Genomic DNA, 71,432 nt, shown 5'->3' with positions numbered 1-71,432 from the left:
ATGCTGTCCGTTATTTCAAAATTATTTCAAAATAACAGAATTGCTGTGTTGATGCTCGCATAGTGATTTTGGCCGTTATTCTGAAATAACTTTGCAGTGCAGACACAGCCCGAAAGCCAGGACTGGTGGCTGTAAACAAACGTTATGAGAGGCAAAATTCTAGACTAACTCAAAAAAACGGGATGAATGCAAACATGATTAGGTCTAGTTTGGAGATTAGGGAAAACCCTTTCCCTAGGCGGCTGGGGAAGCACTCGGATGGGTTCCCTACGGAGGGGGTGGAATCTCCATCCCTTGAGGTGTTTATTTCCCAGCTTGACCAAGCTCTGACTGGGATGGTTGAGTTGGGTTGGTCCTGCCTTGGGCAGGGGGCTGGACTCGATGACCCTCTGAGATCTCTGCCCGCTCTGGGATTCTAGGATTTTCCACCTGTTATGGCAGCTGACTCTTACCTGGGAAATGTGATGAACGTTAGTTGGTTGCTGTAGGTTTTCTGCTGTGATGTTCTCCCTGAATTGTTTAACCAGGCAGTCAAGGTAGCGTCCATCCAGAAGAAGAATCACTATCCACAGCAGAGCCGGTAGAAGTATCTTTAGAGGAAGACCACAGCACCTACAATGCTGCAAGTTGTATGTGCAGCAATCCCTTTCTGGGCAACAACAGAATTTGTTGTCTTGACCAGAAGGAAGTCGATCGGTGGGTGGGAACATCAACACTAACAGAATCAAAATCCCACATGGAAAGACAAAATAGCAAAAGCTGTATAGAAATCTACACCCCCTTTCTTCGGGGCATTTAAAATCTTCATCCAATATCTGCTCCACCACAACCAAAATGAATGAGAACAGCGACGTCGATATAAGAGTAAAATGGTCTTTCCATAATGTAACAAAGGCGCTACCAATTGCCATTTTCCCCTGGGATGAGTCTACCTCCTCTCCAAAGGCAGACGGAAGTCTTGTGCCAAATGGGGGTCCTTTCGCTCAGTGGAGGGGTTACAGACCGTGAAGAAGACTGAAAGTGAAAACGCCGCTTTCCCAGAAGGGCTGATGCAGAGCTCCGCTGCTGAGACTACGCCTTCCGTACACAATTGTGCGTGGTAGGTTGACAAAGGCATGGCATCGGGTTTCAAACCAGTCAACGAGTCGGGCAGAAATCAGGTTCCAGTTCCTCATTTCAGCCTACTCCTCACTTGTGAACAGACACAATTTGCTCTTCAGCATAAAGAGCTTTCCTTTGCAGGTGACCTTCATGCCCCACAGGGAGACCCTAATCTACTATTACACCCCATTAGGCACCCACATCTCTGGAACCGGTGTGGCCCTAGGTGACCACCTTCCCTAGACCACTGTGACCCCAGGTGGCCACCGCCTCTGGACCACTGTGGCTCCAGATAGTCACCACTTCCTGGACCAGTGTGGTCCCAGGTGGTCACCACCCCTGGACCAATGTGGCTACAGATAGCCACCACCCCCCTGGACCAGTGTGGTGTACCTCAAGTTGCGTACCTTATTTTGAGAGTAGCCCTGCTGGGTAAATGTACCCTAAACATTTACATTGTTGTGTTTTTCAGGCTATGTCTACACTAGCCCCCTGGTCCAAACTAGGGAGGCTAATGTAGGCATTTTAAGTTGTAAATGAAGCCCAGGATTTAAATATCCCAGGCTTTATTTTCATCTTCCCGTGCGGGCGCCATTTTAAAATCTCCCTTAGTCCGAACGGACTGCCCACGGCTACACGCGGCCGTCAAACGTTAACTCGAACTAAGTCCTTACACCTCGTTCCACTTAAGGACTTAGTTCGAGTTAACGTTTGACTGACGCGTGTGGCCGCGGGCAGTCCGTTCGGACTAAGGGGCATTTAAAAATGGCGCCCACATGGGAAGATGCAAATAAAGCCCGGGATATTTAAATCCCGGGCTTGATTTGCAACTTCAGATGCCTACATTAGCCACCCTAGTTCGGACTAGTGTAGACATAGCCTTAGAGTGTGTCTACACAGCAGGGCTTAACTAGAAACAAGCTATACAACGTGAATGAAGTCAGTTGTGTATCTTACTTCAAAATAGCTTATTTCGAAATAGGAGGTGTCCACACAGTCCTTATTTGAATATAGAGCACTCTTCCCCCATGCAATCAGGGTTACAGGAGTCTGAAGAAGGGGGTTGTGCCCACGAAAGCTCGTGATCCCATCCACATGTTTTGTTAGTCTATAAAGTGCTACCAGACTGTTTGTTGTTTTTTTCTGTAACAGACTAACTCGGGGAACCCTGGAAGCTTCTGGCTTGACGATATTTAAACACATTTCAGAATAACTGCCTGAACATAAGAACATAAGAACGGCCGTACTGGGTCAGACCAAAGGTCCATCTAGCCCAGTATCCTGTCTGCCGACAGTGGCCAGCACCAGGTGCCCCAGAGAGAGTCGACCGAAGACAATGATCAAGCGATTTGTCTCCAGCCTCTGACAAACAGAGGCCAAGGACACCATTTTATCCCCTGGCTAATAGCCTTTTATGGACCTAACCTCCAGGAATTTATCCAGCTTCTCTTTCAACTCTATTACAGTCCTAGCCTTCACAGCCTCCTCTGGCAAGGAGTTCCGCAGGTTGACAACACGCTGTGTGAAGAAGAACTTTCTTTTATTAGTTTTAAACCTGCTCCCCATTAATTTCATTTGGTGTCCTCTAGTTCTTCTATTATGGGAACTAATAAATAACTTTTCTTTATCAGCCCTCTCCACACCACTCATGATTTTATAGACCTCTATCATATCCCCCCTCAGTCTCCTCTTTTCTAAACTGAAAAGTCCCAGTCTCTTTAACCTCTCCTCATATGGGACCCGTTCCAAACCCCTAATCATTTTAGTTGCCCTTTTCTGAACCCTTTCCAAGGCCAAAATATCTTTTTTGAGGTGAGGAGACCACATCTGTACACAGTGTTCAAGATGTGGGCATACCATAGTTTTATACAGGGGCAGTAAGATATTCTGGGTCTTATTTTCTATCCCTTTCCTAATAATTCCTAGCAACCTATTTGCCTTTTTGACCGCCGCTGCACACTGCGTGGAAGTTTTCAGAGAACTGTCCACGATAACTCCAAGATCTCTTTCCTCATTTGTCGTAGCCAAATTTGCCCCCATCATACAGTACGTGTAGTTGTCCCCGTCATACTGTACGTGTACAAATTTAATTGAGACCAAGATGCAGGGCATCAGGGCAAGATACAGGGCAGGTACCAAATTTGCCCCCATCATACTGTACGTGTAGCCTGCTGTGTAGACACAGACGATGGAGGCATGTAGATTAGTTTATTCGAAAAAGGGAAATGAAGCGGTGGTTCATTTAAATTTAAATGGCTGCCGCGCTGAGCCGACAAACAGCTGATCAGCTGTTTGTCGGCAGATCGGGGCAGTCTGGACGCGCCGCAGTCGACAAGGAAGCCTGTGTCGACCGGCGGAGGTAAACCTGGTTTCATGAGGCATACCTGTGCCGGTCGACAAAGGCTTCCTTGTCGACCGCGGCACGTCCAGACTGCCCAGATCTGCCAATAAACAGCTGATCGGCAGAGCGGGGCAGCCATTTAAATTTAAATGAAGCCGCGATTATTTAAATCGCGGCTTCATTTCCCTATGGCGATCTGTCTAGTTTAGACACACCCACTAAGTTGTTTCGGAGTAGTGTTGCAACGTCGACGTACCCGTGGTGTAGTTACCTCACAAAGAATCGAAAATGTGAAGCTATACTTTCACGATAAAAAAAGTTCATTCGAGTTGAGTTGAATTGAAGAATACGATTTCTTTTGTTTGTAATTTTTGCAGTGGAAATATTTTAGCATGGATTCCTGATCAATTTTTTCTTGAGGTGTATTTGAGAGAGAGTTTGATGTCTGACATTATTCCCGTTTATTCGGCTCTAGGGAGGCCACATCTGGAGTATTGTGTCCAGTTCTGGGCCCCCCACTACAGAAAGGAGGTGGACACGTTGGAGAGGATCCAGAGGAGGGAGACCAAAATGATTCGGGGGCTGGAGCACATGACCTACGAGGAGAGGCTGAGAGATTCGGGCTTGTGTAGTCTGCAGAAGAGAAGAGTGAGGGGGGATTTGAGAGCAGCCTTCAACTCCCTAAAGGGGGGGTCCAAAGAGGGTGGAGAGAGGCTGTTCACAGTGGGGGCAGGTGGCAGAACGCGGAGCAACGGGCTCACATTGCAGCGGGACAGGTTTAGGTTGGAGATTAGGAAAAACGATTTCCCTAGGCGGGTGGGGAAGCGCTGGGCTGGGTTCCCTAGGTAGAGGATGGAATCTCCATCCCTAGAGGTGTTTAAGTCCCGGCTTGACCAAGCCCTGGCTGGGACGTTTGAGTTGGGGTTGGTCCTGCTTTGGCCAGGGGGCTGGACTGGATGTCTACCAAGGTCTCCTTTCTGCTGGTGATTTGATAACCAGCTGAAAAACAGCTGATGTGACAAAGAGCAATTTCTGCTTCTACCACACGGGCGCAGCACAAGCCAACTTTTTTCACAGCAAAACCAAAGTGTAAAAAACAGATACCTCCCCTAGTTCTGAACAGCACACAAAGGGGGAAATGTACGGCATTTGCCCTGCATCTTGGTCTCAATTAAAATCTTTTTTCAAACTCCTTAAAACCATTTTCTTTCCCAAATAAACCCCTGGTTTTGTAAACCATTCCTCAGCTGAGCAAAATTAGTTTAAGCATCTAGTGAAGATTCTGAACCTCAGAACAGCCAGACGGGGTCAGACCAAAGATCCATGTAGCCCAGTGTCCTGTCTGCCGACAGTGGCCAATGTCAGATGCCCCAGAGGGAGGGAACACAACAGGGAATCCTCACATGATCCGTCTCCTGTCACCCACCTCCAGAGAAACAGAGGCTAGGGACACCGTTGAGGAACCTAACCTCCATGAATCTATCTAGCTCTTTTTTGAACCCCGTTAGAGTCCTGGCCTTCACCACATCCTGTGGCAAGGAGTTCCACAGGTCAACTGTGCGCTGAGTGAAGAAAAACTTCCTTTGGTTTGTTTTAAACCTGCTGCCTATTTATTTCATTTCGTGACCCCTAGTTCTTATACTGTGGGAATAAGTCAATCACGTTTTCTTAGTCATTTTGTTCACACCCGTCGTGATTTGATAGACATCCTTCAATTCCCAGCATTACTTGCTTTATCATCTCCCCATCATAAGAACATAAGAACGGCCGTACTGGGTCAGACCAAAGATCCATCTAGTCCAGTGTCCTGTCTGCCGACAGTTGCCAATGCCAGATGCCCCAGAAGGAGGGAACACAACAAGGAATCCTCACGAGATCCATCTCCTGTCACCCACCTCCAGAGAAACAGAGGCTAGGGACACCGTTCCTACCCATCCCGGCTAAAAGCCATTGATGGAGCTAACCTCCATGAATCTATCTAGCTCTTTTTTGAACCCCGTTAGAGTCCTGGCCTTCACCACATCCTGTGGCAAGGAGTTCCACAGGTCAACTGTGCACTGAGTGAAGAAAAACTTCCTTTGGTTTGTTTTAAACCTGCTGCCTATTTATTTCATTTTGTGACCCCTAGTTCTTATACTGTGGGAATAAGTCAATCACGTTTTCTTAGTTATTTTTTTCACACCCGTCGTGATTTGATAGACATCCTTCAATTCTCAGCATGACTTGCTTTAGCATCTCCCCATCATAAGAACATAAGAATGGCCATACTGGGTCAGACCAAAGATCCATCCAGCCCAGTGTCCTGTCTGCTGAGAGTGGCCAGCACCAGATGCTGCAGAGGGAGGAGACACAACAGGCAAACCTCACATGATCCCTCCCCGTCACTGATTTCCAGACAGAGGATAGAGACACCATTCCTACCCATCCTGGTTAACAGCCATTCATGGAGCTAACCTCCATGAATCTGTCGAGCTCTTTTTTGAATACCGTTAGGTTATGTCTCGACTATAACCTCGTATCACAAAAAGCTATGCAAATTGCGTAGCTTTTTCCGATCGCTTTTCCGGAAGACGCTTTTCTTCCATTTGGCCTCATCCAGATGGGGCCAAATGGCAGAAAAGCTTCCTCCTTTGGAGGCACCCTAATTCCTCGCAGAACAAAGTATACCCAGCTCCCTGAAAGAACGCGTCTGCTCTTCCGCACAAAACAGTGGAGGAGCAACCACATTCCCTGGATGCATCAGGGTTTTTCCGGGATCGTACCTCAAAAAATCCCCCCTCCGTCTAAACATACCCTTAAAGTTCTGACCTTCACCACATCCTCTGGCAAGGAGTTCCACAGGTTGACCATGTGCCGAGTGAAGAAAAACGTCCTTTTTTTTTTTTAAAACCTTTTAACTCTGCATTTCATTTAGTGACCCAGAGTTTTTATATTGAGGGAATAAATAAATAACTTTTCCTTACTCACTTTTTCCACACCAGTCATGATTTTGTAGACCTTTTATAGTATCCTGTTTGCTGACAGTGGGCAATGCCAGATGCCCCAGAGGGAGGGAATAGAAATGGGAATCCTCACATGATCTGTCTCCTGTCACCCATTCCAGACAAACAGAGGATAGAGACACCATTCCTACCCAGCCTGGCTAATTTGATGTAACAAACCTCCATGAATATATCTTACTCTTTTAAGAACCCTGTTAAAGTCCTGGCTTTCATCATATCCTCTGGCAAGGAGTTCCACAAGTCGACTGTGTGCTGAGTGAAGAAAAACTTCCTTTGGTTTGTTTTATACCTACTGCCATTTGTTGTCCCCTAGGTCTTATTCTGCGGGAATAAGTCAATAACTTTTCCTTAGTCATTTTTTCCCGCCAGTCATGATTTCATAGATCTCTATCAATTTCCAGCATGACATACTTTGTCACCCCCCCATCTCCATGCAGTGTCCCTTTGGGAAAACGTAGCCAACCTACTGAGAGAGGCTACATAGGGAACTGTCACCCCATGCATAGAAGTATTTGGGACTCTGAGGGAGAAGTGTGGGTTAAAGTGTGTGACAAGCCAGGCTCTGCTCTTTATCCTGGTCCAGAGGAAAAGGAGGCGGAGGAGGGTTGTTCCCTGATCTTGTAAAACCTGAATTACGTCTGTTTCCGGTGTTTGTGGTTTTGCTCTGCCTGCCAAATGAAGCGTGGGAATGCCAGGCACGCTTCAGTGAACTGTTTCGAAACTACGCTTTATAGTTTAGAAAGGAAAAGACTAAGAGGGGTCGTGATAGCAGTTTTCAGGGATCTAAACGGGTGTCGTGAGGAGGAGGGAGAAAATATGTTCTCCTTGGCTCATGAGGACAGGGCAGCATGCATTATGCCCCCGAAGATGATGACAAAGACATCGTGAGGAGCTCCCCTCCCTTTGGGTTTCCTTGGGATCAGTGCGTGGGCTGCGACAGTCTGCTGAGCTAATATTTCTGGCCGTGAGCAAAACCACAGACGGTTCCCCGCAGGCGCTGGCAGGGGCAGGATACGGCTGTGTCAGGTCTGTGCTCGCTCGGGCGGGTCAGCATAAGGTGCACCACGCCAGCGACCCAGAATGCATTGCTGCTTTCAGCTTCCCTTCAGCCGAGCCGCCCTGGTGTCTGCTCAGTGGGAGGCTGACAGGAACCCACCAGCGACCCCCCACTCCTTGCAGAATGAGGAACACTGGAAGCCGGCGGTCGCTGCCCTCTGCATCCGATTTATGGGTCTGTACTAGAATCATTGAATTCCAGGGCTGGTAGAAACCTCAGGAATCATCGAGTCCAGCCTCCTGCACAAGGCAGGACCAACCCAACTCAATCATCCCAGCCAGGGCTTGGTCAAGCCGGGACTTCAAAACCTCTAGGGAGGGAGATTCCCCCTCCTCCCTCCGGAACCCATCCCAGTGCTTCCCCACCTGCCTACGGAAATAGTTTGTCTTAATTTCCAACCTAGACCTCCCCCACTGCAACGTGAGCCCGTTGCTCCTCCTTCTGCCGCTTGTCCCAACTGGGAACAGCCTCTCTCCAGCGTGTTTGGATCCCCTCTTCAGGGAGTTGAAGGCTGCTACCAAATCCCCCCTGCTGTGTGAGCAGCCGTACAATTATAGACCAGTGTAATTGACGGAGAAATTGGGGGTTTGTGTTTGTAGTTGTTTGGGTTTTTTTTTTGCAGTGTGCTGAGCTTGTGTGTAGCTGGGTTTTTTCCTCTCTCCACCTCCCCCCCCCATCACGGAGTGTGTGCTGTGACTGGCAGGTGGAAGCTGTGAGCTTCTAATGAGGGTTTGAAATTTTGAAGCCTCTGCTCATTGGTTGAGCCTTAATCGGAGGGAGGGGCTATCAGGTGTCGGGCAGGGGGCTGGACTTGATGACACCTGAGGTTTCTACCAGCCCTGGGATTCTATTATTCTATTCTTGCTCTGAAGAGGTTTCGAGAAGCAAGTTAGTAAGAAGTTATGCAGTCACTTTCCTTGTCTAGGTTACACAAAATCAGTCACTGGTAGTTTCTTGAATGGAAGAACTGGAAATCGCTCAAGGTGAATGGCTGTCCAGTCCCACTCTTTCTTCATCATCCGAGCCTTCTCTTGAAATGTTCAAAACACAATCTATTAGGGCCGATAATTCTCTGCTCTCAGTATGCATCATAATTGTTTCTGGATCAACCAAGAATTCGTACCGTAGGCGGTTCTTAATTAATAGCCAGATCGCCTCCTCCTTCTTGTTCAAAACATACTCACGAACCTTTTCTAGGAGTTGCTGGCATTCGTGGGAATTCAAGGGGATCTCTCTTTCGCAACATATTCTGCAGCAGCGCCGACAGCGCCGGTGTATGCAACCAGACAGGACAACAATGAACGTGAGGCTGAGTCCAGCGATCTTTGAATAAAAAATCAACAAGTTAAAACTTGTTTGCATTCGAATCATCTCACAGGAAGTGTCTACAGGATACGCCCATTTCGTTATATTTAACTGCAATGGTTGTTTTAGAGTTTAGCCCAGAAGGAATCTTTATGTCATTCAATCTGGCCGTCTGTATTTACATTTTTATTATCCTCATTGACATAAACCAGAGAGTCTTGAGTAGGAGCAGAGAGATTGTTTTTTTCTTGATCGTACCTGTACGGTTACGTCTATCCGCCCGGTCTTTTTGGCAAAAAATGAGGACCGTCTGTATTTGCATTTTTATCATCCTCATTGACATAAACAGGGGAGTTTTGAGTAGGAGCAGAGAGGTTGGTTTTTTCTTGATCACACCTGTAAGGTGATGTCTACACGGGGGCTGTTTTTCCATTAAAAGAATTTGTGGAAAAGAGCGTCTAGACTGGCACGGATGCTTTTCCGCAAAAGCACTTTTTGTGGAAAAGCGTCCATGCCAATCTAGACGCGGTTTTGCACAAGAAAGCCCCGATCGCCATTTTCGCCATCAGGGCTTTTTTGCGCAAAACAATACCGCGTTGTCTACACTGGCCCTCTTGCGCAAAAGCATTTGCACAAGAGGGCTTTTGCCCGAACGGGAGCAGCAACCCCTCCTCTCAGCATACAGCTATGTGCCGCTTCTAGCATCCTTCCTGAGACTCTGCTGGGGGCAGAGGGCCCATCCTGGCAGGAACCGGGAAGTTCTCCGCACTTGGTAGTCCACAACTTGTAGTTCCCAGGGCTGCTGCAGAAACACACTGGACCTTGGGCTACATAGAGAAGCGCTGATGTAGAGGGTGCTTGGTCCGGCCGTGCGGGCAGGGGGCGGGACTCGATGACCTCGTGAGGTCCCTTCCGGCTCTGTGATCCTATCAAGATGCTTTTCCACCAAGTCACAGCTTGGTTCAGTCTGGAGCCCGTACAACCACCGCAGGCTGGTGAGCTCCCCGAATCGGTATCAAACCCCCCACTCCGGAGAGGTCCTGAGGGATCTAACGGAAAATCTCAGGTGCCTGGCCCTCTCCCTGTCGAGACGATTGAAAAAGGGTCCAGATCCCCTTTAAAAATGGGATTTAAAATGGGATCCGCTTTAAAAATGGGATCCCCGCTTATGCAAATGAAGCCCGGGAAATTCAAATCCCGGGCTTCATTTGCAATTGTGGTATGCCTACATTACCCTCCTATTTCGAATTAGGAGGGTAGTGTAGACATACCCGTAGATATTCTGGAGGACAGGGATCAGTTCCAGAGCAACCTAGACAGATTAGAGGATTGGGCCAAAACAAGGACAAGTGCCGAGTCCTGCCCTTGGGCCGGAAGAATCCCAAACATTGGTACAGGCTGGGGACTGACGGGCTAAGCAGCCGTTCTGCAGAAAGGGACCTGGGGGTTACAGTGGATGAGAAGCTGGAGATGAGTCACCAGGGCGCCCTTGGAGCCAAGAAGGTGAATGGCACTGTAGTCGGGTGGAATGACCACCCACTGACCAGAAGGTGGCGGAGCCCCTCCGGGAGCCATTTTGGGCCCAGCCTAGCCCCTCCCACTCACCAGACAGGAAGCCAGGGGGTGTGGCCAGGACTATAAGAACTCTGTCGGGGAGCTCAGTCAGGGCCCAGCCTCTGAGGGAGACAGAGGCCAGCCCAGAGCTCCCTTTTGGGGAGACTGGGGCGTGGCCCGGGCTTCCGAGGGTGACTGACCCACATGAGTCAGGGGACCTGCCTGAACCCTGACGCCTGCTGGTACCTGGAGGACCTGACTGACCCCAAGGACTGGCCTGACCAGGAGGACCTGCTCGAAGCCCAACACCAGCCTGAGGACCAGGTAGAGGTTGAGGACCTGAAAGCTGCCGAGGCCTGGATTGGACCTGCTGGGATGACACCGCCCTCGATTCCTCAAATGACCTATTACGAACCCAGATACTCGCCGAGGGGGAGACAGGAAGCAGCCAGAGCAGAACATGAGCTAGTAAAAGCCCTGGACCAGCACATTATGGCTACATCTAGATCGCATCCCTTTTTCGTAAAAGGGATGCAAATTAGACGTATCACAATTGCTAATGAAGCGGGGATTTAAATCTCCCCCGCTTCATCAGCATAAAAATGGCTGCCGCTTTTTTCAGCATGGAACTTTGCCGGAAAAAAGCGCCAGTCTAGACGCGGATCTTTCGGAAAATAAAGCCTTTTCCCAAAGATCCCTTATCCCTTATTTTAAGGGATTTAACTGGGATGTTTTGAACTCTTTACCTCAGCCCTTGTCCTGATGGAAGGCCGGTCCTCAGAACTATTTGCTTCCTAGCCATCCTGAGTAAGGCCGGGCACTTGGACCATAGCCTCTCGCCCGACCTGAAGTGAGGCTGGGTTGTAGACTTGGGGACCTATTTTACATGCTTGTGTAGTGGGGAAGCTGAAACAGCTTACAGGCATATTGGGGTGCATTAGGAGGAGCGTTGCCAGCAGAGAGAAGTGATTATTCCCCTTTATTCGGCTCTGGGGAGGCCACATCTGGAGTATTGTGTCCAGTTCTGGGCCCCCCACTACAGAAAGGATGTGGTTGCATTGGAGAGGGTCCAGCGGAGGGCGACCAAAATGATTTAGAGGCTGGAGCACATGACCTACGAGCAGGACCGGACTAAGGGGTGGGTGAGCTGGGAAGCTGCTCGGGGTGGAAAAGTCTCCTTTTTCAGAGGAGCCCTTATTCCGCACAGAACAAAGCATACAGGACTCTGCAAAAGAGCATGTCTGCTCATCTGCACAAAAAAGCGGAAGAGCAAACGCATTCCCTGAATGCAGTAGGGTTTTTCCAGGATATCTCCAGTATCCCAAAAAAACCCTGCAGTCTAGACATACCGTTTAAGTCTTAGCCTTCACCACATCCTCTGGCAAGGAGTTCCACAGGTGAACCATGTGCTGAGTGAAGAAAAACTTCCTTTGGTTTGTTTTAAACCTGCTGCCTCTTCATTTCATTTGCTGACCCTTAGTTCTTATATTGAGGGAATAAATAAATAACTTTTCCTTATTTACTTTTTCCATACCAGTCATGATTTTATAGACCTTTTATAGTATCCTGTCTGCCGACAGTGGCCAATGCCAGGTGCCCCAGAGGGAGGGGACACAACAGGGAATCCTCACATGATCCCTCCCGTCACACATTTCCAGACAATTAGAGGCTAGGGACACCATTCTTACCCATCCTGGCCAATAGCCATCGAGGGACCGAACCTCTATGAATCTATCTAGCTCTTTTTTGAACTCTGATAAAGTCCCAGCTTTCACCACATCCTGTGGCAAGGAGTTCCACAGGTCAACTGTGCGCTGAGTGAAGAAAAACTTCCTTTGGTTTGTTTTAAACCTGCTGCCTCTTCATTTCATTTCATGACCCATAGTTCTTTTACTGTGGGAAAACATCAATAACTTTTTCTTCTTCACTTTATCCACACCAGTCATGATTTGATAGACCTCTCTATCAATTCCCAACATGACTCGCTTTGCCCCCCTGCTCCCCATCCCCATGAAGTGTCCCTTTGGGAAAACGTAGCCAACCTACTGAGAGAGGCTATATAGGGAACCGTCACCCTATACATAGAAGTATTTGGAGCTCTTTATCCTGGCCTGGAGAAAAAAAAGGGGGGGGTGTTGTTCCCTGATCTTGTAAAATATGAATTATGTCTCTTTCCAGTGTCTGTGGTTTTGGTATGCCTGACAAATGAAGTGTGGGAGTGCCAGGCACGCTTCAGTTAGTGGTTTTGAAACAACGCTTTATAGTTTAGAAAGGAGAAGACCGAGAGGGGTCATGATGGCGATTTTCAAATATCTAAAGGGCGTCATGAGGAAGAGGGAGAAAAATTGTTCTGGTTGGCCTCTGATGCTAGGAAAAGAAGCAATGGGCTTAAACTGCTGCAAGGGAGGTTTAGGTTGGACATTAGGAAAAACGTCCTGCCGGTCAGGATGATTAAACACTGAAATAAATTACCCAGGGCGGTTGTGGAATCCCCATCTCTGGAGATATTGAAGAGCAGGTTGGACAGGGATGAGCTAGATCAGTGTTTTCCAAACTTTTTTTATAAAGTCCCCCTTTTTCCAAAAAAAAAGTATCCCTTTTTCAAAAGAAATATAAGTATCCCCAGGACCTACAGTTTTCAGACACACCATTTTTTTTCTACCATTGCAACACATTGGTTTAAACAATTTCATTGTCTCCGGGCCAGCAATGAAATTCTTGGGTGTCAAAAGTAGAAAAATAATCAAGCTGTAAAACTTAAAACCAAAGCTGAGTTTTCTCCACATTGCAGGGGTGTTGACGAACCCCCCGGACTGCTCTCGAGTACTATGAGTGGACTTATACCACGTGCGGAGAAACACTGATGTAGAGGGTGCTTGGTCCGGCCGTGCGGGCAGGGGGCGGGACTCGATGACCTCGCGAGGTCCCTTCCGGCTCTGTGATCCTATCAAGATGCTTTTCCACCAAGTCACAGCGTGGTTCAGTCTGGAGCCCGTACAACCATCGCAGGCTGGTGATCTCACCGAATCGGTATCGTTCCCCTCATTCCGGAGAGGTCCTGAGGGATCTAACGGCAAATCTCAGGGGGCTGGCCCGCTCCCTGTCGAGACGATTAAAAAGGGCCCAGACCCCTCCCAGCTTTTTCCTTTGCTGCATACATGGACAAGGACGGGGGAATCCAAAGCACGACCGTGCTCATCAGAAACCTCAGTGCCTGAGCCAAACCCGGCCGGGCAGGAAGTGGTGTTGTGGTTTGGAGCTGGATGTCTGGCAGCCAGAGATCTCCCCGGGCCGCGTGTGTGATGCCCTGCAGAGATGGTGACAGAGACACCATGAGGAGTTCCCCTTCCTCCTTCCTCCTCTGGGTTTGCCTGGCTCAGCACGTGGGCTGTGACCATCTGCCGAGCCGATATTTCTGGATGTGGACAAAACCGTGGATGGTTCCTCCCAGGCGCTGGCAGGGACAGGACACGGCGGTGTCAGGTCTACACTTGGCCAGGTGGGTCAGCATACGGTGCACCACGCCAGCGACCCAGAATGCATTGCTGCTTTCAGCTTCCCTTCAGCTGAGCCTCCCTGGTGTCTGCTCCAGTCGGATGCCGACAGGAGGAGAATCCCAGAGCAGGCAGGGACCTCAGGAGGTATCAAGTCCAGCCCTCTGCCCAAAGCAGAACCAACCCAACTAAATCAACCCAGCCAGGCCTTGGTCCAGCCAGAACTTAAACACCTCTAGGGATGGAGATTCCACCCCCTCCCTAGGGGACCCAGCCCAGCGCTTCCCCACCCGCCTAGGGAAATCGTTTTTCCTCATCTCCAACTTAGATCTCCCCCACTGCAACTTGAGCCCATTGCTCCTTGTTCTTCCACCTGTCACCACTGAGAACAGCCTCTCTCCCGCCTCTTTGGAACCCCCCTTCAGGTAGTGGAAGGCTGCTCTCAAATCCCCCCTCACTCTTCTCTTCTGCAGACTAAACAAGCCCATATCCTCAGCCTCTCCTCATAGGTCGTGTGCTCCAGCCCCCGAACCATTTTGACCACCCTCTTCTGGACCCTCTTCAATGCACCCACAGCTTTTCCATATAGGAGGGGCCCAGCACTGGACACATACTCCAGATGTGGCCTCACCAGAGCCAAATAGCCCCCCTTCAGGGAGTTGAAGGCTGCTCTCAAATCCCCCACGCTGTGTGAGCGGCCGTACAATTATAGATCAGTGTAATTGACAGACAGTGAGGATTGGATGTATTCAGACCTTCCAGACTGCTTTTAGCATGGATTCCTGATCAATTTTTTCCCCATCTTGAGGTGTATTTGAGGGAGAGTTTGATGTCTGACATCTACGCATAAATAGGGTTATTCCCCTTTATTTGGCCTCATCCCTAGAGGTGTTTAAGTCCCAGCTTGACCAAGCCCTGGCTGGGATGTTGGAGCTGTAGTTGGTCCTGCTTTGCGTAGGGAGTTGGACTGGATGTCTACCAACAACTCCTCCCACCTGGTGCTACTATGATAACCAGCTGAAAAACAGCTGATGTGACAAAGAGCAACTTCTGCTTCTACCACACGGGCGCAGCACAAGCCAACATTTTTCACAGCAAAACTACGGTGTATAAAACACAGCGACCTCCACTAGTTCGGAACAGCAGACGGAGAGGAGAAAATGTACCAGGCTTTCAACGAAGCACATTTAAAAAAAAAAAAGCAATCCATACTGTCTTCTGTAATGTTCGGAAAACCCGAATTTGCCCTGCATCTTGGTCTAAATTAAAATATTTAACAAAAACTCCTTCACACCATTTTCTGTCCCAAATAAACCCCTACTTTTGTAACTCATTACTCAGCTGACCAAAATTAGTTTAAGAAACTAGTGCAGCTTCTGAACCTCAGAACAGCCAGACTGGGTCAGATCAAAGGTCCACCTAGCCCTGTCAACAGTGGCCGATGCCAGGTACCCCAGAGGGAGGGGACACGACAGAGAATCGTCACGTGATCCTTCTCATGTCATCCACGTCACCCACCTCCAGACAAACAGAGGCCTGGGACATCATTCCTACCCCCTGGCTAATAGATTTTTATGGACCTAACCTCCATGAAACTTGATTTCCAATCTAGTAGAGGAGTCAAGTAAGGTGTTCTGGTACAGCAGTAGCAGTTGGGATGAGGAGGAAGACCATGGCGAGTTGGAGTACCATGTCTTGCTTCAGCTTAGGTTTTTTTCTTATAGTTCAGTCTATAACCAGCGATTGCAAGCCCAGCAACAGCAAGCGGTATATATACAAAAAGTTCATGATGGTTTCCCGGATCCACACCAGCGCTGGGAGGGATACATCCCACTGGAGCACTGTTCAGGGCCGTTGCCTCAGTTTCTTGTAATAAAACATAAGGTTTGCCGGTCTTGGGCTATGTCTAGACTGCAGGCGGATCTTTCGAAAGAGCAATCCGCTTTTTCGAAAGAGAGCACCCAGCGAGTCTGGATGCTCTCTTTTGAAGAAGCCCTATTTACATTGAAGAACGCCTTCTTTCGAAAGAAGGCGTTCTTCCTCGTGAAACGAGGTTTACCGCCATCGAAAGAAAAGCCGCGTTCTTTCGAAATTATTTCGAAAGAACGCGGCTTGAGTCTGGACGCAGGGGAAGTTTTTTCGGGAAAAGGCTACTTTTCCTGAAAAAACCCCTGAGTCTGGACACGGCCTTGGATACAATCCAAGCCTCAGTAATGGTATTGGTGTTAGCCCAATGTCTGTAGTGGTCCAGACTCCTTTTCCTTTGTAGGAGTGCAGTACATGGGTTGCATTCCTAAACTGGGGTGTTTGATTACCACAGTGTCTCCAGGTACATATTTAGAATCTTTGAGTGGTACAATGGGTTGGAGAGGTTCTCCCTGTAGGGAAGGAATCTCTTACTGCTCAGACTGCCCGTAGGAGTTTGCCGATTGTTTAATCTTTGCACCACAGTATCTAATCTGCTTTTCTATTTGCCATTTGTGGGCCTTTGGCTCCTCATGGATTCTTTACTTCCCCACTCCCATGAGTAGGCACGGGGGAAATGGGGACTCACCACCATAAAGGCTAGGTGGTCAAAACTATCTTATTCTTCAATACTGGCCTTCTAATACCTTTAATTTAGTTCTATTAATTAACAATCTAATTAATCTCTGGTCTAAATATCTGGTTAGGTTTAGTGAAATGGACACAGAGCTGGACAGATCTTTCAAACTATCCAGGATCAATCGGTTGGCTTGGCTGGTGTCTAGGCCTTTACGGGCACTGGATATTACTGAATTTACCAGCTTGGATTCTATACAATTTCTGGCCTATGACATAAGTGTTGCTGACAGAGTTTCCAGGCCTAAACCAATCTGCGATGGTATCTGCTAAGCTCTGTCGTTGCCCAATTAGGCAATTGCTAATTTGATTAGCCAGTCTAGCATACAGCTGGTCTATACCAGTGTGGAACATCACTAAGGTAAGGACCAGTGACAGTTGTCCTGGTTCTGGGACAGGGGTCTGTTCAGGGCATGATGCACAATTGGGAGGCTCTATTTTGTCCTTAAGGACCTGGTTAATAATACGGCAAGTTAGCAATGGCCATTGTTTAACAAATGACAGCCATGCCTCAGGGGTTACCTTGTCTGGGCTTTAAGTGGTAAGCCCCAGTGGGAGTTAGTAGGTCCAACTTCAGTGGCCTGATGTCAGTGTTTAGCTTCTTTTCCACAATATTCCACACAAACTTTAACTCAGAGGACTGTGTATTCTTTGTCCTCATAGTGTTCATGTTGCTACAATAAACAAAATAATTCTGTGTGAATGAGGGGCAGGCCAAGGCCATGTATTCCCCATTGCTATTAGCGTGTATTTTTCCTATGTATGTGACTTGAAGGAGGTTACGTTGACTAGAGTCACTGTTTCTCTTATAGGACTAAGCATGGTTCACAGATGTTTAATTAATAACTCATGCAATTCTATAATTCTTGAGGCCTTTTAAGGCATCAGGCACCAATGAGTAGCAGGTCAAGTAGCTGTTATTGCAATGGTGAGGTTACTAGTTTCCTCATTGTTGTGGGCATCTTTACTTAAATATGCTGATGTCCCACTTGCTCGTGTTGTTTCTTCTGGATTTCTTATTATCTCTGGCGCTCTAGAGCTATTAAAGCAAAACTAATCCGGTGGGGGAGAGGGCTGGTACCTCACTCCCAGTCCTTCTGTTCACGTGATGCACTCCTTGCTTCCTTCCAGTTCCTTTTTGTTCACCTGTGGAGACATTGTTCACATTCTCCTAGCTTAAACAATTTCCAAACTATTATCCTTGCACAGAATTTTAAAGTTGCTAATTGATTGGGCCCAATTATTAATTTTGTTGGTTTAAATTCATGCTTCTGCTTTACTCAAAGTATCCTTTCATTAAAACAATATCCTGCACACAACAATATTTGCAATACCTATTACAATTAAGACACACAAGACAAACTTGGACAGAACACAAACTTATTGTGTCATGACACAGAACCATGGTGTTGTTGTTGTTTCTTCAGCTGGCACTAGCGCTTTCTGATGATCTGAAAGACAAGAAAACATTTCTACCCCCATCGGGGTGGTCTATTATAACTTAAAATACTGCCTAAGATCTGCTAGGGGAACCAGTTACAGCTAGTTCCTTAACACTTCTATGGGCAAGTGAGCTACAACTTTCCGAGACCAAGGGCACTTTATCGGTACTCGTGACCTTCCACTCCCTCGAATTACCTCTGAGTTACTAGCCCTCCCTAACAGTGGCATGCCTCAGTTTCCTTCTTGTACCACAGATCAGGCTTAATGTGTGAAGCTATAATGCTTTTCCTTAGCACAAGGTGTTGGTTGGCCAGTTACTGTTCCTGCAAGCAAAAAGCTTTTATTTTCCTGAAAAGAATCATATGTACAATGTTACAGGCTTACTTATGAGGGACAGTTGGTTTCACACGTCTTCAGAACAGACAGGCAGTCTGCACCCACTTACAACCTTGGATCTGAGAGCAAGCTAAAAGTATTATCAACTCAGCCTTGAACATAGACACAGTGAAGTTTCAGAGTGTGGATTCTTAAAACAATAACTTGGTTTCTTAGAGAGCAAATTTAACCTTAAAAGTTGAATGTCCAACACAAGCACTAACTAATTTGTGCTTTGTTTGCAATTTTAAGCAAGAGGACATTGTCCAAAACAAAATAAAACTAGTTCATTTGAAACTCACAAAATAGAGTTACAATATATAGAGCTCATTCTTTTATGCAGTTAACTAATTAAGTTTCAGTAGAATACCTAATTTTTCTTGCAGATTTAACAAAAGTGTCCATAGACAAATGTTTACATTTGATTGTTTCTTTGCCTAAATGGTTTGCACAGTGCTTAAGAAAGAGGCTGCAAAGAAACGAGGTGTCATTTTTAAAGCAGGTTTCCCTTCACATATTACAACAATCGCTTAATCCCTTCCACACTCCCTCGGAGTTCACTTTTTACCTTCACATGCTTTTTCCTCTTATGATACATCTTGATTTCTGCTAAATGACTTTTCTTAATGACACAGGTTTGTTCAGTATCAATTTGGTAAGGAGGGTGTGTAAACAGAGCGCTCATCTTTGGACAGTCATTTTCTTTTGGGCTATTCCCGGTGGCAACTCCTTTCCCTCCAATATGGGCTTAATGATTGGGAGAGGAGTTTGACGTATTATGGCTTGAGCTTGGGTTAGCTCCTCTGTTTCCCTTAGTGCTGTGTAGGCTGCCAGAAGCGCTTTTTATAAGGCAAGTAATTTGACTGTGACCCCTGCCATAACTTTGAGCCAAACTGTATGGGATGGCGGGGTACCGCTTCTCCTTCTTGCCATAAGGCATAGGACATCCCTGTGTTTCCCACAGTGAGGTACAAATGAAATGGAGCATTAGGGTGAATCGGACCCATAGACTGATAAGTGTGTATCTCATTATCTAATTATCCTCATTAAGAAAGGAATTATTAAGAAAGGGATAGAAAATAAGACCCAGAATATCTTACTGCCCCTGTATAAAACTATGGTATGCCCACATTTTGAATACTGTGTACAGATGTGGTCTCCTCACCTCAAAAAAGATATTTTGGCCTTGGAAAGGGTTCAGAAAAGGGCAACTAAAATGATTAGGGGTTTGGAACGGGTTCCATATGAGGAGAGGTTAAAGCGACTGGGACTTTTCAGTTTAGAAAAGAGGAGACTGAGGGGGGATATGATAGAGGTCTATAAAATCATGAGTGGTGTGGAGAGGACTGATAAAGAAAAGTAATTTATTAGTTCCCATAATAGAAGAACTAGAGGACACCAAATGAAATTAATGGGTAGCAGGTTTAAAACTAATAAAAGAAAGTTCTTCTTCACACAGCGTGTTGTCAACCTGTGGAACTCCTTGCCAGAGGAGGCTGTGAAGGCTAGGACTATAATAGAGTTTAAAGAGAAGCTGGATAAATTCATGGAGGTTAGGTCCATAAAAGGCTATTAGCCAGGGGATAAAACGGTGTCCTTGGCCTCTGTTTGTCAGAGGCTGGAGAGGGATGGCAGGAGACAAATCGCTTGATCATTGTCTTCGGTCCACCCTCTCTGGGGCACCTGGTGCTGGCCACTGTCGGTAGACAGGATACTGGGCTAGATGGACCTTTGGTCTGACCCAGTACGGCCGTTCTTATGTTCTTATGTTATGTTCTTAGCTGTCTCAGAGCTTCCTCGTGGGAGGGGGCTCATTCCCAGCGAGCATGCTTCCTGAGCAAATTATACGGGGAGTAGGTACAAATTAAGATTCCCCGTTTTTCCAAATCTTTAATTAGTTCACAGACCGGAGCCATAGTTTCGGCTGGAATGCTGTACTGTTTTATCTTAGTTACAGTGGAAGGCGGGAGAGCGGGGTTTTGAGCTAGCAACGTTCTAAAGCCAGAAAGCTCTAAAAGCTCATTTTTCTCCATTAATTACTTTCTCCTTCCCCTCTCTAGCCTCAGGAGGAGCCGTTCCTGTAGGTGCTCCATATCCTTATTTAGGGTTCGCACCCGGGTACCCAGGTTCTGGCATTGCTCCCAGAGTTCGTCTCTCTCTCACTGCACTCTGATAAGCTCTGTTTCTAACTTCCAGTAGCTAGTACAGGCTGCTTGCCACACACCCTTTAACAGCCAGATGCAAGCGCCTTTCCCTAAAATCTCTTTATCCCATTTAGGATTGCCCCATCCCTCTTGGGCAAACTCCTTCTCTATACAGCTAAAATCCATGTCCAGCATGACAGGCTTCATGCTGCTGTATGTGAACCAATAACACAATCCTGCCAACTATGCCAATTCTGTCAGCCGACGGTCAGGGCAGTGTGTGTGTGTATGCTTCCAAGAAAAGGTTTAACGTCTGTGTTTTTACTGCTAGGACCGGGGTCCCGTCGCAGAGGGTGGCCAGCAGGCCAACAGACGCCCCGTTATATAGGAAGAGCTTATTACACCTTAGATTTTAGCTGCTAGAACACAAAGTTCCTTCGCAGCGGGCAGCCTGGGAAAGGCTGGAAAGGTGCCCCAACGGATCTTGTCACCTGGGAGTGACACAGATCCAAACGCCCAAGCTCTCCCTATGTCTGTCCCTTTATGACCGGCTGAAGTTCTTTTAAATTGTGCTTGGTTCTGTTACAGCAACTGAAGGAGTCAGGTTAAAGCTTCAACTGTTACAGGTTTATTAAAGAAGCTTATAAATCAGATGGTTACAATGGCTATTGCTCTATTTCTTAAATGCTAGCAAATATACAAATCTTAAAAATGATTACAGGAAAAAGGTAAAGATAGAAAATAGAAATAATGGTACCAAGTGACAGCTTAATCTTTAAAGAGCTCTGACACTATGTATATATATACTTAAACAAAGGACCACATCCAGGTACAATTTTTACCCCTTTCTGTGCCTCTCAACTCCAGCATGTCAGGCCAGGGCCGGTCTCTCAATTCCTAGGAAAGACGAATACGAGGTGGGCGTCCCCTTGGAACCTCGGGAGATCAAACACCAAACCCGACCAGCAGATAGATGATAGATTGACACTTAGAGAAAATGTGCTGCTGGACCCATCTATATACCCCTGGGGGCCCGTATCCTCTTTCTTATCTAAGAGGCCCAATTGTCCTGGTCCGTTTTGTAGCGCCAGTTCTTACAAGCAAGTTTCAAATTAATTTACACTTGCAAGAGAGATAACTAAATTGTAAGTACTGGACATTTTTTTACTGGGCGAGAGATTCCTCCCCCCGCGGACGGCTGTGTGTTCGTATCAATATGGGTTAAGTCAAGGGCACTCCTCGGCAGCCTCTTAGTCAGCAATTGGCATATCTCTGTTTACAGCCATTCACGGTCACACAGCCTGGGCCTTCTGCTCTGTGTGCCCTGCATGCTCCAGGCAAGCAAAAATGGATGTTACAAAAAGGATTCCTGTCTGGCTACATTTGATAGAGATGGGGATGTCTGCTCTCCAGACATTGCTTGGGAAATTAACACAGCAAGGCACCGATCATCCAAGATCTGCACACAATGCAGGCATGGGGCAAATTTTTCATGCAGTTCTCAGCCAACCTGTGGAACTCCTTGCCAAAGGATGTTGCATAGGCTAGGACTTGAACAGGGGTTCAAAAAAGAGCTAGATACACTCATGGAGGTGAGATGATTGGCCAGGCTGCGTAGGAATGGTATCCTGAGGCTCTGTTTGTCTAAAGCCGGGAATGAGTGACAGAGATGGATCACTTGCTGATTCCCTCTTCTGTTCCCTCCCTCAGGGGCACCTGGCATTGACCTCTGTCAGCAGACAGGGGACTGGGATGGATGGACCTTTGGTCTGACCCCATCTACCTACCATTCGCGCAGTGCTTTTTCTAGATTTAAAAGCACTTTGTATAGCCGGCCAATTGCATTTTCTCCATTGTGCACACTGGGAAGCTGAGACACGCAGGGATGCAGAAACTTGCCCCAAGTCATTCAGCTGGCCAACAGCTGGTTTTGAACCTCCTTGCATCCCTGTGCTCTCTCCACTAGGTCACACTGCCTCTTGGTGCCTGCCACGCGGCCAATGCGTTCATTAATATTGGACCTGCATCACCCCCTGGAGCAAAGGGGGAATGAATTCTGACCAAGGGTGAACTGGCACAGAGCTGAAGGGCGTTTTGACACCTGCAGAGTTTGGCCTTGCCATAAAAGGTTGCAAAGAGCTGGGCTGTTGTGATTGGCTGTTTCTCACTCACCCTTCCTCGCTTGTCCCATAGGCACATGCATATTCATAAGGCCATCTCTATGTGGGGGGAACAGCGTTCAATCTTATCTTGTTAAACATAACAGGAAGCTGCTTACTTTGCAAACACACAGACGATCTGTCTTAACACCCATTTCTAAGATCTCTCACTAGCCTGAACAGGAAACTCGCTCACTGCCTTGGCCGCAAGCAGAAAGCAGTTTAGCTAAGAAAACTAAAGATCCAAGCTGGGTGTTTGTGTGCAGCTTGTCAGAGCTTCAGTGGGGGGTGGTGCTCTATCAGGAGGCTTAGATACACTCAGTGAAGCCACATCGGGACCATAAATATAAAGGCTACATCTACACTGGCAGCTTCTTGCACAAGAACTCTTCCAAAAGAGCGCGTTTACACTAGCGTGTGCTTTTGTGCAAGAGAGGTGCTTTTGTGCAAGGGCATCCATGGAAGTGTAGACGCTCTCTTGTGCAAGAAAGCTCCGATGGCCATTTTAACCATAGGGGCTTCTTGCCCAAGAAATTCATGTTGCCTGTCTACACTGGCCTCTTGTGGAAGAGCTCTTGCGCAAGAGGGTTTCTTCCTTGTGGGGAGAGGAATGTCTCTTCCAGAAGAAGCCCTGTTTTCCAACGCTGGACTGTAAACTTACTTGAGCAAGAACGCGCGTGCAGTGTAGACAGCCGGCAAGTTTTTGCGGAAGAACGGTTGTTCTTGCGCAAGAAGCTGCCGGTGTAGATGTAACCCAAGAGGTTTTATTACACCTTACAGCCTTTAAACATTACTAAATATGTGCTTCTCGCCGCGGAGAAGAAGGCAACTAAGCAAGTGAGCTGGCAAGCAAGGATCCAACGCTTACGCCCCTTCTACTACCGACAATCCCAGGCCCTCCTGTCCATGCTCTGGAGGGCTGTAACGGGCGCTGTTCCAGAATAGGAATTCCTGGGCATCCCCACGGCCTAGACCCACAGGTGGGACTGTCCATGCAAGCAGTGCCTTTCGGCCATTTTATAAGGCTTTCTTCCTGAGGGGCACACGCATTCCCAGGAAGATTCTAGCAAAGCCCCACGGCGACCCGATTCCCACACGTGTCCTTGGGCTTCATTAATTCACAGCTCGTTTATGCAGCTTCAATCCAGGACAGTTCCTCAGATTCATCACCCACAAAGGACGGTGCAGATTCGGGAATCTCCCCAACGTCCTCAGCCATGAAGACTGAAGCAAAGAAATCATTTAGTTTCTCTGCAATGGCTTTATCCTCCTGGATTGCTCCTTTTATATCTCATGGTCCAGAGGCCCCACAAGTTTTTAGCAGGCTTCCTGCTTCTAATGTATTTAAAAAACATTTTGCTATTGCTTTTTGAGTTTTTGGCCAGCTGTTCCTCAAAATCCTTTTTGGTTTTTCTTATTACATTTTTACACTTAATTTGACAGTGTTTATGTTCCTGTCTATTTATCTCAGTGGGACTGGACCTCCACTTTTTGAAAGATGCTTTTTTCTCCCTCACTGCTTCTTTTACATGGTGGTTAAGCCACAGTGACTCTTTTTTAGGTCTCTGGCTATGTTTTTTAATTTGGGGTATACATTTAAGTTGGGCCTCTATTATAGCATCTTTGAAAAGTTTCCATGCAGCTTGCAGGGATTTGGCTCTCGTCACTGTGCCTTTTAATTTCTGTTTCACTAACCTCCTCATTTTTGTATAATTCCCCTTTTTGAAATTAAATGCCAGAGCATTTCCGAGAATGCCACCATAGAGGTCCTGGGTTTCAGTCTCCTTCCTAGCAGCCTAAATTTGGCTTCCAGGACGTCTCTCCTACCCCTCCCTACGTCATTGGTGAAGGCCTGGATGTGCCTTGAGTCAAACTGTGGAGGCCTGTTGAGGCGAAGGGCTGGAGGTTCCTTCAGGTGAAGTACTGGAGGCTTCATTATCTAGCAGGTTCTGCATTTCTGTTTGATTTGAGTCCTGGCCATTCCTAGTTTGGTTTTCAGAGGGGGTAGCTGCGTTTCTGCCATTTGAGCTTCCGGCTCTGCCACTTGCGTTTTCTCTTCCGGCTGCTGGGGGTTGGTTTCCCCGTGCAACATTAAAACCTTCTTTTATCTTATCAGATATCTCATCATCTGTAAGCTCTATCTGAAACGTTTCGGGTGCAGCTGCGTACTTGTCGTTTAGATGTTTCTCAATTAACTTCTGGATGGCCTCATCCCGCTGTTCCTTTAAATACTTTGCCGCTTTATCCTTGAGCAGCGTCTTGCTTTGCTCAGCTTCTATGGGGATCCTTTCTGTGGATCTGTTACAGAACAGCCACCATGTGAACCCGCCACAGGGAATAACCAATATGAACACAAGCCCGATGAACTGCAGGGATAAAATCAAGACGTTAAAACCTGTCAATTGCGTTCGACTTTTTCTCTTTCCCACTCTGCTGCCTCTCGCCCCCAAGCAAGTCTCCTTCACACCCCAAGGATCATCCAGCCCCCCCCACACTGAGTACTCTGCCCCCAGCCCCCCACCCTGTGCCCTGAACCCTCCCACACCTATCTTTCTTCCCTCAGCCCCCCCACCCCTTGACCTCTCTGCCCCAAGCCCTCCACTCCCTGCCCTGAGCACCCCCAAGAGCTCTCTGCCCCCAGCTCCCCACCCCCTGCCCTGAGCCCTCCCCCACTCAGTTCTGCGCCCACAGCACTCCAGCCCCTGCCCTGACCCCCCCCCCACACACACACACACCAAGGTCTTTGCCTTCACTGCAGCACCCTTTTCCTTGAGCCCCCCAATCTTCCCAGCCCCCTGACCTCACAGCTTCACCCCCACCCTCATCCCTAAGCCCGCAACACACAACCCCTTTGCTGCCCTTTAAAATACACCCTCCCGGCACGCTCCCTCCCACCCCCTGCCCATAGAGGCATCAAGGGAGGGAAATTGACTAGTCAGCTAGACTTTAACATCCTTAACCTGCTCTTAAATATCTCCAGGGATGGAGATTTCACAACCTCCCTGGGCAATTTATTCCAGTGTTTCACCACCCGGACAGGCAGGAAGTTTTTCCTAATGTCCAACCGAAACCTCCCTTGCTGCAGTTTAAGCCCCTTGCTCCTTGTCAAGTCCACAAAAGCCAAAAAGAGCAATTTTTCTCCCTCCTCCTTGGGACACCCTTTTAGACACCTGAAAACTGCTCTCATGTCCCCTCTCGGTCTTCTCCTTTCCAAACTAAACACACCCAATCCTCCCTCATCCTCCTAGCTCATGTGCTCTAGCCCGTTCATCACTCTCGTTGCTCTTCTCTGGACCTTCTCCAATTTCTCCACCTCTTTCCTGAAATGTCATGCCCAGAACTGGACACAACCCTCCCACTGAGCCCTCATCAGTGTGTGTGCTCATGTATGTAGCACCCAGCGGCAGACCCTGGTTTCCTCTAATTTTTGAACAGAAACCATTTTTTTTTCTGCTGAATCAAATACACGAGGGAAAACACCGGAGCAAAAACAGGCAGGATGAGAGCAACGTTATTTCCTCTCTCGGAGCAGGTGGATCTTACCTGGGAAACGTGATAAGCAGTAGTCACTAGCTGTGAGTTGCCTGCAGGGCCGTTCACTGTCCGTGATTTCCATACACAATCAACATATTTCCCATCCAGAAGCATGATAATTATCCACAAGAAAGTGGGTTTAAAAGCCTTCATAAAAACGCCACCAAATCTTTTAGTCTTTTTCCACTCAGGGTCTAGCCATGTTATACGACAGCAGCAGCCTGAATCACATTTTTCGATTTTACAGCAAAAGATGTCTTTGCATTTTGAACGAGGCTGCACAATCACACCTAATAGAAACAAAGCAATGGGTGGTACGAAGATATAGCCAAGGCTGTACCAAAGTCCCCACGTCTTGCTTTCTGGGCATTTGAAATCCGGCTCCATTGTGTGTTGCACCACCAACAAAACGAGATAGAACACGGATGTTGATATGACCGTGAAGTACTTTCTCCATAGTTCTATGAACTTGCTGCCGATACCCGTGCTAATCTGTGCTGTTCTCATCTCGCAGGGCAGAGGGAAGGCGTGAGCCAGAGTCCGTTACAGATGTATAAATGCTTCTGAACGGGGCGTGAGAATGAAAGTGAAAACAGGGCTTTCCTGGAATAGTCGTTCTCAATGTTTCCACCCAATAACAATGGGTTTGTGTCTTGGCGTCCATTCTGCAAACAGTCTGGTTTCACACAATTCAACTAGCAATGAGGAATCAGATTCTAATTCCTCACTTCAGCCTTCTCCTAACTGCTCAGGGGGGATCGTTTTTCCTGCACTAAAAAGATCGTTCCCTTATGGATGTTAAAGTGGAAGGTTTCTGAAACTCACCTTAAAGCAGGGCTACTGAACACATGATACAGCATGTGGCCTGTTTGCTTGCAGTCGGTGAGTGGGAGCCGAAACAAAAAAATACTCACTATGGCTGTGTCCAGACTCCATGCCTCCGTCGACGGAGGCATGTAGATTAGCCAGCTCGGAAGAGGGAAATGAAGCCGCGATTAAAATAATCGCGGCTTCATTTAAATTTAAATGGCCGCCCCGATCTGCCGATCAGCTGTTTGTCGGCAGATCGGGAGAGTCTGGACGCGATGCCCCGACAAAGAAGCCTTTCTTCATTGACACAGGTAAACCTGGTTTCACGAGGCTTACCTGTGTCGATGAAGAAAGGCTTCTTTGTCGGGGCATCGCGTCCAGACTCTCCCGATCTGCCGACAAACAGCTGATCGGCAGATCGGGGCAGCTATTTAAATTTAAATGAAGCCGCGATTATTTTAATCGCGGCTTCATTTCCCTCTTCCGAGCTGGCTAATCTACATGCCTCCGTCGACGGAGGCATGGAGTCTGGACACAGCCTATAATGGTCTTCTGTTGAGATGCATTTTAGTAGTTACATTCCTGGGCTATATTTGCTCATTCAAAGTGCTGTCCTATGGGTGGAAATTGGGTAAATATTGCATTTTATTAAGATCAGCAGAACTGACTTCAATGGGGCCAGTGTGTTGTGCAGTTCTGCCTTGATCTTTGTATTCATGCCCCAGAGTGTGAACAAAGCTATTTGCATAGATTTGCATATAGATTTGCATGGCTATGCAACCACACTTACGTTGTGACCCTCGGCATGTGCTGTGGGTATCACTGTGGCCCCCGAGGCTTCCAACATTGAGCAGCGCTGCCTTAAAGCAACCAGGACAGCAACGTGTCTTAAAACCTCCTTAGCCAAAGGGCCTTGCGGGCAGAAGGGTGGACTGAAGGCAGCCGCAGGAAGAATGCAGTAGCTAGATCGATTTCAGATCTGTCTGTCTGTCTGTGAGTCTGTTTGCTCAGGAAGGCCTCCTCAAGTGTCAGAGCTAGGACCACCGCATTCGGGGCTGTGGCTCCCTCTTCTCCCTACCCAAGGTGAGATCAGACTTTGGTTGCACCAGGACAATGGGGAGTGCTGGGAATGGGGCTGTTTTCCAGACCATGGGAAGGAAGGGGCCAGAGAAAGGAAGGAGACAACCCTTACCATCGGCAGTGGGGCAGCAAGCTGAGCACCAAGGGCGTGGCCCGATGGGGCTACTGGTCACCATCTTGCCTTGCCAGCAGACCGGGCAAATAGGGTGGGAGGCAGGAGAAACCCCCCCCCCCCCACACACACACACACACACACAGATGCACACAGCAACTCCCATTCTGGGAAAGGCTGCCGGGAGGGAGAAAGGAGGTTGGGGGTGAGAGATGGAGGAGTAGGAATCGGGGAAGGGGGTTGGGAGGTAGGGGGAATGGAGGTGAGGGTCAGAGCAGGAGGGGGGGGATCTGAGGGAAGCTCTGAAGCCAGCCTGGGCTACACTGCCCAAGTGGCAGTAGGTGTCTGGGGGGTACTGGTATAGCTGCCCCCAGGTCCAGTGCTGTGGTTAATGGTGAGGGGTGGTGGTCTGGGTTCTGGGTTCAGGGTGGGGGGGGGGTTGGTCTCTGCTGGCCACTGTGTTAGAGGGGTAACGGCACCCCCACTCTGGTCATGTAACTGTCCCCTGAACTTCCTGCCCCCTGGTGGTCATTGTGGAGCAAAACTGTTCCTGCTATCACACCCCTCTCGTCCTGGGGGATGGAAAACAAGGATTGGGATCCTGAGGTAATGTGCACCAATGGCTTTAATTGCGTGAACCTACTCTGGGAGGAGGGGAAAAGGGAGGCTCACTCACTTACAGGCCAGGTAGAATGCCAGGCACCAGAAGGGGCCATGCCGAGGGTCGTGCTGTTGGTCTCTTCTTGTGATGACCCCGGAACCGGTTTGTGTGCCAGGAGATCCGAGCCGAGGGCACCCCCAGGAGGTCCTGCATGGGGATCCCCTTCCAAGTTCTCTCTCTCTTTGTTGGATCGATGACATCACAGGCCATGTGCGACTTCTGGATCCATAGGCCTTCCTCACCATCCTCGCTGGGCTGTGTGCCACTCAAATTCGGGTGAGTAAAAATGTGTTGCCCACAGCATGTTCATTTCCTACACACATCGAGAATTGATTCAGGACAGGGGAACCGGAAGGGGAACTTATGTTGCTCACAATTCAGCTTCAATTATAACTTGCAAACCGAGAACAGTGTCTTTCTCCCTTCATACATACCACTCCATGGAACGGTCCCATGGACTTGCTGCCCCCTGGTGGTCATTGTGGGGCATAACTGTCCCGGTTGTCACACCCCTTTCATCCTGGGGGATGGAAAACAATTCCATTTCAGGACACAGCCCATTGTCTTGGTGCAACCAAACCCTGGTGTTGCTCTAAGCTAGGAGACAAGAAAGCTGCCTATTGAATTCAGAGCCCTTAGGCTGTGTCCAGACTCAGGGGTTTTTTCGGGAAAAGTAGCCTTTTCCCGAAAAAACTTCCCCTGCGTCCAGACTCAAGCCGCGTTCTTTCGAAATAATTTCGAAAGAACGCGGCTTTTCTTTCGATGGCGGTAAACCTCGTTTCACGAGGAAGAACGCCTTCCTTCGAAAGTTCCTCTTTCGAAAGAAGGCGTTCTTCAATGTAAATAGGGCTTCCTCGAAAGAGAGCATCCAGACTCGCTGGGTGCTCTCTTTCGAAAAAGCGGATTGCTCTTTCGAAAGATCCGCCTGCAGTCTAGACGCGATCTTTCGAAAGAGGCTCTTTCGAAAGATGCTTTCGAAAGAGCCTCTTTCGAAAGAAGCCTGCAGTCTAGACATAGCCATACTGTTTTGGGGGAGTTCTTGAACAACAGACTCACAGACAGACACACAAACTCTTTAAAACCGGGTTTCTCAACCAGGATATGTCCCCTTGGGGGGGCGGGGAGGTACATCAACACGTGAAATTTGGAGAAAACTGAATTTTGTATTTAAGTTTTACAGAGGTTTATTATTTTTGTACTTTTTATCCCGCAAAATTTCATTGCCCAACTGACTGCAATTAAGTTGTTTAAACAAATGTGTTGCAATGGTAGCAATTTTTTGTGTGTCTGAAAACTGTAGAAACTGGAGGTACTTATAATTTTCTTTTAAAAAAGGGGTATTTACATTTATAAAAAAAGGTTGAGTAACACGGCTTTAAAATATATGGTAAGATTCAAGAGGCAACCAAGCAGTGATTAACTATATAGACTAGTGTTTTTCAACCTTTTTTTTTTTTATAAAGTACCCCTTTAAAAAAAACCCAGATGTATCCCAGTACAGTTTTCAGACACACAATTTATTTCTATCATTGCAACATATTTATTTGAACAACGTAAATGCTGCTGGACGGGCGAAGACATTTTGAGGGGAAAAGTACAAAAATAAAAAAGCGCTGTAAAACTTAAAACCAAAATTCAGTTTTGGCCAAATTACCGTTGTGTTGACGTACCCCTCAGATTTCTCTCTAAGGGTACGTCTACACTACAGTGCTAATTCGAACTAACTTAGTTCGAATTAGTTAATTCGAACTAAGCTAATTCGAATTAGCGCAGCCAGACTTAAAAACTAGTTCGAATTAGCGTTTTGTTAATTCAAACTAGCATGTCCACACGGAGTGGACCCTGAACCGAGGTTAAGGCTGGCCGGAAGCAGTGCCGGCAGGGCATCAGATTAGGACTTAGAGCATGGAGCTGCTGTCTCAGGCTAGCCGAGGGCTGTGCTTAAAGGGACCCGACCCCCACCCCGGACAGACAGTTCTCAGGGGTTCCCCGCTTGCAAAGCAGTCCTGGCTTGGATTGCCCTGAGTGACCACACTTGGCACATCACACCACTCGGCCATCAGCCCGGCTGCACTTGCCGCAGGCTGCCATTGGGGGGGGTCAATCGGGGGGCTGCAGGAGAGCTTCCACCCCGAGCAGCCCACAGAGCCACCCCAGTCCTAACCATTGGGGGCTCATACCCCATTCCTCCCTCACCTCCTTCCACTTACTCCTCCCTAGCCCCCCTTCCTGATGTACAAAATAAATAGCATTCCTCTGAAGGTGACCTCCATACCCCACAGGGAGACCCTTAACTACTGCTAACCCGCACCGGGTACCTGCATCCCTGCACCAATACGATGTGTAGAATACTGATAAGGGAAGTTAAAGATATCAGGGAAACAACACAGCTGACAGAACTAGGAGGAAGAATAATTTTAAAATATATTTAAAGCAAAAGAAAACTTAACATTGCAATCGGCCTGCTAATAGAGGGGAGATGGCAAAATTGCTAATGATGATGTGGAAAAGAGAAAAGTGTTCAATATTTCTCTTCTGAATTTGCAAAGAAGTAGGACGGTGTTTTTATGAGGATGCCGGACTATTTCCAAGTCCTTTAGTAACTAAGGATGATGCTAAACTACATTTAATAATGATAAACATTTTTCAATCAGAAGGTTACAATAACCTGCGCCCAAGACCCCAAAAGAAATGACCAAGGGGCTCTACGGCACGGGGATGTGAATTTTTAATAAATCTTGGCCTCCGAGAGAAATTCCAGATGACGAGAAAAGTGCTAAAATTGTGCCAACGTTGAGTATTTAAAAATGCCAAGTGAGACGATATAAGTAAATAGGCCGCTTCATCTCATACCAGTCTCTGGCAAATGTATTGAAAAGATGATACGGCTCTCAGGTGATAAAGAACACAGTATCATTAATGCCAGACAACATGGGGCTGGACTCGGTGACTCCTGAGGTCTCCTCACACCTGGTGATTCTATGATAAACAGCTGAAAAACAGCTGGGCTATATCTACACTGGGCCACTTATTCCGGAAAAGCAGCCGCTTTTCCAGAATAAGCTGCGAGCTGTCTACACGGGTCTCTTGCTTTTCCGGAAAAGCACTGACGATCTACTGTAAAATTGTCAGTGTTTTTCCGGAAAAACTATGCTGCTCCCACTCGGGCAAAAGTCCTTTTTCCGGAAAACTGTTCCGGAAAAGGGCCAGTGTAGACAGCACAGTAGTCTTTTCCGGAAAAAAGCCCTGATCGCGAAAATGACAATCGGGGCTTTTTTCGGGAAAAGCGCGTCGACATTGGCCACGGACGCTTTTCTGGAAAAAGGGCTTTTCCGGAAAAGCATCCTGCCACTGTAGACGCTCTTTTTCCGGAAATACTTATAACGGAAAACTCTTCTGTTTTAAGCATTTCCGGAAAAGGGTGCCAGTATAGACACAGCCCTGATGTAAAAAATAGCAATTTCCACTTCAACCACACGGGCGCAACACGAGCAAACATTTTTCACAGCAAAACCAAAGTGGAAAAAACTCAGCAACCTCCCCTAGTTCTGAACAGAGGGGTGGAAATGTACAAGGCTTTCAATGAAGCACATTTTAAAAAAAAAAGCAACTCATACCATCTTCTGTAATGTTCCGAAAAACGGAATTTGCCCTGCCTCTTGGTCTAAAGTTAACTTTAAAAAAACCCCTCTAAAACCCATTTTCTTTCCAAAATAACCCCCTAGTTTTGTAAATCATTACTCAGCTGAGCAAAATTAGTTTGTATCTAGTGCAGATTCTGAGCCTCAGAACAGCCAGATGGGGTCACACCAAAGATCCAACCAGCCCAGTGCTCTGTCTGCCGACGGTGGCCAATGCCGGGTCCCCCAGAGGGAGGGGACACAACAGGGAATCCTCACGTGATCTGCCCCTGTCACCCACCTCCAGACAAACAGAGGCTAGGGACACCATTCCTACCCACCCTGGCTAATAGCCATTGATGGACCTAACCTCCATGAATCTATCTAGCTCTTACCAGCAATGACATTTTATGCAGCCAGTTGATTTAATTGTCTATTTTGGGGGTACAGCTCCCCCCCATCCTTGTATTAGGTGTCTGGACCCTCCGGTCCTCTCCCGCCTCCAATTTTATCCTTAGATCCTGATCCCATTCAGACTCTAAGGTCGTACTACAAGAGAATTCCCAGCTCTTCCTTCCCACAATCTAACCTGGTAACCCCACCAGCTTCTCACAACATCAAGTCAACTAGAGTTGCCCGCCTTTCCAGATTGGCTGGGGGGTCTTCTGGAATTGGGTTGACTGTCCTAGGGGGAGGGGCAACTAGACCCAGGCCCAACGGATTCCGGGGGACAAGTGGGGGTCAAAGGTTCAAAATGATGGACATGGAGCAAAGAACCCCAGACAGCACCCACTGCCCCTCGGAGTTGTCGATGGAGCCCGGAACTCTTCCCGGATCTGTAACACAAGGGAGGATCGGAAATGGGGCCCTCAGTCGCAGAGAACCCCCTTGTCCTCTGCTCCGATCGCCTGGCCCGCGAACCGGTTCCAGGGTCATCATGGGAAGAGACCAACAGCACAACCCTCAGTGTGGCCCCTTCTGGTGCCTGGTGCCCTGTGACGGACCGGGCCGTGTTTGGGCACAGCTGAGGGCGTCCGCTCAGGGTGAATTGCTCAAATCCGGGGCTCCTTACAGCCCCCAGACTGGTGACCTCTCCAAACAGGCCACAAACCAGTCTCACAGAGCGCTTCAGCTGCCTGCCTGAAGCCTCATGAGCAAAACCCCTCCGACACCCCAGCAATATCCGTGCCCCAGATGGCCCTGGGCCTATACACAGGTGAGGGGGTCCTAGCACCCAATCCCACCTACCCCGAACAAGTTCTGTCCGGTTCCAAGAAACCAGCCACAGATCTCTGGCCAATTTATCCTTTGGACCTTACCCACAAATCACGCTGGGCCAGTCCTTTAGCATCTAACAACTAAAGGTTTATTAACACAAGAAAGAAAAGCATGAGAGTAAGGTTATTAAAGTACAGTACGTTACATGCACCGAATCTCCCAGTTCTCGATGCAGGCTCTAGCAGAGATGTTGCAGCTGCTGGTTTAAAAGTTCTTATTGCACATCCTAGCATCAGGATGGGTCCACAGGTCTTTCGGGCCCTTCAATCCCTGCAGTGCTGCCTCTGGGATGAAGTGCTGAGCTGAAGACAAAATGGCATCGACCACATGGCCTCTTTATACCCCCTTCCTGGCCTCTCCTAGTATGTAGCAGGTCACCTGGTCAGAGGCCAATCTCTGTGTTCCCTGCTGGCTGCTCTCAGGTGACAGCCCCCATTCTTTGGGTGTGTCCATAGCCCATTGAGAGCCATTGTTCCACAGGGCCTCGGTAATTAGCATGTCCACAGGCTCGGCCCTGCCCAATGCTTAACCACATGCAGGGAATTCTTCAGTGTCCATACGAGTACATGCTAATAATTGCACACACAGACATTATACAAACACCAGAACAGCGTACATAGGATTATCAGATAATAAGCTTCTATTCAATACCTCACATGGCCCCCTTCTATACCATTTTTGGGGCCAACACCCCCACCTATGGGTGCATCAGTGATCTGGCTGCTCCCCTCAAGATCCAGCAACGTGACACGCCCCGCCTGGATTTCGTCAGCCCGTAAGTGCGATGGCGGATAGTGAGTGAGTCTACCCTTTCCCCTCCTTCTAGAGTAGGATAACACAATTAAAGCCACGGGTGCGTGTTACCCCAGCGTCCTGATCCTTGTGAGGCCAAGGTGAGTTGCACGCTTGCAACAGTTTTCTTTCATCAAAGTAATATGTACAGTCTTTTATACTTTTGTATTTCGCAACACATCAGTGCATGTATCTGTGGGTAGCGTCACTGGGCGTATCTATTTGTAAAATATAAGAAGGCCTCAGCTGCATCCCGTAATAAATCATTGTTAGAAACTGTCTAAAGCCCCACCAATACGGGAGTACTGGGTAGGCACAGAAACGGCAAACTTTACACATCAAAAACATTCTACAAAAGCACGAAAAGACCGATTCCTATGTAAACAAAAGGATATTTGCTTGCTCTTGGTTCACATAAAAAAATGCAGAAGAAAAATACGTGTAGGATTGGTGGGAAAAAAATACAGACCTCTTATCTTTGGGTTAGCTTTTTCCCATAAGCTCATTTTCCTATGTGTTTTGTATTATTAATCTTTAATTCTTTAGAGCAAAATAAATGCCTTTTCAAACTTAGAAAACTGAGGGGGAAACAGCCATCGTATAAATTTGTGATTTGTGGTTTTCACTTACGAGTGTGTCTGTGTAACCCACACAGGTGTGTCTAGACTACAGGGGTTTTTTTGACAACAGTGGCCTTTTGTCAAAAAAACTATACTTGCATCTACACTACCGCCGCGTTGTGTCGACAGTAAATCGACAGAATGTGGCGGTTTTGTCGACAGCGGCAAACGTTATTCTACGAGGAATAACGCCCTTTTTCGACAGAGATCTGTCGAAAAAAGACTCTATTGAATGAAAACAGGGCTTTTTTGAAAGACCGCCTCTAGACTCTCTTTCGAAAAAGCGAGCCATTTTGTCGAAAAATGTTCATGTCGTCTAGACGCTCTTTTTCGACAGAGGCTTTTTCGAAGATACTGTCGACAAAGCCTCTCTCAAAAGCGGCGTGTAGTCTAGGTGTACTCCTAGTGCGATTCACTGTTCCTTGCCCTGGCACCTAGACCACAGCAACAGCTAAGACTAAGAGACCGCTACAGCAGTGTTTCTCAATCTTTCTCTAAAAAAGAAAAAAAAATGATAAGTACCCCTTTTAAAAAAAATAAAATAAAATTAGAAGTACTCCCAGTACCTAGTTTTCAGACACCCACACATTTTTTTCTACCATTGCAACACATTTGTTGAAATAACTTAATCGTAGCCAAGCAGGTGATGAAATTTTGGGGTATAAAAAGGACCAAAATAATAAAGCGCTGGAAAATTTACAACCAAAATTCATTGTTCTGCTAATTTCAGTTGTGTTGACACATCCCCGAACTACACTCAAGTATCCTTAAGGGTACTTATACCATCGGTCTGAGAAACACTGCTCTACAGCATGCGCTGGGATGCAAATGAGTTTCAGCTCAGAGGCTCGATGCTCCTATACTCCCTTCCAAAGGTTCTAGGTTCAAATCCACCTTGTGGTGGTTACTTCTGCTCCCTAACTTTCTGTAACTGAAACACAGGTTAAAAGAAAGTGTTACATGGAGGGAAAATGTTTCTTCAATGAGACCCGTCTTTTAAAATAGCTATTCCTCTACAAACCATAACATCGTTCTCGCTTACATTTGTTAAAAAGCAAGGTGGGAAATGAAGGTCAAAACAGGGGATTGGGAGTTAAGGGGAGGAGTGTGGGGGTCAGGGAGAGGGGTGGGAGTGTGAGGAGCTGAAGGGAGGTGGACAGGGGCAGGAGTCAGGGCAGGGGGCTGCGAGTGTGACCACCTGAGCAGAGAGATGAGACTCGTGTGTCTTTTTAACAACAATTCACAAAATCTTCCAAAGTTCAGGACTTGGTGGAGATGGGGGACTTCTGCTCTCTAGACATCCCTTGGGAAACTAACACGGCAAGGCACCGATTATCCAAGATCTGCACACAGTGCAGGCATTGGGCAAGTTTTTCCTGCAGCGCACAGACAACCTGTGGAACTCCTTGCCAGAGGACATTGTGTAGGCCAGGACTGTAACAGGAGTTCAAAAAGATACATTCATGGAGATGCGGCGATTGGCCAGGCTGGGTAGGAATGGTATCCCGAGCCTCTGTTTGTCAGAAGCCAGAAACGGGTGATAGAGGAGGGATCACATGCTGATTCCCTGTTCTGTTCCCTCCCATTGGGGCACCTGGCATTGGCCGCTGTTTAGAGACAGGACACTGGGTGGATGAAGCTTTGGTCTCACCCAGTCTGGCCGGTCTTATGCCCTTCGGGATCATAATAAACATACCGCCTACCATTGGCGCAGTGCTTTCTATAGCTTTGCTGGTCACTAGTATTTTCCCCATTGTGCACATGGGGAAACTGAGGCACACAGGAACTGGCCCCGAGTCACCCAGCAGGCAAGTTTAGAACCCAGCCTTCCTGCATCCCTATGCTCTCTCCATTAGGTCACACTGCCTCTTGGTGCCTGCCACGCAGTCAATGCGTTCATTAATATTGGGCCCGCCCCACCCCCCGGAGCAAGGGGGGAATTAATTCTGACCAAGGGTGAACCGGCACAGAGCTGAAGGGTGTTTTGACCTCTGCAGAGTTCGGCCATCAAGGAGCTGGGCTGCCGTGATTGGCTGTTTCTCACTCCCACGTCCTCACTCATCCCATAGGACCACGTGTATTCATAAGGCCATCTCTAGTTAGGGGGGGACAGCGTTCAACCTTATTTTGTTAAACATAACAGGAAGCTGCTTACTTTGGAAACAGAAAGAGGATCTGTCCGAACACCCATTTCCAAGATCTCTCACCTGCCTGAGCAGGAAACTCGCCCACTGCCTTGGCCGCAAGCAGAAGGCCGACTTTTAGCCAAGAAAACTAGAGATGCCAGCTGGGTGTTCGCGTGCAGCTAGTCAGAGCTTCAGTGGGGGATGTTCCTCTATCAGGAGGTTCGGATTCACTCAGTGAAGCCACACCAGGTGCATAAAGACAAGACATTTTATTGCCAGAGCATATTACGCCTTACAGCCTTCATGGGTTACTAAATATGTGCTTCTCGCCGCGGAGAAGTAGACAACTAAGCAAGCAAGTGAGCAAGCAGGCAAGGAAGGATCAAACGCTTATGCCCCTCGGTCCATGCGCTCGAGGGCGTTGCTCCAGCGTGGGAATTCCTGGGCATCCGTACAGCCAAGACCCACAGGTGGGACTGACCGTTCAGGCCGGGCCTCCCGGCTGTTTTATAACGCTTTCTTTCGGAGAGGCACAAACATTCCCAGGCAGATTCTAGCCGGAAGCCCCACAGCGATCCCATTCCCACGCATGTCCTTGGGCTTCAATATCTCACAACTTGTTCATGCAGCTAAGGAAGCCTTGGGCCAGCTCATCACAGACAGAGGCATCATGCTTACACTGAGGCTATGTCTAGACTGCAGGCTTCTTTCGAAAGATGCTCTTTCGAAAGCATCTTTCGAAAGAGCATCTTTCGAAAGATCGCGTCTAGACTGCAGGCGGATCTTTCGAAAGAAAAATCCGCTTTTTCGAAAGAGAGCACCCAGCGAGTTTGGATGCTCTCTTTCGAAGACGGCCTCTTTACATTGAAGAACGCCTTCTTTCGAAAGAGGAACTTTCGAAGGAAGGCGTTCTTCCTCGTGAAACGAGGTTTACCGCCATCGAAAGAAAAGCCGCGTTCTTTCAAAATAATTTCGAAAGAACGCGGCTTGAGTCTGGACGCAGGTGAAGTTTTTTCGGGAAAAGGCTACTTTTCCCGAAAAAACCCCTGAGTCTGGACACACCCTGACAGTAAGCAGGCTACAAGTAGGGTGCAGGGTCCTACTAGTCTTCAGGTGGTCAGCCACGGGAGGACATAGCATCCCTGCAGACCCCTTCAGACCTGCAAGGGGGGCTGCCCTCTCTCCGGGTCGGTCCCAGGTTTCTGCTGTGATGTTACATTACCAACCCGGCCTGGTTGCTCATCGTGTTATTTATGCACCTGCAGCGTTCCTCCTTGGCAGAAAGATCACAAGGACCTGGGCAGCCTTGATTGGATGTTTCTCACTCCCATCTCTTCCCTCATCCCATAGGAACATGCATATTCGTAAAGCGATCTCTATTTCGGAGGCAACAGCATTCGATCTTATGTTGCTATACAGAACAGGAAGCTCCTTCAACCACAGCCATCTGCTCGTCTTTGCAAACACAAAGATGATCTGTCTGAACATATGTTTCTAAGAACAAGTACCAGCCTTAACAGGAAACTCGCCCACTGCCTTGGCCGCAAGCAGAAGGCCGACTTTTAGCTAAGAAAACTAAAGATGCCAGCTGGGTGTTTGTGTACAGCTAATCATAGCTTCAGTGGGGGGGGGGGGGATGTGTCCAGCTGGCTACATGTCCACCCCTTGACCAATAATTTGGTCACGATAAGGACTCTTGGACAAGTGACCTCCCCAAACAGCTAATGGTGCTTGCTGACCTGCTGAAACGATGATCTCGTGTAACAATAGAAATATAATTAGTTAAACAACAATGGGGTGCATTAAGACCTTGAAAATTCCAAAGGCATCGGGGAACCAGTCTTTGATGTCCTGCCAATGATGTCTGGTTAGATGAAATATTTCGTTGCTCACTTGTGCAATCAGTCATTAATTGGGGGTATCATTGATCAGAACACCAAACACATTATGGGTACTTTGGGTATGACTAGTAGTAAGTCAGTTTTGGCCAGTTATTGAGGGTAACCAGTCACAGGAAAAAAATTGTGTGAGGTTGTTACGCACAGAGAATCATAGTATGACAGATCACTAGAACTGGAAGGGACCTCGAGAGAACATCAAGCACTGTCTAGATCATCCCTGACCGGTGTCTGTCCAACCCTGCTCTCAAATATCTCCAGGGATGGAGATTCCACAACCTCCCTCGGCAATTTAATTCAAAGGATCTCCATTCCTTCACCTCAAGCATTCTTCAATTCTCCACCTCCAGAGGTCTCAAATTCATCACCTCAAAGGGCCCCCAATCCTTCTCCTAAAGTGGCCACAAAACTTTGCCCTCAGGAGTTCTTTAATCTTCACCTGAAAGGATCTCGAATTCTCCCCCTTCGCTGTCCCCTCGTTCTTCCTCACAAAAGACCTCCACTGCTTCACCTCAAGGAACTACCAATTTCTGATTTGCAAGGATAGGTCTACACTGCGGGAGGACTGGACCCCCTTGAGACAAAGGACTCGTTTCCTTGAGGCGAACAAGTGGAGGGCCCTTCAGACAAATGACTGGAAGACCCTTGAGGCGAAGGACTGGAAGACCTTTGAGGCAAAGGACTGGAAGACCCTTGAGGCGAAGGACTGGAAGACCTTTGAGGCGAAGGACTGGAAGACCTTTGAGGCGAAGGACTGGAAGACCCTTGAGGCGAAGGACTGGAAGACCCTAGAGGCGAAGGACTGGAAGACCTTTGAGGCGAAGGACTGGAAGACCTTTGAGGCGAAGGACTGGAAGACCTTTGAGGCGAAGGACTGGAGGCCCCTTGAGGCAAAGGGTTGCAGGCTCCTTAAATTGATGTACCAGAGGCCTCTGGAGGTAGCATGGGCTCCATTTCCTTCTGTCCTGAGTCTTGGGCATTCCAAATTTGGTTTTTGAAGTGGGTAGCTCAGTTTCCGCCATTTGAGCTTCCAGCTCTGCCATATGGGTTTTCGGATCTGACAGCTGGGGCTTGGGTTTCCCGTACAAACTTAAAACCTTCTTCTATTTGAGCAGCTATCTCCTCATCAGTAAGAGCTGCCAGAAATGTTTCCGGTGCGACTAAGTAGCGGTCCTTTAGGTGTTTCTCAATTAATTGGTGGATAGCCTCATTCTGCTGATTCGTTAAATACTCTGCCGCCTTCGCCTGGAGCATCGTCTTGCTTTGGTCAGCACCCATGGTGATCCTTCCTGTGGGTGTCTTCCAGTACCGGCAGCATACGAACCCAACAAGGAGCAATAGGAGCCCGAGACCCGACATCTGCGGGGGAAAAATCAAGACGTTAAAACTCGTCAATTGCGTTCGACTTTTTCTCTTTCCCCCTCTGGTGCCTCTCGCCCCCGAGCGATTCTATTTCACACCCTAAGGACCGTTGAGCCTCCCCCCACACCAAACTCTTGGCCCCCAGCCCTTCATCCCTTGCCTTGAGCACACACGCACACCGAGCTCTGTGCCCTCACCCCCCCTGTCCTGTACCCCCCACACTGAACTTTCTGCTGTCAGCCCCCCAACCCCTGCCCTGAGCCCCCCCAGCTCTCTGCCCCCATGCCCTGCCTGGACCCCCCACACACACACACCGAGCTCTGTGCCCTCACCCCCCCTGCTCTATACCCCCCACACTGAGCTCTCTGTTGTAAGCCCCCAACCGTTGCCCTGAGCCCACCCCGGCTCTCTGCCCCCATGCCCTGCCCAGACCCCCTCACACACACACCGAGCTCTCTGCCCTCAGCTCACCAACCCCTACCATGAGCACCCCCACACCAGGTCACTGCCCTCACTCCTGCATCCACTTCCCTGAGCCCCCCAAACCTCCCAGCCCCCTGACCTTACTGCTTCACACCCACCCTCAGCCCTAAGCCCCCATCCCACAACCTGTTTGCTATAGTTTGAAGTCCGCCCTCGCCCCACCCCAGAGGCAGGAAGGGGGGAAGGAAATCCACTAGTCAACTAGTCTTTAACATCCTTAACCTGCTCTTCAATATCCCCAGCGATGGAGATTCCACAATCTCCCAAGACAATTTATTCCAGTGTTTAACCACCCTGACAGGTAGGAAGTTTTTCCTAATGTCCAGCCTCAACCTGCCTTGCTGCAGTTTAAGCCCATTGCTTCTTGCTCTATCCTCAGTGGCCAAGGAGAACAACCTTCCTCCCTCCTCCCTGTAACACCCTTTTAGATACCTGAAAAGTGCTCTCCTGTCCCCTCTCAGTCTTCTCCTTTCCAAACTAAACAAGCCCAATTCCTTCATCGCTCATGTTCTCCAGACCTTTCGTTATTCTAGTTGCTCTTCTCTGGACCTTCTCCGATTTCTCCACCTCTTTCCTGAATATGGTGCCCAGAACTGGACACAACCCTCCAACTGAGCCCTAATCAACGCTCATGTTTGTAGCACCCGGTGGCGGACCCTGGTCTCCTCTCATTTTTGAACATCAACTATTTTGTTCCTGCTGAATCAAACACCCAGGAGGCAAAACACTAGAGCAAAAATGTTAATTCCAATCTCAGGGCAGGTGAATCTTACCTGGGAAATGAAATAAGCAGTACCAATCATCTTCTGTAATGTAAACAGACAGCCCAGGTATTTCCCATCCAGAAGCATGATGATTATCCACAACAAAGCGGGTATAAAAGCTTTTGCCCAGCACCTTTTACATTTTTTGCATTTAGATACATCGCCTTTGGAAGGAGGATGTAGACATACAGGCTGGAAAACCACGCCTAATGGAACCAGAATGATGGGTGGTATGAAGACATAGAAGAGGCTGTAAGGAAGTATCAGCGTCTCGCCAGGTAGGCATATGAAATTTGAATCCATTGCGTGTTCCACCACCACCAAAACGAGATAGAATGCTACTGTCGATACGACCGTGAAGTAGTTTCGCCATAGTAGTAAGAAGTTGCCGCCGATCGCCATGCTGATCTGGGCTGAGACCGGCGCCCGCTCCCCTCTCGCTGTCAGCTCTCCAGACTAACCGTGGTCAGGTCTGTGAATCGTTGCAGCCCACGAGGAAGGAGGACAGTGAAACTCAGAGCTTTCCGCTGTAACCCACAATCAGCTCTGTCACGCTGTTACCACCTTAAAAGGTCTGGCTGTGGATGGGTGTGTGCATAAATCTTCTGGCTCCAGTTTGCAAAGCTGTAGGGTTTCAAGAGGTCCAACCAGTGAGTCAGAAATCTGAGTCTAGTTCTTCACAGCAGTCGGTTCCTAACTTGGCGGGGGAAAGCATTTTCTCTGCCATAAAAGGATCGTTCCTTTCCAGATGTCGAATACACACCCCTACAGGCAGGATGTCTGGCTGGTGGTCAGTTTCAAGTGGGGTGCCCCGAGGATCGGTTCTAGGGCCAGTTTTGTTCAACATCTTTATTAATGACCTGGATGAGCGGAGGGATTGCACCCTCGGCAAGTTTGCAGATGACACTAAACTAGGGGGAGAGGTAGATATTCTGGAGAGCAGCGATTAGGTCCAGAGTGACCTGGAGAGATTAGAAGATTGGGTCAAAACAAGGACAAGTGCAGAGTCCTGCCTTTGAGACGGAAGAATCCCAATTATTGCTCCAGGCTGGGGACCGACGGGCTAAGTAGCAGTTCTGCAGAAAAGGCCCTGGGGGTTCCAGTGGATGAGAAGCTGGAGATGAGTCAACAGGGCGCCCTTGAAGCCAAGAAGGCCAATGGCACTGTAGTGGGGCGGAATGGCCGTCCACTGACCCGGTGGCGGAGGAACCCGTCCGGGAGCCATTTTGGGCCCAGCCTAGCCCCTCCCACTCACCCGACCGGAAGCCAGGGGGCGGGGCTAGGGCTATAAGAACCCTGCCAGGGAGTTCAGTCAGGGCCCAGCCTCTGAGGGAGACAGAGGCCGGCCCAGAGCTCCCTGCTGAGGAGGCCAAGACCTAGCTTGGGCCTCCCACGGCCTCCATCCCAGAGGCCGGCGAACGCTTCCCTGTCTGGGTGGCAGAGGCATGGCCGGGCCTGCCTGCAGAGCTACCCTCTGACCCAGAGGAACTAGAGGCTGGCCCAATGCTCCCTGTTGGGGAGACTGGGGCGTGGCCCGGGCCTCTGAGGGTGATTGACCCACATGAGTCGGGGGACCTACCTGAACCCCGACACCTGCCAGTACCTGGGGGTACGTCTAGACGACAGGCTTTTGTCAACAGAAGTTTTGTCGACAGTCGACAAAGCTTCTGTCGACAAAGAGCGTCTAGACTACAGCCACTTCTGTCGACAAAGCAAGCCACTTTGTCGACATGACAGTGCGGACGCAAAGGACAGTGTCGATGCAATAACGCCTTCTGTCGCCAGAACTCTGTCGTTATTCCTCGGAGAATGAGGTTTACCGCCGTCGACAAAACTCCTGAGTTCTGTTGACGTGATGTCGCCAGAACTCAGCGGCCGTGTAGACGCAGGTCTAGTTTTCGTCGACAAAAGTCTAGACACACCCTGGAGGACCTGACTGACCCCAAGGACCGGCTTGAACGGGAAGACCCAAGTGAACCTCGACACCGGCCCGTACCCCGGGACTCTGAGGACCAGATGGAAGCTGAGGACCTGCGAGCTGCCGCGGCCTGGATCGGGCCGCCGATACCCTGCTGGGACCACACCGCCCTCGACTCCCCAGGGGTCCTGTTACAAACCCAGGTCGCTGCCGAGGGGGAGAGAAGTGGCCCAGAGGAGAGCACGGGCTGGTCAAAGCCCTGGGCCAGCATGTTGCACGCTGGCACCCCCAATAAGCCAGCTGCATCCAGGGCCCTGGGACGGGACGCAGTGGACTGGTTGGGTCTGTGCCCACCTCCCTCTATCCACCTACCTGGTGGCAGTCTCCAACCTCACCACCACTGCAGGTAACCTGCCTGCCTCCCTCCTGAAGAAGGACTCTTTACCTCAGCCCCAGACCTGATGCAAGGCTGGGGCCCAGAACTACTGGCCCCCTACCCATCCTGAGTAAGGCCGGGCACTTGGACCATAGCCTCTCGCCCCGACCTGAAGCAAGGCCGGGTTGTAGACTTAAGGACTTGGGGACCTATTTTACGTGGTTGTGTAGTGGGTAAGCCGAAATGGCTTACAGGCATATTGGGGGGCATTAGGAGGAGCGTTGCCAGCAGATCCAGAGAAGCGATTATTCCCTTTTATTCAGCTCTGGGGAGGCCACATCCGGGCTGTGTCTACACTGGGCCACTTATTCCGGAAAATCAGCCGCTTTTCCGGAATAAGCTGCGAGCTGTCTACACTGGCATTTCCGGAAATGCACTGACAATCTACTGTAAGAAATCAGCTGCTTTTCCGGAAAAACTATGCTGCTCCCGCTCGGGCATAAGTCCTTATTCCGGAAAACTGTCCTTATTCCGGAAAACATATTCACGAAAATGACGATCGGGGTTTTTTTCCGGAAAAGCGTGTCTACATTGGCCACGGACGCTTTTCCGGGAAAAAGGCTTTTCCGGAAAAGCATCCTGCCAATGTAGACGGTTTTTTTCCGGAAATACTTATAATGGAAAACTGTTCCGTTTTAAGCATTTCCGGAAATTCATGCCAGTGTAGACGTAGACCTGGAGTATTGTGTCCAGTTCTGGGCCCCCCACTATAGAAAGGACGTGGACGCATTGGAGAGAGTCCAGTGGAAGGCCACCAAAATGGCTAGGGGGCTGAAACACATGACCTGTGAGGAGAGGCTGAGGGATTTGGGCTTGTGTGGTCTGCAGAAGAGAAGAGCGAGGGGGGATTTGAGAGCAGCCTATCAAATAACGGCTGTTATTTCGAATTAACTTTGTAGTGTAGGCATACCCTAACAGAGGAAACTTGAAAAAACAAGAAATAGCCTGGTAGCACTTTAAAGACTAACAAAACATGTAGATGGGATCATGAGCTTTTGTGGGTACAACCCTCTTCTTCAGATCACCAGCAAGGGGACATCAAGTAAAATAAGCAGGAAAATTAATAAGTAGCAGGTTTAAAACACACAAAGGACCATATTTCTTCACACAGTGCATAGCCAACCTGTGGAACTCCTTGCCAGAGGATGTGGTGAAGATTGGGATTTTTAACAGGGTTCTAAAAAGAGATAGATTAGGTCTATCCATGGCTACTAGCTAGGATGGGTAGGAATGGTGTCCCTCGCCTCTTTTTCATGGATGTGTGTGACAGGGGAGGGATCACATGAGGATTCCCTGTTATGTCCCCTCCCTCTGGGGCACCTGGCATTGGCCACTGTCGGCAGACAGAGCACTGGGCTGGTTGGACATTTGGTTTCACCCAATCTGGCTGTGCTGAGGCTCAGAACCTGCACTAGATGCTTAAACTAATTTTAATCAGCTGAGTTATGATTTACAAAACTAGGGGGTTATTTTGGAAAGAAAAGGGTTTTAAGGATTTTGTGTTAAATAGTTTAATTTCGACCAAGCTGCAGGGCAAATTCCGTTTTCCTGAACATTACAGAAGATGGGATGAGTTGCTTTTTTTAAAAAAAAAAAAATATGCTTCCTTGAGAGCCTCGTACATTTCACCCCCTTTGTGTGTGGTTCAGAACTTTGGTTTTTTATCCTTTGGTTTTGCTGTGAAAAATGGTTGTTTGTGCTGCGCCCGTGTGGTAGAATTGGAAATTGCTCTTATTCATATCAGCTGGTTTTCAGCGGATTAGTATAGAATCACTGGGTGGGAAGAGACCTCAGGACCATTGAGCCCAGCCCCCTGCCCAAAGCAGGACCAACCCCAACGCAATCATCCCAGCCAGGGCTTGGTGAAGCCGGAATTTAAACACCTCTAGGGATGGAGATTCCACCCCTTCCCTAGGGAACCCAGCCCAGCGCTTCCCCACCTGCCTAGGGAAATTGTTTTTCCCAATCTCCAACCAGACCTCCCCCACTGCAACGTGAGCCCATTGCTCCTCGTTCTGCCCCCACTGAGAACAGCCTCTCGCCAGCCTCTTGGGAACCCCCCTGCAGGGAGTTGCAGGCTGCTCTCAAATCCCCCCTCGCTCTTCTCTTCTGCAGACTGAACAAGCCCAAATCCCTCAGCTTCTCCTCGTAGGTCATGTGCTCCAGCCCCCGAATCATTTTGGTCGCCCCCCGCTGGACCCTCTCCAATGCGTCCACATCCTTTCTGTAGTCGGGGGGCCCAGAACTGGACACAGTACTCCAGATGCGGCCTCCCCAGAGCTGAATAGAGGGGAATAATCACTTCTCTGGATCTGCTGGCAATGCTCCTCCTAATGCAACCTAATATGCCATTAGCCTTCTTGGCGACAAGGGTGCTCTGTTGACTCACATCCAGCTCCTCATCCACTGGAACCCCCAGGGCCTTTTCTGCAGAACTGCTACTTAGCCCGTCGGTCCCCAGCCTGTAACAATGTTTGGGATTCTTCCGTCCCAAGTGCAGGACTCTACACTTGTCCTTTTTAAACCTCATCAGATTTCTTTTGGCCCAACCCTCTCATCTGTCCAGGTCAATCTAGACCCTATCCCTGCCCTCCAGCGTATCTACCTCTCCCCTGAGCTTCATGTCAGCTGTGAACTTGCTTTAGGTGCAACCCATCATCTCATCTGGGTCATCCATAATAATGTTGAACAAAACCAGCCCTAGAATTGATCCTTGAGGCACCCCAATTGAAATTGACCACCAGCCAGACATGCTACCTGTAGGGGTGTGTATTCGACACCTGGAAAGGAACGATCCTTTTATGGCAGAGAAAATGCTTTCCCCAGCAAAGTTAGAACCGACTGTTGTGAAGAACTGGACTCAGATTTCTGATCCTGTGGTTCGCTTGTTGAACTCCATCCGATTTCTTTTGGCCCAGTTCTCTAATCTGTCTAGGTCACTCTGGACCCTCTCCCTGCCCTCCAGCGTATCTACCTCTCCCCCTAGCTTAGTGTCATCTGCAAACTTGCTGTGGGTGCAATTCACCCCCTCATCTGGGTCATTCATAATGATGTGGAACAAAACTGGCCCTAGAACAGATCCTTTGGGCACCCCACTTGAAACTGACCGCCAGCCAGACATAGTACCTTTAGGGGTGTGTATTGGACATCTAGAAAAGAATGATCTTTTTATGGCAGAGAAAATTTATTTCCCCAACCAAGTTAGGAACCCACTGCTGTGAAGAACTAGAGTCAGATTTCTGACGCACTGGTTGAATCGCTTGAAACCTGACGGCTTTGCCAATTGGAGCCAGGAGGTTTGCGCAGACACCAATTCACAACCGGACCTTTTCAGGTGATAGAGTGGCAGCGCTGACTGTGTGTTACGGCGGAAAGCTCTAAGTTTCACTTTCCTTCTCACTCATGGGCCGAAACAATTCGCAGACCTGAGCGCATTTAGTCTGGAGAGCTGACGTGAGCAGGCGCCGGTCTCAGCACGGATCAGCATGGGGATTGGCGGCAACTTATTACCACTATGGCGAAACCACTTCCCGGTCATATTGACGTCGGTGTTCTATTTCGTTTTGGTGTTGGTGGAACACTCAATGGCACCGAATTTCAAATGCCCAGAAGACAAGAGATGGGGACTTTTACAGGCAGTCCCCGACTTACTTCGGATCCGTACTTACGAACGGGGCTTTCTCGCCCCGGAGGTCGAGGAGGCAGATTGCCCCGTTCGTAAGCTGCTCCCGGTGCCCCTGGTCTGCTGGAAGTAGAATCACTCGGGGGTTCCTCTCCCCTGTTCCACACTGGGAAGGGCAGGTCCAGGGACTCTCTCCTCCCTTCTCTGCCCCTTCTCAAGCTCATGCTCCAGGGAGGGGAAGGCCGGAGAAGCGGCCTTGTGCTGTTGTTCACACGAGCGGAGGCAGAAGTGGAGATGGAGCTGCCTGGAAGTGCTGGGTTCTTCATCTCCCTCTTCCCCTCCCATGAGAAGGGTGTTTGGAGGGGGAGACTGGAAAGCATCAGATCCCTAGCACCTTTACACCGCTGCTGGATGAGATTTCTGCGGTGTGTGTCTCTATGAGAGGCAGGGGTCCCTCCCATGTCCCACCACACAGCTGAGAACTAAGGGGTCTGAAAGCTCTACTTCACGTCCCCATCAGAGATGTCCAAGCCTTCACCTCAAGCATTCTCCAATTCTCTACCTCTAGGAGGTCTCAAAACCATCACCTCTAAGGGTCTCCAAGCCTTCACCTCAAGCATTCTCCAATTCTCCACCTCTAGGAAGTCTCAAAACCATCACCTCTAAGGGTCTCCAAGCCTTCACCTCAAGCATTCTCCAATTCTCTACCTCTAGGAGGTCTCAAAACCATCACCTCTAAGGGTCCCCAACTCTTCACCTCAAGCATTCTCCAATTCTCTACCTCTAGGAGGTCTCAAAACCATCACCTCTAAGGGTCCCCAACCCTTCACCTCAAGCATTCTCCAATTCTCTACCTCTAGAGGTCTCAAAACCATCACCTCTGAGGGTCCCCAACCCTTCACCTCAAGCATTCTCCAATTCTCCACCTCTAGGAGGTCTCAAAACCATCACCTCTAAGGGTCCCCAACCCTTCACCTCAAGCATTCTCCGATTCTCCAACTCTAGGAGGTCTCAAAACCATCACCTCTAAGGGTCTCCTACCCTTTACCTCAAGCATTCTCTGATTCTCCACCTCTAGGGGGTCTCAAAACCATCACCTCAAAGGGTCCCCAACCGTTCGCCTAAAGAGGTCTCAAAATTTTACCCTCAGGAGATCTTCAACCCTTCGCTTCAAAGGATCTCTAATTCTTCACACCCAGTGTCCCCCAGTGTCTTCATCACAAAAGATCTCCACTTCTTCACCTCAAGGAACTACCAATTTCTGATTTCTAAAAGTACGTCTATACCCTTGGTTAAGGCCAAATTGAACTATGCAACTTCAGCAATGGTAATTGCGTAGCTGATGTTGAAATAGCTTAATTCAGCTTTTGACGCTGTCTACACAGCAGGAAGTCGAAGGAGGAACACGCTTCCTTCGACTTCCCTTACTCCTCGTGAAATGAAGGTTACCGGCATCAACAGGAGCACTCCTCTCACTTCAAATTAGCTGTCTTAGTTCAACTGCAAATGTGAACCTGGGAAGATCGAAAGTGGCACCTTTGGTCTTCCTCTGTCGTGTAGACATACTCTAAGAGTTGTGCATTCTCCAGGGGGAATACTACAACACTACTTGCGAGTCACTTTCTTCTCTCCATTAGGCACAGATTCCTGGAGTTCCAGAGAGATTGGGGGAGGTTAAGGAATTCTTGGTTTCTTCACAGCCTTTCTGATGGAAAAATGGGCTCTTTTCCTAAGGAATGTCGGTAAATTATCTAGGCAAAGAGACAATCGGAATTAAATATTTTTGATTATGGAAACTTTTGTTAAATACGTTAAAAGAAAATAAGGGGTTTGACTGAAATTTAACAAATCTATAAAAGGAAATGCAATTTCTGCGTTGTAAGTTTGTGAATCCGGTGGCCTTTGAATGGATTGGTTTGGTTTGGTTTTTGGTAATGCCAGTTTGTTCAAAGTTGCAAAACTTGATCAAACATTAATGCCAGACTGAGGTAACTAGTGTTGTTTGGCTTTGGGTATTCGGCATTACCCTTTAAAGTACTCCAATGCTTTATAAAGATTCATAGACTTTAGGAAGGCATTTGATACGGTCTCGCATGATATTCTTATTGATAAACTAGGCAAATATAACTTAGATAGGGCCACGATAAGGTGGGTGCATAATTGGCTGGATAACCGTAGTCAGAGAGTTGTTGTTAACGGTTCTAAATCCTGCTGGAAAGGGATAACAAGTGAAGTTCCTCAAGGGTCTGTTTTGGGACCCGTACTGTTTAATATCTTCATCAATGATGTAGATATTGGGATAGAGAGTACGCTTATTAAGTTTGCAGATGATACCAAACTGGGTGGGGTTGCGACTTCTTTGGAGGATAGGGACATAATTCAAAATGACCTTAGCAAGTTAGAGAAATGGTCAGAGGTAAACAGGATGAGGTTTAATAAAGAGAAATGCAAAGTGCTCCACTTAGGAAGGAACAATCAGTTCCATACATACAAGATGGGAAGCGACTGTCTAGGAAGGAGCATGGCGGAAAGGGATCTAGGGATCATAGTGGACCACAAGTTGAATATGAGTCAACAGTGTGATGCTGTTGCAAAAAAAGCAAATATGATTCTAGGTTGTATCAACAGGTGTGTTGTAAGCAAAACTCGTGAAGTCATTCTGCCGCTCTACTCTGCACTAGTTAGGCCTCAGCTGGAGTACTGTGTCCAGTTCTGGGCACCACATTTCAAGAAAGATGTGGAGAAATTGGAAAGGGTACAGAGAAGAGCGACAAGAATGATTAAAGGTTTAGAGAACATGACCTATGAAGCCAGGCTTCATGAACTGGGCTTGTTTAGTTTGGAAAAAAGAAGATTAAGGGGGGACATGATAGCGGTTTTCAAATATCTAAAAGGGTGTCACAAGGAGGAAGGCGAAAATTTGTTCCTCTTGGTTTCTGAGGACAGGACAAGGAGTAATGGGCTTAAAGTGCAGCAGGGGAGGTTTAGATTGGACATTAGGAAAAAATTCCTAACTGTCAGGGTGGTCAAATATTGGAATAAATTGCCAAGGGAGGTGGTGGAATCTTCCTCTCTGGAGATATTTAAGAACAGGTTAGATAGACATCTGTCAGGGATGGTATAGGTGGAACTTGGTCCTGCCTTGAGGGCGGGGGGCTGGACTCGATGACCTCTTGAGGTCCCTTCCAGTCCTATTATTCTATGATTCTATGATATCTTGCTGTAAACCAATTGTGGGGTAACAAAAATCAGATTGTTCCTTTGATTGGGGTACAAGGAATCTGTGAGCCTAAAAGAAAGTGAGATCTTGTGCACTCCAGAGAGAAGCCACAATGAGTTGTGGTTTTGCTGTGAGTTTCACAAGCACAGCTACAAAGTAAATGGCAAACAGAACTCGGGTAGAAGTTAACTATGCTCCTTTAAATTAGGTCCTCTGAGTTGCTGACAGCTTTGGAGCTAAGAGCATGCTAGGGAGTGTCTGTGTGAATGCAAATGGTCGAGTTAATAGCAAACCCTGCTCATAATAAATATATCTCGTCAGCAAACAAAGCTACCAGGCTCAATTCTGACCCTCCAATGCAGAAAAGAGTTCTGATCAATAGTAGCATCAATTAATTACTGATTGTCCAACTGAGCAACGAAATAGTTGGCCTAACCAGACATCCCTGGCAGGACATCAAAGACTGGTTCCCCAAGGCCTTGGGAATTTTCAAGGTCTTAATGCACCCCATGGTTGTTTAACTAATTATATTTCTATTGTTACACTAGATCATTGTTTCAGCAGGTCATCAAGCACCATCAGCTGTTTTGGGAGGGGCACTTGTCCAAGAGTCCTTATCATGACCAAATTATTGGTCAAGGGGTGAACAAGTAGCCAGCTAGACCCATGACCCCATCCGTTGAAGCTAAGACTAGCTTGTATCTCTAGTTTTCTTAGCTAAAAGTCGGCCTTCTGCTTGTGGTCATGGCAGTAGGTGAGTTTCCTGTTAAGGCTGGCGAGAGTTCTTGGAAAAGGATGTTAAGACAGAGTATCTGTGTGTTTGCAAACATGAGCACATGTCTGTGGTTTAACGAGCTTCCTGTTATGTTTAAGAAGATACAGTCCAATGCTACCCCCCTTACATAGAGATGGCCTGAGGAATATGCATGTGCCTATAGGATGAGTGAGGACGTGGGAGTGAGAAACATCCAATCCCGGCAGCCCAGCTCTTTGTGACCTTTCATGGCAAGGCCAAACTCAGCAGGTGTCTAAATAACGGGATGAGCAAACAGGCCGGGCTGGGCTCGCGCTCGCCGTGCAAAATGTAAAATCACAGCAGAAACCTGGGACTGACCCGGAGAGAGGACAGCCCGGAAGGATGGACATTCATCCTTCCGGGGTCAAAACGCCTTCAGGGGTCAAAACGCCCTTCAGCTCTGTGCCAGCTCACCCTTGGTCAGAATTCATTCTTCCATTGGTCTGAGGAGTGGGGTGGGCCCAATATTAATGAATGTGTTGGCCGCATGGTTGGCACCAAGAGGCAGTGTGATCTAATGGAGAGAGCACAGGGATGCAAGAAAGTTCTAAATCCAGCTCTGCTGCTGGCCAGCTGGGTGTTTGGGGGAAGTTCCTGCATCCCTGTTTGCCTCAGTTTCCCCATGTGCACAGTAGGGAAAATGCTATTGGCTGGCTTTACAAAGTGCTTTCAGATCTATAGAAAGCACTGCACACGTGGTAGGCAGTATGTTTATTATGATCCCGAAGGGCATCAGAGTGGCCAGACGGGGTCAGCCGAAAGGTCCATCCAGCCCAGCATCCTGTCTACTGACAGTGACCAATGCCAGGTGCCCCAGAGGGAGGGAACAGAACAGGGAATCCTCACATGATCCATCCTCTATCGCCCATTCCCGGCTTCTTACAAACAGAAGCTCAGGACACCATTCCCCCCCAACCTGGCCAATCACCTCACTTCCATGAATTTATCTAGCACTTGTTTGAAGCCCTGTTAATGTCCTGGTCTACACAACATCCTTTGGCAAGGAGTTCCACAGGTTGGCTGTGTGCTGTTTGAAACAGTTTAGTTCTAGTGTGTTCGGATCTTTGTGTCAAAAGTAATGTTGCAGTCTTGGTTGGCACCAATAGTAGTCTAGTGCAGCATTTTTTTAAACTATGCCAAGACACTCTTGGGAAAGGATGAATCGGTACCTTGCCTGTTCCCCTTAAATTCTGTGAGGCCTATACAGGCTTCCACAGAAAGCCTCTCTCCATTTCTGTTAGGCTATGTCTAGACTGCAAGCCTCTTTCGAAAGAGAGCATCTAGACTTCACGCGGAACTTTCGAAAAAGCAAGCCGCTTTTTCGAAAGAAAGCACCCAGTGAGTCTGGATGCTCTCTTTCTAAAAAGCCTGTTTGCTGTCAAGAACGCCTTCTTTCGAAAGAGCACTTTCGAAAGAAGGCTTTCTTCCTCGTGGAATTAGGTTTACCACCGTCGAAAGAAAAGCCGCGTTCTTTCGATTTAATTTCGAAAGAACGCGGCTGCAGTCTAGACGCAGGTGACGTTTTTTCGAAAAAACCCCTGAGTCTGGACACAGCCTTAAAGATGCTAACAGGTATGGAAAAGTATGGAATACACAGAAAAGAAATTACACATGTTCTTGCAGTGCTTGTCAAGTGACTGGCATCCCAAAGTTTTCTGTTCTGTCTACTGATAAGTTGTTATTAGTGGATACACTAGAAGAAATGTCTACACCTGGAGGATTTGTGGTACGACCTGAGGTGCAAACCGCTACAGTCATGTCTTCCTGAAAACTCACAGTTACTGTTAGGGTGTGTCTAGACTACAGGGTTTTGTCGACAAAAGTCCACTTTTGTCAACATAACTAGACCTGCGTCTACATTGCCACTGAGTTTGGTCAACAGAGCGTCGACAGAACTCAGCAGTTCTGTCAACGGCAGTAAACCTCATTCTAGGAGGAATAACGCCTTTTATCAACAGAGTTCTGTCGACAGAAGGCGTTATTGCATCTACACTGTCCTTCGTGGTGGATAATGAGGAATAAGGGATCTTTTGGAACAGGCTTTATTTTCCGAAAGATCCCCGGCTAGACTGGCGCTTTTTGCCGGCAAAGCCCCGAGCCGGAAAAAAGCGGCAGCCATGGACTTGTACGAGACCGATTCTACTGGCCATGAATGAAGGCTGAAGTTGAGCAGTATTGTAAGACCTGCGCCCGGTGTATACAACGGAAGCCTCTACCCACCAGAGCTGCTCCACTGTTTCATCTTCATAGTGCAGGCCCTATGGATTTGGTCTGCATGGATTTTCTCACAGTTGAACTTGACAGTCATGTTAAGCCCTAAAAAATAGGGGTGAGTGGTAAGGTAGACCAAAAAGAGACTAATAAAGGTTTCTGCGTAGTCTCTGAGCAGAACTAGAGACATGGTTCAAGCAAGGAGGGGTGCACCGTACAAACTTGCTTCAGTTGCAAAAGTAAGATAAGTGAAAAGCTTCATTCTTGTACCTGCTGTAATAAGGAACAGCTTGTTTTGAGAACTGATAAGGAAACTCCCTGTCCTAACTCCCTGTCCTAACTCCCTGTCCTAACTCCCTGTTTCTGTTCTCTGTCTGTTCTTAACTCCCTGTCTCCCTGTTTTTTTGATACTTGCCTTCTGTGATGATAAGAAAGCTGTGGATGTGGTGTAGACGGAGCTTGGTCCTGCCTTGAGGGCGGGGGGCTGGACTCGATGACCTCTCGAGGTCCCTTCCAGTCCTATGATTCTATGATTCTATGAATTGCTTAAGGCCACATTGTATAGTTGGCTAGATAACTGACAAAGGGGGGTGGGTTGCTTGGGTAAATAGTGTATGACGTCACGGAACTGTCTGTATAATCTTACTTGTTTCTGAAATCGTGGCTGGTTCTTGGTAGAGACCGGCTGCTCTCTATTGTCGTGTGCACTCTTCAATAAAGAGCGTTTTGATTAGACCTTGCTGGTGTTGCATGTCTCTTTGCCGTCAGACAACGAGCTGAAGCCGTCTGGGTTAGAGTCCCCGACTGCCAGGGGATGTGCTTGTCATCACTAATCATTTCACAAGGTATGCCCAGGCCTTCTCCACTAACGATCAAACAGCTGCTACTGTTGCTAAACCCTTTGGAAAAAGTATTGTGTGAATTATGGGTTGCTCAAGTGAATGCATTCCGATCAAAGACGGGACTTTGAGATTTGTGTAATTCAGGAACTTCTAACTATTATCAGTGGGAAATAGGTCAATGGAGGGATGATAGGAGTTACTATAGAGAACTTTCTGGGTGTCTGGCTGGTGAGTCTTGCCCACATGCTCAGGGTTTAGCTGATCGCCATATTTGGGGTCGGGAAGGAATTTTCCTCCAGGGTAGATTGGCAGAGGCCCTGGAGGTTTTTCACCTTCCTCTGTAGCATGGGGCACAGATCACACTGAGATCTAGGTGAGAGGATTATTCTAAGAGGGGTGGGTGAGATTTTGTGGCCTGCATTGTGCAGGGGGTCAGACTGGATGATCATAACGGTCCTTTCTGACCTTAAAGTCTATGAGTCTATGAACTACGCTGGACATAAAAAATCCAGGAGAACACCTTATCCGCAATAAGACCCTCAGACTGAATGTTTTAATAGGACCCTACTTAATATGTTGGGAACGTTGAATACCAAACAGAAATCTAAATGGAGCCAGCATGTGAGCCACCGAGTGCATGCTTACAACTGTATCCAAAATGAGGCCACTGGCTATTCTCCGTACCTCCTAATGTTTGGACGTGAAGGCCGATTACCAGTGGACCTCTGCGTTGGGGTCTCTGCAGATGGGTCGTCTCACCAGTCTTACCTTCAGTGTGTGGCTAATTTAAAAAGGGATTTGTGTGTTGCTTCTCAACTTGCTCAGGCAACAATGAATAACATGAACTGGGGCAACAAAGAGCAATATGATCAGAAAGTGAGATACCATGATCTGCAGCCTGGAGAGCGTGTTCTTATCTGGAATCTGGGTCTTCCTGGGAAACACAAACTTGCAGACTGATGGAATTCACAACCCTACATTGTGGAGACTCAAATGCCTGGGCTACCAGTAAACCAAGTAAAGCCTGAGAAGATTGGTGGCCCATCAAAGACTTTACATAGAAACCACTTACTACCTCTGGGACAATATGTCAGAATGGATGCTTCATCAGATACCGAGCGTACCATGCTATCCATATCATCTTTCCTCTGGTTAGATGATCTGGATAGCGTGATATGCTCGGTATCTGATGAACCCTGACGTCTTCGGGTTCCCCACCTAAGCCTGCAGATGCCGCTAATTCTGTGCACGACCCAACTATCAGGATAGATATAACAGGTCCCCCATCAGAAGCTGATCCGGAAGAGGTCTACCCTGACTATATATCTATGCATCTTGAACCCGTACATATGTCTCCTGGGTCTGTGGTAATGTCACTTGAGTCGAGTCAACCCAACAGTGCAGCTAGCACACCATCCTTAAACCCTGATGCTCTGCCATTCTTTCCTGGAGGAGAAGACGCCGAAGAGGGTGTAGATCTGCCCCATAATCCTCTGGGGTCTTCCAGTGAGGGGAAAGAGATGTTGATCCTTCTGTAATGAGTATTTCTGCAGCAGAGGCCGAAACTGAAGGGGTTGTATTGACACCTCCTGTAGAGGAGGAAGAAGGGATAGTACCTTTGTCAGAAGCCAGGAATGGGCAATAGAGGATTTATTATGTGATGATTCCTTATTCTGTTCCCTCCCTCTGGGGCACCTGGCATTGGTCACTGTTGACAGACAGGACACTGGGCTGGATGGACCTTTGGTCTGACCCCGTCTGGATGGTCTTATGCCCTTCAGGATCATAATAATCATACTGCCTACCACTTGACTAGTGCTTTCTATAGATCTGAAAGCACTTTGTATAGCCGGCCATTAACATTTTCCCCAGTGTGCGCATGGGGAAACTGAGGCACGCAGGGATGCACAAGCTTGCCCCAAGTCATCCAGCTGACCAGCAGCAGAGCTGGGTTTAGAACTTTCTGGCATCCCTGTGCTCTCTCCATTAGGTCACACTGCCTCTTGGTGCCTGCCCCACAGCCAGTGCATTTTTTAATATTGGGCTTGCATCACCCCCCGGAGCAAGGGGGGAATGAATTCTGACCAAGGGTGAACTGGCACAGAGCTGAAGGGCGTTTTGACACCTGCAGAGTTCGGCCTTGCCAGAAAACATCACAAAGAGCTGGGCTGCCGGGATTGGATGTTTCTCACTCCCACGTCCTCACTCATCCTATAGACACATGCATATTCCTCAGGTCATCTCTGTGTAAGGGGAAGAGCATTGGACCATATCTTGATAAGCATAACAGGAAGCTGCTGACTTTCCAAAGACAAAGATGATCTGTCTTAACACCCGTTTCTGAGATCTCTCACCAGCCTGAACAGGAAACTCGCCCACTGCCTTGGCCACAAGCTGAAGGCTGAATTTATCTAAGAACACTAAAGATCCAAGATGGGTGTTTGTGCAGCTAGTCGTAGCTTCAGTGGGGGGTGTTGCTCTCTCAGGGGGCACGGATACACTCAGTGAAGCCACACTAGGTGCATAAAAATAAGAGGTTTTATTGCCAGAGCATATTACACCTTACAGCCTTCATGGGTTACTAAATATGTGCTTCTTGCCGCGGACAAGCAGGCACCTAAGCAAGCAAGCGAGCCAGCAGGATCCAACGCTTACGCCCCTTCTGCTACCGACAATCCCAGGCCTTACCGTCTGTGCTCTCGAGGGCTGTAACGGGCGCTGCTCCAGCGTGGGAATTCTTGGACATCCCCACAGCCTAGACCCACAAGTGGGACTGTCCGTTCAGGCAGCACCTTTCGGCTGTTTTATAACGCTTTCCTGAGAGGTACACACATTCCCAGGCAGACTCTAGCAAAGCCCCACGCCAGAGTGGGAAAGGAGCCATGACAGTGCCCAGGGGCAGCTCTGGCTCCATGTGGCCGAGTGCTGTGGTGTCCCGAGTGCGGGCGCTCAGGGTACTCCAAGACAGGACTGCTTTGCTGTCCCTCATCGAGGTAGACAAGCAAGCGGGGAACCCTGAGAACTGTCTGTCCGGGGTGGGGGGTCGGGTCCCTTTAAGCACAGAGCTCAGCCTCAGGCAGCAGCCCCACACACTAAGTCCTAACCTGATGCCCTGCCGGCACTGGTTCTGGCCAGCGTTAACCTTGATTCAGGGTTCACTCAGTGTGGACGCGCTATTTCAAAATAGAAAAACACTATTTCAAATTAGTTTTTGTGTATAGATGTGTTATTTCGAATTAGCTTAATTCGAAATAGTGCTGTAGTGTAGACATACCCTCTGGAACTCCAGGCATCTGTGCCTAATGGAGAGAAGAAAGTGACTCGCAAGTCGTGTTGTAATATTCCCCCTGGAGAATACACAACTCTTAGGGGATGTCTACACGACAGAGGTAGACCGAAGGCGGACTTTCGCTCTTCCCCGGTTCAAATTAGCACTTGACCTAAGACAGCTAATTGGAAGTGAGAGGGGCGCTCCGGTCGATGCCGGTGACCCTCATTCCATGAAGAGTAAGCGAGGTCAAAGGAAGCGTGTTCCTCCTTTGACTTCCTGCTGTGCAGAAAGCATCAAAAGCCAACCTAACCTATTTTGACTTTAGCTGCACAATTACTGTTGCTGATGTTGCGTAGCTTAATTTGGCCTTAGCCCGCAGTATAGACGTACCCTAGAAATCAGACATTGGTAGTTCCTTGAGGGGAAGCAGTGGATAACTTTTGTGAGGCAGAACAAGGGGAAAGTGAGGGTGGAGAATTCGAGAACTTTTCAAGTGAAAGGTTGGAGAACTCCTGAGGGTAACGTTTTGCCAGTGCTTGAGGCGAAGGGTTGGGGACCTTTGAGGTGACGGTTTTGAGACCCCTGGAGGTGGAGAATCAGAGAATGCTTGAGGTGAAGGGTTGGAGACCCTTAGAGGTGATGGTTTTGAGACCTCCTAGAGGTGGAGAATCGGAGAATGCTTGAGGTGAAGGGTTGGAGACCCTTAGAGGTGATGGTTTTGAGACCTCCTAGAGGTGGAGAATCGGAGAATGCTTGCAGCAAAGGGTTGGGGACCCTCTGAGGTGATGGTTTTGAGACCCCTGGAGGTGGAGAAGTGGAGAATGCTTGAGGTGAAGGCTTGGACATCTCTGATGGAGAACTGGAGTAGAGATCACAGAGCCCTTAGTTCTCCTTGTGTGGTGGGGAGTGGGCGGGAACCCTGCCTCTCAAAGATTCACACACCGCAGGAATCCCATCCAGGAGGGGCATAGTGGGGTTGGGGATCTGATGCATGATCTGGAGCATGATCCTGAGAAGGGGCAGAGAAGAGAGGAAAAAAGTCCTTAGACCTGCTTCCCCCTCTCCAACAGGGGAGAGGAACCCGCTAAAGTCCCCCTGGCCTGGTTTGGGAAGGAGAAACCTTAGGAGGGAAGAGGGGGATGGATTCCTGGGGGTTGGCTTCTGGGCATGTCCATTTGTCTTTTCTACTTTGCTTCTTTGTGCTTTTCGTAGGGGGCCGTGTCTGTGTGAGCCTTGTTTCTTGACTTATCGCCGATGCAGGAACAGGCGTCCAGACTTCCAGTGGTGTTCTCTCGCTCTCAGACGACGGCACATTTTGGGTCTCTCCAGAGTCTAAGGACGGGTGGCCCCTTGAGGAAGAGGCCTCTTGAAGTGAAGGGCTGGAGGGTGCGCTCTGGGCTCCGACCTGGGCTCCGCCGGCTCCGTGCTCTCCACTCTGGGCTCCGCCGGCTCCGTGCTCTCCACTCTGGGCTCCGCCGGCTCCGTGCTCTCCACTCTGGGCTCCGCCGGCTCCGTGCTCTCCACTCTGGGCTCCGCCGGCTCCGTGCTCTCCACTCTGGGCTCCGCCAGCTCCGTGCTCTCCACTCTGGGCTCCGCCGGCTCCGTGCTCTCCACTCTGGGCTCCGCCGGCTCCGTGCTCTCCACTCTGGGCTCCGCCGGCTCCGTGCTCTCCACTCTGGGCTCCGCCGGCTCCGTGCTCTCCACTCTGGGCTCCGCCGGCTCCGTGCTCTCCACTCTGGGCTCCGCCAGCTCCGTGCTCTCCACTCTGGGCTCCGCCGGCTCCGTGCTCTCCACTCTGGGCTCCGCCGGCTCCATGCTCTCTACTCTGGGCTCCGCCGGCTCTGTGCTCTCTACTCTGGGCTCTGTCAGAAGGGTTTTGTTTTTCCCATAAAACATTTAAAGCTCGTCTTATCTCAAAAGATACATCCACATCTCTAAGGCCTGTCACGAATGTTGCCGGTGCGGCTGTGTAGCGCTTGTTCAGGTGTTTCTCAATTAATTTCCGGATCGCCTCGTTCTGCTGTTCGTTCAGATAGTCGGCGGCCTGCACCCGGAGTCTCTCCCTGCTTTGGAACACATTCATGGTGACCCTTTTCCTCCAACAGTTCCTAAAACAACAGTATAGGAACCCGAGAAGGGCAATGCTCCCTATGACTCCAAGCCCAGCCACCTGCAGGGATAAAATCAAGACGTTAAAACGGGTCAGTCGCATTCGACTTTTTCTCTTTCCCGCCCTGGTGCCTCTCGCCCCCGAGCGATTCTCCTTCACACCCCAACGACCATCCAGGCCCCCTCCCCCACACACACTGAGCTCTCTGCACACAGCCCCCCATTCCCTGCCCTGAAACCCCCCCATGAGTTCTCTGCCCCCAGACCCCAGCCCCTGTTCTGAGCCCCCCCACACCGTGCTCTCCCTCCTCAGTCTCCCACCTCCTTCCCTGAGCCTGCCCATGAGCTCTCCTTCCTTATTCCTCCTCCCAAGCCTGAGCCTCACCACTGAGATCTCTGTCCCCAGTTCCCACCCCCTGCTCTGACCCCCCCATGCTCTCTGCCCCCAGCTCCCCACTCCTTCCCCTGAGCCCCCTCCCCGCACCAAGCTCTTCCTCCTCAGCCCCTCACCTCCTGTCCTGGGACCCCCACACTGAGCTCTCTGCCCTCAATCCAGCACCCTCTTCCTTGAGTCCCCCAACCTTCCCAGCTCCCGACCTCACAGCTTCACCCCCACCCTGAGCCCTAACCCTGCAGCCCACAACCCCTTTGCTGCCCTTTGACGTACGCCCTTCTCCCCTCCCACAGAGGGAGGGAATCAGCTAGTTCAACGAGACTTTAACATCCTCAACCTGCTCTTCAATCTCTCCAGAGATGGGGATTCCACAACCTCCCTGGGCAATTTATTCCAGTGTTTCACCACCCGGACAGGTAGGAAGTTTTTTCCGAATGTCCAACCTAAATATTCCTTGATTCTTGTCCTGTCCTCAGAGGCCAAGGAGAACCGTTTTTCTCCCTCCTCCCTGTGACCCCCTTTTAGAGACCTGAAAACAGCTCTTATGTCTCCTCTCAGTCTTCTCCTTTCCAAACTGAACAAGCCCAATTCCTTCAGCCTTCCCTCCTAGCTCATGTTCTCTAGACCTTGCATCAATTTTCTTACTCTTCTCTGGACCCTCTGCAATTTCTCCACCTCTTTCTTGAAATGTGGGGCCCAGAACTGGACACAATCCTCCCACTGAGCCCTCATCAATGTGTGTTCTCATGTATGTAGCACCTGGTGGCGGATCCTGGTTTTCTCTCATTTATGAACATCAACTATTTTTTTTTTCTGCTCAGTCAAACACACATGAGGGCAAAAGGCCAGAGCAAAAAGGGGAAGAGTGAGAGCAACGTTATTCCCTCTCTCGGGGCAGGTGGGTCTGTGACAGACTGGGCCGTGTCTGGGCACAGCTGAGGGCGTCCGCTCAGGGCGAATTGCTCAAATCTGGGGCTACTTACAGCCCCCGACTGGTGACCTCTCCACACAGGCCACAAACCAGTCCCACAGAGCGCTTCAGCAACCTGCCTGAAGCCTCCCGAGCAAAACCCCTCCGACACCCCAGCAATATCCGTGCCCCAGATGGCCCCGGGCCTATACACAGGTGGGGGGTCCTAGCACCCAATCCCACCTACCCCGAACAAGTTCTGTCCGGTTCCAAGAAACCAGCCACAGATCCCTGGTCAATTTACCCTCTGGATCTTACCCACAAATCACGCTGGGCCAATCCTTTAGAATCTATATCTAAAGGTTTATTATTACAAGAAAGAAAAGCCTGAGAGTAAGGTTATTAAAGTACAGTATGTTACATGCACCGAATCTCCCAGTTCTCGATGCAGGCTCTAGCAGAGATGTTGCAGCTGCTGGTTTAAAAGTTCTTATTGCACATCCTACGATCAGGATGGGTTCACAGGTCTTCCGGGCTCTTCAATCCCTGCAGTGCTGCCTCTGGGATGAAGTGCTGAGCTGAGAACAAAATGGCCTCGACCACATGGCCTCTTTTATCCCCTTCTTGGCCTCTCTGGTCTCAGCCGGTCACCTGGTCCTCAGCCTCTCTCTGCTGGCAGCTCTTGGGTCTCCGCCCTCCTGCTTTAGGTGTGTCTTTGGGCCATCAAGGGCCATTGTTCCACAGGGCTTCACTACTCAGCCTGTCCATAGCAATGCTCAACCACATTCACAGAAATATTCAGCTTCCACACAGATTACAGATTCCTACCTACACACACAGACATTATACACTCACATAAATAGCGTACATAAGATCAACAAACAACAAGTTCCCATTCAATACCCCACATGGCTCCCCCCTATACCAATTTCTGGGGCCAACCCCCCCCCCACCTAGGGGTGCAGCAGCGATCCGGCTGCTTCCCTCCAATTCAGCAACGTGACAGGGTCTTACCTGGGAAATGTGATAAGGACTCATTGCTGCCGGGCAGTTCACCTCAGGTGATTTACACAGACAGTCAATGTATTTCCCATCCAGAAGCACGATAATTATCCACAAGACAGCGGGTACCAAAGCTTTGAAAATAATGCTGCAGACTCTTTCACAGATTTTGAGGCAAGGTTCTGTGATGGTTAAACGACGGTTCAACAATTCGCAACACCTGTAGCATTCATAGCTAAGTGAGTCTTCCCATTTCAAAGGAAGCTGGACAGCCAGGCCTAATAGAAACAAAGCAGCGGGTGGCAGGAGGATATAGCAAAGACTGTAACTAAGTGTCTGCATCTTGTCTTCTGGGCATTTGAAATTCGGATCTATTGAGTGTTCCAGCACCACCAAAACGAGGGAGTACACTGACGTCGATATGACTGTGAAGTGGTTTCGCCATAGTTTTAGGAACTTGCCGCTAATCCCCATGCTGATCGTGGCTGAGACTGTCGCCTGCTCACCGTTCACTGTCAGCTCTCCAGACTAAATGCAGTCAGATCTACGAATCGTTGCAGCCCACGAGTGAGAAGGAAAGTGAAACTCAAAGCTCTCCACCGTAACCCGTAATCAGCTCTGCCGCTCTGTTAGCACCTTAAAAGGCCCGGCTGTGGATGGGTGTGTGCACAGACCTCCGATTCACAAAGTTGTCAGGTTTCAAGAGAACCAGTGGGTCAGAAATCTGAGTCTAGTTCTTCACAGCACTCGGTTCTAACTTTGCAGGGGAAATCATTTTCTCTGCCTTAAAAGGATCGTTCCTTTCCAGGTGTCAAATACACACCCCTACAGGTAGCATGTCTGGCTGGTGGTCAGTTTCAAGTGGGGTGTCTCAAGGATCAATTCCAGGGCTGGTTTTGTTCGACATTATTATGAATGACCCAGATGAGGGGATGGGTTGCACCTCCAGCAAATTCACAGATGACACTAAACTAGGGGGAGAGGTAGACCCACTGGAGGGCACAGAGAGGGTCCAGAGTGATCTAGACAGATTAGAGGATTGGGCCAAAAGAAATCTGATGAGTTTCAACAAGGATAAGTGCAGAGTCCTGCACTTGGGACGGAAGAATCCCTAACATTGTTACAGGCTGAGGTCTAAACAGCAGTTTGGCAGAAAAGGCCCTGGGGATTCAGTGGATGAGAAGCTGGATATGAGCCAACAGAGCACCCTTGTAGCCAAGAAGGCTAATGGCATATTAGGGTGCATTAGGAGGAGCATTGCCAGCAGATCTAGGGGAGAGATTGTTCCCCTTTATAGGCAGACGATTACCTGTGCATGCTTTTCAGTTTACTTAATCCACATGTGAATTGTGATGTGTTGTATTTCCCTGGGCTACACAAGCACACAACGTATCTTCCAGCCAGAAGGAGGATCACATTTCACAAAAGAGACGGTAAAACAGCCTTTGCAATAATGCTCCAGTCACATCTTTTACCACGACTGAGACACTCTGGCTGCGAAATTATGCCTAAAAAACCCCCAATCACAGCTGGCACAAGGAAATAGGAGAGACTATAAGCAAATCTCAGCCACTGGTCTCCTAGGCACTTAAAGGCAGAATCCAGGATCTTTTCAAACGCCATCAAAACGAGTGAATAGAACAACACGGTCCAAATCGTAAAATGTTCTTTCCGTAGTTTAAAGATATAGGTGCTGATTTTCATTTCCCCCAGCGAGGTGACTGTTCCTGGCTCGCAGGGCAGAGGGAAGGCGTGAGCCGGAGTCTGTTCCAGATTTATCCATGCTTCTGAACGGGGAGTGAGAATGAAATCGACAATAGGTCTTTCCTGAAATAGAGTTTCTCAGCTTTTCCACCGGAAAATCCTCTTGGATAAACAACGATGGTTTTGTGTTTTGGCTTCCAGTCTCCAAACAGTCGGGTTTCACACACTTCAACTAGCGGGTGAGGAATTGGAGTTTAATTCTTCGCTACAGCCCACCTCTAACAGCTTGGGGGGGAATTGTTTTTACTGCCCTAAAAAGATTGTTCCCTTATGGATATAAAAATGGGAGGTTTCTGAAAATCATCTTAAAGCAGAGCTACTTAACACACGGCCCGTGGGCCACATACGGCCTGTGGCCTGATTGTTTGTGGCTGGCCGATGAAAGCCAAAAAAAAAGTAGTCAATAGAACGGTTGTCTGTCGAGATGCATTTTAGTAGTTAAATTCCTGGACTGTCATTGCTCATTCAAAGGCTATGTCCAGACTGCAAGCCTCTTTCAAAAGACTCTTTTCGAAAGATACTTCTGAGAAAGCCCCTTTCGAAAAAGAGCATCCAGACTACAACCAGTACTTTCGAAAAAGCGAGCCGCTTTTTCGAAAGAGAGCACCCAGGCAGTCTGGATGCTCTCTTTCGAAAAAGCACAATTTGCATAACATAGCACCGTTTTTCAAAAGAGCACTTTCGAAATACGGTGCTCTTCCTCGTAAAATGAAGTTTTCCACGGTCGAAATAACTGCCGCCTTCTTTCGAAAGAACACGGCAGCAGTTTAGATGCAGGGGAAGTTTTTTCAAAACAAGACTACGTTTTTCGAAAAAACCCTGTAGTCTAGACACACCTAAGGCTATGTCTAGACTGCAAGCCTCTTTCGAAAGAGGCTTTTTCGAAAGTATCTTTCGAAAAAGCCTCTTTCGAAAAAGAGCGTCTAGACTACAACCAGTACTTTTGAAAAAGCAAGCCGCTTTTTCGAAAGAAAGCACCCAGGCAGTCTGGATGCTCTCTTTCGAAAACGCCCTGTTTGCATTCAAGAACGCCTTTTTTCGAAAGAGCACTTTCGAAAAAAGGCGTTCTTCCTCGTGAAATTAGGTTTACCGTCGTCGAAAGAAAAGCCGCATTCTTTCGATTTAATTTCGAAAGAACGTGGCTGTAATCTAGACGCAGGTGAAGTTTTTTCGAAAAAAGGCTACTTTTTTCGAAAAAACCCTTGAGTCTGGACACAGCCTAAGTGTTGTCATATTGGTGGAAATCGGGTACCTGTTGCAATTTAATAATGTCAGCAGAACTGACTTCAATGGGGCCTGCGTGTTGTGTCGTCTTGCCTTAATCTTTGCATTCATGCCCCTCGGTGTGAAAGACGCTATTTGCATAGATTTGCATGTAGATTTGCATGGACATGCAACCACACTTACGTTGTGGCCCTCGGCATGTGCTGTGGGTATCACTGTGGCCCCCGGGGCTTCCGACGTTGAGCAGCGCTGCCTTAAAGCAACCAGAAAGCAACGTGTCTTAAAAGACCGAGACCACCTTAGCCAAAGGACCTTGTGGGTGGAGGGGTGGACTGAAGGCAGCCGCAGGAGAAATGCAAGAGCTAGCGATGGATTTCAGAGCTGTCTGTCTGTCTGTAAGTCTGTTTGCTCAAGAAATCCTCTTCGGTGGGCAGAGCTAGCACTACCTCATTTGGGACTGCGGCTGCCTCTTCTTCCAGTAAGGCCAGGTCAGGGTCTGGTCGTGCCAGGACAATGGGGAGTGCTGGGAATGGGGCTGTTTTCCAGAACACGGTGAGGGAGGGGCCAGAGAAAGGAAGGAGACAAACCTCATCATCACCAGTAGGGGTAGCAAGCCAAGCACCAAGGGCGTGGCCCGATGGGGCTACTGGTCACCATCTTGCCTTGCCAGCAGACCAGGTAAAGTGGGGTGGGAGGCAGGAGAAACACCCCCCCCCCAACACACACACACACACACACATACACAGCAACTCCCCCATGCTGGGAAGGGCCGGGGGGAGGGAGAAAGGAGGTTGGGGGTGAGAGATGGAGGTGTAGCCATCAAGGAACAGGGTTGGGAAGTAGCGGGAATGGGGGTGAGGGTCAGGACAGGAGTGGGGGGCTCAGGGAAGCTCTGAGGCCAACCTGGGCTGCACTGCCCAAGTGGCGGTAGGTGTCCGGGGGGGTGGATGTGGTGACAGAGGCTGTGTGCCAGGCCCTGTCTGGTAACTGCTCCCCAAGGGCATCACGACGGCAGAGTCCCTGGCTGGTGGAGCTGCCCCAAGGTCCGGTGCTGTGGCTAATGGCTGGGGGAGGGGGTGGTCTGGGTTTGGGGCAAGGGGGGCCTGGCCCCCGCTGGCCACTGTGTTACATGGGCAACCTCCCACCCTGCACACACCCCGTGGTCATGTAAGTATCCCCTGAACTTGCTGCCCCCTGGTGGTCATTGTGGAGCAAAACTGTCCCTGCTATCACACCCCTCTCATCCCAGGGGATGGAAAACAATCCCATTCTTGGGTACAGCCCATTGTCCTGGTGCAACCAAACTCTAGCCCTGCTCTAAGCTCGGACAAGAGCAAGCCACCACTCGCCTTGGCCTCACAAGGATCGGGACCACGAGGCAATTCATGCCAGTGGCTTTAATTGCGTGAATCTACTCTGGGAAGAGGGGAAAGGAGAGACTCGCTCACTATCCGCCCTCGCACTTACAGGCCGACGACATCCAGGTGGGGCGCTGAGGTTCGTGCTGTTGGTCTATTCCCGTGATGACCCCAGAACCGTTCACGGACCAGGCGATCCGAGCCGAGGGCACCCCCGGGAGGTCCTGTTTGGGATTCCCCTTCCGGGTTCTCTCTCTCTTCGTTGGGTCAACGACGTCACAGGCCATGTGCCGCTTCTGGGTCCGTAGGTCTTCCTCACCATCCTCGCTAGGCCGTGTGCACTGCAGGGGGCCATGTGCACTCAAATTCGGGTGAGTAAAAGTTCATCGCCCACTGCATGTTCATTTCCTGCACACACCAGGCGTTGATTCAGAAGGGGAACGTACCCCGCTAACAATTCTGCTTTACATTAATCAAATGTAAAATCGAGAACCACATCCTCCTCCCTCAACACATCCCATTGTCCTTCACCTGGCCTTACTCTAAGCTAGGAGACAAGAAAGCTGCCTACCAAATTCGGTGGCCCGAGCGCTTACCGTTTCGGGGGAGTCCTTGAACAAACTAAAAAAAAACCTAAAAGTACCTCAGTACAGTTTTCAGACACACAAATAGTTTTCTACCATTGCAACACATTTCTTTGAACAACTTAATCCTAGCCAGGCAGGCGATGACATTTTGGGGTGTAAAAAGTATAGAAATAATAAAGTGCTGTAAAACTTAAAACCAAAATTCAATTTTCTCCAAATTTCAATGGTGTTGACTTATCTTGAGTACCCCTAACGGTACTCATACCACTGGTTGAGAAACACTAGTCTGGACCAGTGGATAGTGCAGACGCTTCTGAGGGACTTTGAAATATAGTTTATTTTGAGCACTTTCATGACACAAGAAGATGCTGTCACTGAGTTAGAGTTAATCGGTTTTCTGCTATTTCCTGGATTTTCTCTCCAGGGGAAACAACCGGAAAGTTAACCCAAGTTTTGCAAACAGGAAAGTTAACCCAAGTGAGACTGGAGTTTGGAATGTATGTGTCCTTCCCCTTGTTCTGCAAATTCCAGAGGACAGATTCGGATAAGGGTGGGAAAATGAATAAAAAAATGCTTACCTCGTGCAAATCTAATGTGCGTCTACACAGCACTGCTATTTCAGAAGAGTGGCCATTTTTCCAAAAGGACAATGTGGGCATCTACACAGCAATTCCGTTATTTCGAAATAAATTCGAACGGATGGACGGCTTAGTCCCACTTCTATCAACCCTCATGAGGAATAACGCCATGTATCAACAAGTGTGTTGTAAGCAAAACTCGGGAAGTCATTCTGCCGCTCTACTCTGCACTAGTTAGGCCTCAGCTGGAGTACTGTGTCCAGTTCTGGGCGCCACATTTCAAGAAAGATGTGGAGAAATTGGAAAGGGTACAGAGAAGAGCGACAAGAATGATTAAAGGTTTAGAGAACATGACCTATGAAGCCAGGCTTCATGAACTGGGCTTGTTTAGTTTGGAAAAAAGAAGATTAAGGGGGGACATGATAGCGGTTTTCAAATATCTAAAAGGGTGTCACAAGGAGAAAGGAGAAAATTTGTTCCTCTTGGTTTCTGAGGACACGACAAGGAGTAATGGGCTTAAAGTGCAGCAGGGGAGGTTTAGATTGGACATTAGGAAAAAATTCCCAACTGTCAGGGTGGTCAAATATTGGAATAAATTGGCAAGGGAGGTGGTGGAATCTCCCTCTCTGGAGATATTTAAGAACAGGTTGGATAGACATCTGTCAGGGATGGTGTAGACGGAGCTTGGTCCTGCCTTGAGGGCGGGGCGCTGGACTCGATGACCTCTCGAGGTCCCTTCCAGTCCTATGATTCTATGATTCTATGTGGATGCAGGGGGTAGGGGTACAGGAGCTTGGGGGGAAGACAGGGCCTGGGCCCAGTTGCTGAGTGTGTCATAGGGTTGCCAGGTGTCTGGTATTTTTGCCTCCTGGCTGGGAAAAAATCCCAGAAAATACCAGACATTGTAGGCATCCAGTATTTTCTAGATATTTTACTGGACAGAAGGCAAAAATGACAGACTGTCCCAGTCAATACTGGACACCTGGCAACCCTACCCAGGAGACTGGCTGAGCCCCATCTACCTGCAAGCCGCGGAGGCCTGGATCGGACTTCCGGGACCCCAGTGGGATGAGACCACTTTGGGCTTCCGGACTGTGCCGCCAGAAACCCAGGTACCAGCTGGGGGGGAGACAGGAAGTGTCCCAGGAGTTAGTGGGGGCTGTTAAAAGCCCTAAGGCCGGCACATTTCAGGTAGGAGCCCCCGCTGAGCCCGTCGCAGTCTGCAGGTACTCAGCCTTCACCCCTCCTCAACAAGGAGACCAAACCTGTGTTTGTTACTGCCACGCCTTGAGCCAGGGCCTGGCCTGTCCATAACCAGACTTGGTTGGTTTGCAGCCGCCTTGGTCCGGGGCTGGGCCTAGATATAAGTGGACCTTGGTTGGATGCCGCCGCACCTGAAGGAAGGCCGGGCATGGAGTAATGACTTGGGCTTGGCTTAAAGGGCAAGGGTGCTGGGGCGGCGTGGCTGCCCACCGACCTAGAGGAGGAGGAACCCCTCTGGGAAGCAAAACTGAGAATCATCGAAGTTCCCATAATAAAAGAACGAAAGGACACCAAATGAAATGAATGGGGAGCAGGTTTAAAACTAATAAAAGAAAGTTCTTCTTCACACAGTGCATAGTTAACCTGTGGAACTCCTTGCCAGAGGAGGCTGTGAAGGCTAGGACTATAATAGAGTTTAAAGAGAAGCTAGATAATTTAGGTCCATAAAAGGCTATTAGCCAGGGGATAGAACTGGTGGCCCTGGCTTCTGTGTGTCAGAGGCTGGAGAGGGATGGCAGGAGACAAATCGCTTGATCATTGTCTTTAGTCCACCCCCTCTGGGGCACCTGGTGCTGGACACTGTCAGCAGACAGGATACTGGGCTAGATGGACCTTTGGTCTGACCCAGTCTGGCTGTTCTTATGTTCTTAAGTTACAGGAAGGCAAAGAAAGAAAAGTACAATGTGAGAATCCCATGTTAGTGTGTATCAGTTGTATTCAGGAGAATATTCAATGGCACTCAACTAATGACCAGAGCACCTACACCTAGGTGTTGTGTTTCTTTGGGTGGTGCACCTTTGTGCATGTCTTGGAAAAATTATTCCGCACCGGGATGGAAAAAGAATCGGCGCCTGGATGGAAAAGATGAGAGGGAACATTGAACTCAAACGTGTATTTGGAGCAGACTTTCCTTCTCTAACAACTCGCACAGAAAGCTGCAGCTTTTCGAATGGCAGCATTAAATCGTCATCGTGACAATTGCAATCGATTTTTACAACGTTTTATAGGCCTCCCCTCGCTGGGAGGCTACTCGCTGAAGAAGCCCACGTCCACAGCTTCAAAACCTGTTCTTACCAATAAAATCTTAGCATGACAGAGATGGAGGGGGGGGGTGTAAATATATTTTATTTGGAGCCCTTTCGTTACCCAAGAAGCCCCAGTGTCACTGAGCGGTTAATCGGTGTTTTCTCCTTGCCAGAATCGCCCCTCGGGAAGGAAAAGGGTGGTGTTCTTTGCCAACAACAGGAAAGGTGAAGATTAAATCAACAAAAAACTTGAAAAACGTTTCCTGGTTTTGCTTCTAAGCGGGAAAGCTCTGAAGGTCAAATTTCCTGCTTTTCGGGGCTCCCTGTCTGACCCCCTGTCCTTCCTGGAAGATCCTTTAGCCTCCCTCCATCAGGCTACAGAGGCAGGACGACAACCCCCCACCCCACACCCCTGGCAAAGCAGCACTGATCTAGAGCAGTGTGTCTCAACCAGCGGTACGAGTCCCCTCAGGGGTACTTAAGAGACGTCCGGTGGGTTCATCAACGCAGCTGAAAAGTGGAGAAAACTGAACTTTGGGTTTCAGTTTTACGGTGCTTTGTTATTTTTGTATTTTTCACCCCCCCCAAATTTTATCACCCTCCCAGCTACGATGAAGTGGTTTAAACCAATGTGTTGCAACGGTAGAAAAACAAATGGTGTGTCTGAAAACTGTAAGTACTCGGGGAACTTAGAATGATTGTTTAAAGGGGTAATTCGTTAAAAAAAAGTTGAGAAACGCTGGTTTAGGGAAGTCTTTCTCTGACTTTTTTGGATAAAGTACCCCTTTTTCAAACAAAATTGTAAGTACCCCCTTTTGAAAAAAAGTATAAGTTCCCCCTTTTTAAAAACAAAATTAGAAGTATCCCAAGTGCCTATAGTTTTCAGATAGTCGTGTGGTTCGATTTATTTTCATAGATTCATAGATTTTAAGGTCAGAAGGGACCAATATGATCATCTAGTCTGACCCCCTGCACAGTGCAGGCCACAGAATCTCAACCACCCCTCCTAGAATAATCCTCTCACCTAGATCTCTCACCCACCCCTCCTAGAATAATCCTCTGACCTATGTCTCAGATATTGAAGCCTTCAAATACTTTGAAGACCCCAAGATGCAGAGAATCCTCCAGCTGTGATCTGTGCCCCATGCTACAGAGGAAGGCGAAAAACCTCCAGGGCCTCTGCCAA

General features: G+C 48.7%; 1 protein-coding gene across 1 annotated transcript; it reads right to left on the bottom strand.

Annotated features, from left to right (window-relative positions):
- Positions 1-15,960: 15,960 nt before the first annotated feature.
- Positions 15,961-64,434, bottom strand: LOC142821193 (uncharacterized). The gene is made up of 8 exons (XM_089774186.1): positions 62,460-64,434; positions 59,118-60,202; positions 55,886-56,018; positions 41,726-42,172; positions 40,122-40,466; positions 39,775-39,966; positions 26,120-26,653; positions 15,961-24,942 (listed from the first exon to the last, which is right to left on the bottom strand). Exons 1-8 carry the CDS (start codon positions 62,919-62,921, stop codon positions 24,445-24,447), a joined length of 3,696 nt encoding a protein of 1,231 aa, XP_089630312.1. The 5' UTR covers positions 62,922-64,434; the 3' UTR covers positions 15,961-24,444.
- Positions 64,435-71,432: the final 6,998 nt, after the last annotated feature.

This window comes from Pelodiscus sinensis, chromosome 30 (genome assembly GCF_052426305.1).
Source record: "Pelodiscus sinensis isolate ZL-2025 chromosome 30, ASM5242630v1, whole genome shotgun sequence".
NCBI classification, from domain to species: Eukaryota; Metazoa; Chordata; order Testudines; family Trionychidae; genus Pelodiscus; species Pelodiscus sinensis.
This window is presented reverse-complemented; position numbering and strand designations above follow the sequence as displayed.

Excerpts from the sequence above, each read along its gene's own strand:
- LOC142821193 (XM_089774186.1), bottom strand. The coding sequence starts at position 62,921 with ATGGGGATTAGCGGCAAGTTCCTAAAACTATGGCGAAACCACTTCACA. Across the intron at positions 40,467-41,725 it reads CTGCTTATTTCATTTCCCAG|ATGTCGGGTCTCGGGCTCCT; the intron begins GTAAGATTCACC and ends TTTCCCCCGCAG. Across the intron at positions 39,967-40,121 it reads CTGGAAGCTCAAATGGCGGA|GTCTTCCAGTCCTTCGCCTC; the intron begins AACTGAGCTACC and ends TTCGCCTCAAAG.